Genomic DNA, 72,089 nt, shown 5'->3' on the forward strand with positions numbered 1-72,089 from the left:
GAGTATAACAGATCCATTCCTACATTTAGACAGATCAAAGACAGATCAACTTGAATAGTTAAAATGCCCCACCTGTCATTTAGCAAACCCATCTACAATGATGAACTTCGTCATCAGTAGATAGAACATGAAGACAGCACACACACCCTTAATCTCTGAAAATGGCTGGACAATAAAAGATACACCTAACATGATTCATGTCAAAAGATTTCCCATATTCACTATGTGAAGTCTGATCATTATTATACGCACATCTATACCCACGTATAGACTAATTCCAGAATATAATGAAGAAGCCATAGCAAACATTCATCAAATATAAGAGTGTCTGTCAATAAATCATAAGTGAGAAAACTACAAGAAAATGATGTGGATGGTTTTGTTTTGTTTGACATTCCATTTCCTAATGATGATTCATTTGCTGAGAAGTCATGAATTGTTGCTAAATATTTGTGTAACTTCTTCATTTTAGACTTCTTGACCTTGAAACTTTTGGGCAATATCCTACATTTAGAATAGCTTAGGCTACATTTGGCAAAACATGTAGCCTATAGCGCCCTAGCCTAGCATATGTTACTATGTGCCATTTTAATATTCCTACATACATCGTGTATCACCTAAAGTCGTATTAATATTAACGAATAACGACGTAAAGAAGGCAAAGGAAAATTAAATGTGAGATTAACACCGATTCGACAACAGAAAAATCCTTTAAAAAGCTGACAACTCAAAGGTCGTTGCATAATTCGCAAACTGATGAAATCGTGTTTATGATAAGTTTAAAGTAGGTATTGATCTGCTTTATTTGAATGCTTTGTCGCTAATCATTGTGACGAACAGTCGTGTTGTTTCCACTGAAACTTTCGTGACGTGACAGACAGTAGATGTCATCGTCAGGTTAAGTCATATTCAGACATTTACACGCCCACCGCTTCGAAAGTTGTGAATTTCGTAATGTGATGTGATGTGACGTATGTTAGTGTTGGTTTCAGTTGAGTATTTAACTTTGGGAAGCAGTGCAGAAGATCAGGCACCCTCATCAAGATGTGGACTGCGCTTCTCCTGCTGGGACTCGTTGTTCTGTTTTTGTACGCGAGACGCACAAGGTGAGTCCAGACAGACCAGCTCGCGAGTCTGACGAACGATACTTTCAAAGAGAATTACACTTTTTTTTTAAATATACTTCTCAAACAATTACGAATTAAACATGTCGTTTTTGCAGACGAAGAAATGAACCTCCTCTTGATAAAGGAATGATTCCTTGGCTTGGTCACGCGCTTGAGTTTGGAAAAGATGCTGCTAAGTTCCTGACTCGGATGAAACAGAAGCACGGAGACATTTTTACAGTGAGTTCTTGTTATGTCATATTTTCGTACAGTAAAATACCACCAGCATTCAATCAGCAGTCTATCAAAGGGGGCGTTGTTAATGTGCAGCTGACGAATAACAGGGAATACAGGTTAGCATTTTACTCAGTTTTAATCGCGTTTTAGCATTTTTAAAGTTAATTTAAATAGTTAAAAATTCTAATATTTAACGTAGTCTCTCAACTGATAAAAGGTCAAATTAGAAAAATGCCTTTTTAAATAGTTTTAGATGAAGTAAAGCATGTGAGATTGCTTTAAATTTCCAATCAACTACCTTAAAATACAGTTTACATGTACATTATATAGCTACATGGACACACAGGGTCTTTCTTGCTGACTTTGACATATTTGTGACTTTATATCTAAAAATGTCACCCGAAAAACTAAGATTTACAATTACAGCTTCTTATAATCCTAACATTACACTTTGCAACGTGTCATGTGGCTAATGAAATCATATAGGTTTGTAGAATCTTAATTCCGAAATGTAAGGTTCAAATAACTAGACATTTTGTTGCAAATAAAGGCTAATAAATATCTTAGCAATTGTGATAATTCGCCTTATTTACAAAAATGTTACTTTTTCAAAAATTATGTATTTTACACATAAACTATCCTTAGATGGCTGTTTCTTATCTTTATCTAGATTTTACATACATGTATTAGGGTGTTTTTTTAAGATAACAATCTTGTTCTATTTCATAACATTTCCTGTGTCTGCCTCCATATTTAGCACTAACCACACTGATTTAATGTGAACTAGGTGCGTGCAGCAGGAAAATACATCACTGTTCTTCTGGACTCTAACTGCTATGATGAAGTCCTGTCAGATGTGAACACGCTTGACCAGACTGGCTATGCTCAGATCCTAATGAAGAGAATCTTCAGCCTAAATCTGCCCAATCACAAACCTGAATCTGAGAAGGAAAGAGCAGAAATGTAGGTTTCTGATAAGTCGCTCTTTCTGAACTAATGTGATCTTGAGAATCTGCTTTAAATACAAAGTTCTGTCATGAAACTCTATGGTGCAGGCATCGTTTTCAATAGGGCACAGCTGATTGGTTCCTAATGTATAAGTTGCCAATGAGCTTGCTGCTAAACTTTCAAATACTTGGTCAGTTTTTGCTGTAGCAGTTTGCAGTGCGCTTTTAAAAACCCTCCACCTTCCCCAGCTCCACCTGCTATCTGCTATGGCTAATTCATGTATGTTTTGTACAGTAGCAGCATGCCATGTATGTATTGGCACTAGCAAGTTCTGTACTTACTCTGAAGCAGCAGTAGCAATAACAGCAGCAGCATAACAGATCTACTCTGCCTAGAGCAAACATGTTAACATTGTCATATCCATTACCATGCCAAACATTCAGAGAGTTGTCATGACAGATTTTTTGATAAGATTAAAAATATGAAAGCTGAAACATCAATCCATTTGAACCAATTACATATACAGTATGTGTTTGTGTGTGCTTGACCAGGTATTTTCAGGGGACCGCTTTGACTCAACTCTGCAGCTCAATGCAGAGCAACCTCCACCTGCTCATGGACTCTTCAGAAAAGGACCTTAAGAAATCTGAGTGGAAAAAAGATGGACTCTTTAATTTTTGCTACAGCTTGCTCTTCAAGTATGTCAACCTCTAAAATCAACATATTAGAAACCCTTTAAGACTATCAGGGGCCGTTCACACGGAAGACATTTTTCCATTCCTCTATGCAACTTTTCCATTGTTCTATAATGTGAACACGAACTAGACGGACGTCTTTAACCATTACACTCGCGTCTTGCGCATCACGCGGTGTTCTAAAAACATATTGCTCAAGTTAAGAGAAGTTGAATTTTTTAAAAATGTGGGGGGTTTTGGCAGGTTTTTTTATTGACCTGCTTCTTGCGTTTTCAACGTTTTCAAAACACACCACAAGACTTGTGAAATGATCAGCAGATTACATGTAGCAGAACCACAGCTGCAAGTAGAGTTACTATTTTTGTCACGCTTAGAGAGCTGAACTCAGTAGGAAGCATGTTGAAAATGCTCTCTAAAACTAAAACTTGATGATTAAGTTTGTAGTAAATCTCAATGGCCCTGATAACCATATTTATGGTCATTATTATAGCAAGTGCTTAATTTTGTACCTCATTTTATTTTCTGTATAAAGCTGTAAGTTACACAACAGATCTGTTGCACTGTCATTGTGAAAAACTGCTTCACCTGCACACTGCTTGGCTAAATACTTGATTTAGCAATCATTCTAGACCCATCAACTAGCAGAAACTGTCCCACCCAAAAGCTGGCACAATAATTATCACTTACTATTGTTCAGATAAGACTGCAATGCCTCTGCAAGGTGCAGCTTGATTATTTCATATATGCCTTTAGGTCCTGCAGTAAAACGTGGCATTTTGTGACAATAGTGACCAATCAAATGCTTAAATGTTGTTGTAACAGTCTCGAAAAACTGGATTTAGTGCAAAACAATTAAGGCCCACTTAATCGGCTTTCTAGTTTTTTTTTTGTTTTTTTTATGTGTGCTGTATATCCTCATACCTATCATTTCCCGTCTTTTTTCCCTCTGCAGGACTGGCTATCTCACTGTATTCGGAGTAGAGAAGAACAATAGTGCAGCACTAACAGAAGTTTACGAGGAGTTTCGCCGGTTTGACAAGCTTTTACCTAAACTGGCTCGAACTACTGTAAACAAAGGTAATGCAGGTTTCATTTGAAAGAAATTGATAAGAAAAACAGATGTTCATTCTTACATTATTTTTTCTCTGTAAATTGATTTTTCATTAGATGATAATTACATAACTAACCATTGTTTTTTTGTGTTGTTGTTGTTGTTGTATGCATTCATTAGCGGAGAAACAAATTGCAAACTCAGCACGAGAAAAACTGTGGAAATGTCTGACTCCACAATGTTTAGATGGAAAACCAAAACACCAGTCATGGTTGGGAGACTATGTACAGCAGCTTCAGAAAGAAGGCCTTGATACTGAGACTCAGAGGAGAGCAATGCTGCTTCAGCTATGGGTCACACAGGTGAGTTTCTCCCTGTCTGTATCACTTAGTTGTCCTTTCACAACACATACTGGCATAAAAATCCAAATGCATTGCAAAATAGTTACAAGAACACATTCTGTAATAGTAAACATACACTATCATTCAAAAGTTACACTGTTTTATGAAAGAAGTCTCTTATGCTTTCCAAACCTGCATTTATTTGATTAAAAATACAGCAAAAACAGTAATATTGTGAAATATTTTTACAATTTAAAATAACGGTTCTATTTTAATATATTTCAAAATGTAGTTTATTCCTGTGATGCAAAGCCTCAAGTCTTCAGTGTCACATGATACCGTACTTTATAAATCATTTTAATATGCTGATTTTGTGCTTAAGAAACATGTATTATTATTATTAATGTTGTAAACAGTTGAGCTACCTAATATTTTTCTGGAAACCATGATACTTTTTTTTCAGGATTCTTTGTTGAATAGAAAGTACAAAAGTACTTCAGCATTTCTTTAGCTTTAGAATAGTTTACCTCAATTCCCTGTTCTTTTCCATAACAATAAAACCCATATGGTTTCAGAAGACTTCAAATATAGATACTTTTATGGTGCTTTTTTGTCTATTTTTGAGTTTGGCAGTTTAAATGACTATTAATTTCCTTGTATGGAAGATCTCCTTTTGTATTTTACTTAGAAACTAAAAACTAAAAAAAAACTAAAAAAAATAAAGAGTTGGAATAACATGAACTATTGGGTAAAGTAGTAGTTCTTCATCATGAACATTATGGTGAGCTATTCCTTTTAGAATTCTTTTTGAATGATATCATTCATAATCATTCATGACTACATAGTGGTGATATACAAACACCTTGAAGTTGCCACAGGGATAGGCGCTTTTGCACTCGTTGTGATCTTACGGCAAACAAAAGAGCCTGTTACGTGTGGAATGCACGGTGTGTGATTTCACTCGAGTTCCTGACACTTCCAGAGTACATGAACACAAAATTTGACAAGCTGCCCAAAGCACACCTGAAACGCTACATCCTGAGGCCAAACAACATTTGCTGAATGATTCTATTGTAACTGAAGGGAATTATGCAAAGGAGGTGTTCATGCTTCCCTGAAGTTTGACAGAATTGTTACGTGCATAGGGGTGTAAGATGGGTTTAGAATGACAAACTATTCCTTTTTAAATATGAGCATAGATTTACATTAAGCCATCATGCAGCAGTACTCTAATGTAACCACATGAGAGCAGTATAACTAAAGAGAAATAGCTTCACTGCATACTTTGTGGTGCTTGCTTATAATACTATTGCTCATATTTAGGGTTAGGGATTAAGGTTAACTCCTAGCCATACGCATTAAGCTTTGGCACACAACCCATCCCCTATAGTTTGTGTTTTGCACATGAATGATAGTGTAAAAACATAATGTAGCATAATGAAGTGTGCTATTACTTTTCTAAGCAATACGGCCTAAAATTTCCCCCACTGAAAAGAAGAAAGAGACAAATCAATCAAATAGAATATAAAAGACTTAAGGCCCTTTCACGCCAAGAACGATAACTATAACAATAGCTATATTAGCGTCCACATCAACGAACATTGCTGTTTATTATAAGCACGTGCTGCAGTTTTGCTGCTTTAAATGCTTAAGCTCTTTTAAGCAGGATTGATTCTGATTGGCTGTCAATGTTTTTGTCGTTCATTAGCTGGAAAAAATATTGTTGTGAAAGTGATTCCAACAATATTGTTTCTCTGTGCTGTTATCAATATAGTTGTGGTGTGGACTCTGCTATTCTTTTACGTTAAGAACAATTTTTTTAAATGATGTCTTTATTGTTATAGTTATCGTCCTTGGTGTGATTGGGCCTTTATCATAGAAACTACCCACAAAAAAACCCTAGATGTTGCAACCGCCCAGCAATGCCCTAGCAAATGCACTAGGGCAGTAAAGACTTTTACTGTATTACTAAAAAAAATCCATTTCAAATAAATGCTAATAAATGTACATTTATGTATCTGTAAATGTACAAAAAGTATCACGGTTTCCACAAAAATTATCAAGCGGCGTAACTGCACTGTAAAACCTGATGAGTTAGTTCAACTCAAACCGTTTGAGGAAACCGATTGCCTTAAATCATTTAAGTTTATTAACTGAAACCATTTAAGCATAATTTTTTTTTTTTTGATTTGTGTCCAAGTAACTCAATAACTTATTGTTAATATAACTTGGGTAAATAAAGTTAATAGTACTAATTCCATTCAGTTAATATAACTCAAATCTATGAAGTGTTTTTAACATTCATAATAGAAAGAAATGTTTCTTGAGCACCAAATCATGATTTCTGTTGGATCATGTGACAACGAAGACTGCTTTGCCATCGCAGGAATAAATTATAATTTAAAATATATTCAAATAGAATTACAGTTATTTCAAATTGTAATTCTATTTAACAATATTACTGTATTTTTGATCAAATAAATGCAGCCATGGTGAGCATAAGAGACTTCTTTCAAAAACAGTTCAAAATCTTACTGGCCGCAAACTTTTGAATGTAGTTCAAAAGTAATGGTAATCACATAGGAATGTCCTCACACAGAAAGCATTTCTTAGTGCTTTGCTTTGTCAGGTTTATTGACAGACAGATTCACCTAACAGTCGGTTTCAGAGTCTTCATCCCTCATTGACCTTGACTGTCAGTGCGGAGTGTCTCTGAACCACCAGCAATTGTTATATGACAGGTTTAACTGCATTGCTCTGCGCACACTGACAGCAGTATTGATAATAATTATAATTATATAAAAATGTCACATCTTGTGACATGTCAGTGTGTCAGGTGACTCTCTCTTGGTTTTTAGGCAATTAAATAAGTTTACTTTAGATCAAGTAAAGCCAGACACTTCATGTAAAAAATATTCAGTGTCAGAAGAACTTTTTTTAGTGGTTGGTTTGAAAGTAATTTAAGGTATGTTTATGTCCTCAGGGGAACGCCGGTCCCGCTGCATTCTGGGTACTGGGCTGCTTACTCACCCACCCTGAAGCGCTAAAGGCTGTGAGAGAGGAAATCCAAGATGGAAAACACCTCCGTCCAGAAGAGAGACAGAAAAACACTCCAGTGTTTGGTAGGTCACATCAGTGAGATAGCTTATCATCCATAGAAAATCTTGTGTATATGCACATCGATTTCTGCCATTGAATCCTGGATTACAATTTAAGTGTACATAACTATACAAATATAGTGCTGTAAAATACACATATATTATATATTTACAAACTTTTATGTTAGTGACACCCCTAATATATATATTTACAAACTTATATATACTGTATATATTAGGGGTGTCACTAACATAAAAGTTTGTAAATATATATGTGTATTTTACAGCACTATATTTGTATTTAATTATATTTATATTTTACAGCTTAATATGTGTGTGTGTGTGTGTGTGTGTGTGTGTGTGTGTGTGTGTGTGTGTGCTTATATATATTTCAAGATTACAAAATTACAAAACCAATTCCATTTCAAATGAAAATAATTTTTTTTTCAATGTCACTTGTTTTTACAGATAGTGTTCTTAAAGAGACTCTGCGTCTAACTGCAGCTGCTCTAATCACTAGAGAAGTGATGAAAGATAAGAAGATTCGTTTAAGCAATGGCCAAGAATACCAACTCCGACGGGGCGATCGCCTGTGCGTTTTCCCCTTCATCAGCCCTCAAATGGACCCGCAGATCCACCAACAGCCAGAGGTGCACTCTCAGATTCCACTTCCTGAACTCAATCAGGCAGAAAGATGAGATTCACTTGGGGGAGAAATCATTTATTACCTGTAGAAAATCTGTGCGAGATTTGAGGTCAATTTTTAACGTGTATTGATTTTCACTTTATCAAAAATAGGTGCATTTGAAATAGACTCAAGCGCTTACACTGCTTTATTTTACAGCCTAAACATTTTCATAGACTCACATAAAGGTACCAAGCCACATCTAGAATATAATAGAGAATTGGTGGTTGGCTCTTTTCAAATGTTTTGACCCAGAGCAAGCAAGAGTAGGCAACCCCAGCAACCAAATAGCAATGCCATAGAAACCACTACATAGGAACATGTTTAAAAACAACTCAAACACATTAACAATCACACAGCAACACCATTGCATCGTGTTGGTGACTTTTTCATGGGCAAGTACTAATCAGAAAATGAAAAATAAGATAACTGTTATAAAATGAAAGGAATATATGTGAATTTAATTTAACACCTTATCAACCACATCTTGTTGGTGAGTTTTTAAGTACCAATTAGAAAATGCAGGGGAAATTTAAATATATAAAAAAAAGATATATTATTTTAATTTAATAACATTGCAACCATATAGCAACACCAACTAGAAAATATATATTTAATTAAAAATTAAAATATAATTAAAATTTTTATTTAATCTTATTCTGTACTTTCCTTAGGATCAAGATGTCAAGGTCACGTTTCTAAAATGTTAACTTATTTTTTAGACGTAACTGACTGGTTTATTCTGTCTGCTAATGAGCTTTTTTTTTTTTTGCAGATAAGGTATTGCTTATTGCTTTATTAACACGCCTCACTTACTGACATAACCTAAACCTATTTATCTTTATTGACGTCCACTATTACGATCAAGCTTGGATTACATTCTGCACAGGTCAAAGGGCTAATCTAGTCAAATATCTGGGATTAGCCATTCAAGTGCTGTCATTGGCACAAAGACAAATAGGGGGAAGGGGGCCACAGTTTATAGACACTGCTGCTGCTCCTACTATCTGTGAGAAACAGACGCTTACACCACTTTGCAGGCCAAAATGCTGACGTTGCACACCGTAGTGCTGTGTGTTGGCACTGTGAACTACAGATCTGATCCAAGCTTATATGTCAAGCATACTGATTAATAGTAAATTGATTAACAGCACAGCAAGATGCTGTTCCTGCAAGCAAACATTGGACATGTCTCACAAACATATCACATGAGCACAGTTTCTTGCTTTACAGTGTTTCATCAAGACAATCTTAATGTTGTTGGCAGGTGCTACTAATACCATTATGTTGTATTAATTTTACACTCAGAGACACAATAATCAAAATTTTAACTCTGCCTGTCTTGTAATGCAACAGATGTTCCAGTTTGACCGCTTCCTTAATGCAGATGGGACGGAGAAGAAGGACTTCTTGAAGGAAGGGGTGAGGGTGAAATATCCCTCCATGCCCTGGGGGACCAAAGACAACCTGTGTCCAGGACAGCAATTTGCAGTTAGTGCAATTAAAGAGTGAGTATAATAGCATTCAACACATCAACACTTAAAGAGGACCCATTATGCTGTTTTTTTTTTACATTTTCAACTTTCTTTAGTGTGTAATATTGCTGTTTGAGCAATGCATTAAAAAAGGTCTGCAAAGTTACAAAGCACAAAGTCACTCCAAAGGGAGTTATTCTCTCGATTGTAGTTTTGAATTTTCTTCCATATACGTCACAATATTACAAATTTTAATAAATCCTGCCCAAGACATAATCATCTTTTTAAAGGAGGGGCTTCATAGAGACAGGAACTAAACAGAGTGTCACTGACAGAAGGGGACGAGAGGTGCTGCAACAATGTAAAATATGTGAAAAATAATGTGTTTTTTAACACTCAAGTCTGAAAACCTATTAATAGACTCCAAAAACAACATCAAGACTTTGTAAAATGGCATAATAGGTCCTCTTTAAAGTGCAGTCACATTTACTGTTGCTCTGCAAGATTTTCCAATAATTTCAATAGGAATCCACACGATTGTGATTTTCGAGTGAGGGAGAATAAGTTTGCTTGTGTTCAAGTTGGTTCCTTGGATTCATCGCGTTGACAAACATAAAAAATGCTGCTTAGTTTGAAAGTGCCTTATGTATGAACGGTGCTTCATACATTACTAGACTATTGACAATAATCAATAATCAAAATTATTAGCAAAATTTCCCTAATGTGACCACACCTTTAGTCCTTGTTTTATCAACACCTTCTCTGAGTACATCCATAAGCTTTTGCTTCTGTCTGTTAGCAACTTATAATGACATTTGGAATTATTTTCTAATTTTCCAATCCCTTTAGGCTTGTGTTCACAATCTTGGCTCGATTTGATCTGGAACTATGTAACAAGAATGCAACGCTTCCATTGGTAGACCCCAGCCGATATGGCTTTGGCATTCTTCAACCAGCGGGAGATCTTGAGATCCGCTACAGAATTAGATCTTGACCGTGCTGATATGCCAAATCTTATTAAAACTGTACAGATAACAATATTCTTTTTTACAACAGTGTTTTACCAATGTCTTGAATACTTATTGCAATAATAAATATTGTATTTTTTTTAACTCTGGTTTAGTCATTCATGATTTCTTTTGAATTTACTATTCTTACATTTCGGAAGAAATATCCCACCCCATATCACTTTTCTAATGCAATTTTAATTTTGATAACCTGCTTTATATCACCTCGCAGATGTTTTATTCTATTTTCTGCATTTTTTTGTTTGTCAGGGTCAAACTGATGCCAAACCGAAGTAAATGTGCTACTACAGTGAATAATGGTCAGATTTAGGAAAATGTATACCTGCTTTGTTATACAACAAAGTTAAAGCTTCAATCTGTCAACAGTCTTTTGACTAGGTCAAAGGAACATAGGTTACCCCAGGGTAAAATCCTCTTTTGATTTTTTTTTTTCTCTCCTAAAACACTTAATAGCAACAAGAACCAGTGTTTGCTGGGAAATTGAACCATTATGTGCAACAACAACAAAAAATAGAATTCAATATATGTTCTAAAATCTAATTTGTTGTTGTTGTTGTTTTAGATTTAGGTTTCTAGAGAAAAACCCTGTAATGATCACATTTATTTTGAGACAAAAGTCTTGTTTCTCATGTTCTTGCAATCTTTTAAATGCATATAGTTAACAAAGCATGCTTGCACCTATCTACACTACATCACTATAATTTAAAGACAGAAAAGTCAATCTCAACAGATTGTCAAGGTTAATATTTACCCTCAAAATAATTAGGATAGATAATTTGCTCTATTTGCTGAAATTCAATTTAAGGTCTTCTTGAATGTAATGATTGGAGACCCAAGAAAGAGCATCTTAGCACCGCTGCTGTGCTTCGTCTTGGTAAAATATTAAATCAAACTCACATATTCAGGGAGCTGCAGCTATGGCTGAACTGACTCATAGGTTGCTTGAGCACTGCCCCAAAACGCATATGACTAGTTAGTGGCTAGTTTTCGGTATTGCCCTATCTCCAGGCGCCATTTTCACGCAGGTTCCTCTTAACGACACGCAAGGAGCTTCTCCAAGAGCCTGTTGGTGCCGGGTGCTGGCAAGGGTTAAGCGCGTCGTCTCTCTGCCATTGGGCGGCGAGACTACGGCGAGCCAGACATCTGCAAGGAAAGCAGCTGTCGACTTCACGCAAGAGATGTTAGACATCAGTGAACGAAAACAGTGTGGATTCACCCCAAGACTTGTTGATATTTTTCCACGAGCGGCGCGATATGTGTATGTCTGGAGAAGATGAACGAGCTGCTGTGTAGGCTACTGGCTTATTTAAACTGTGGCGTCCCTGCGTTTTCGCCCTTTTAAATGCTTAATTTCTCACCGCTCTCAGCAATAAGTCTTCACAAATTAAGGTGGGTTTTCTTTCTACCGATATTTATCAGTCTACCCAGTTTTTATATATGTTTACCGTATGCTTAAGTATTATTGATCATATTGGAAATTTCTGCCGAAACCTAATGAGAAAAGTGTGACATGCTGTGTGGATGAGCTATAAGCTTTTTATAAATAATATTTAATTGCATTTTATGCAGTTGAACATGCCATAGTAATAACTACAGCTGCAATTAGGTTATAATGTTGTTTTAACACGTCTGAAGATTCATTTTTTTCTATGTATGATGCAGGATCAATACTGCTGGATGCCACTCCTACAGCGTTTAAATGATATTTAATGTCTAGCACATTGCCAAAATATTTTGAATATGTCCTTTGTTGGTCCCGAATAATGTGCTTTGTGTATTTAGCGTCACTTTTTTTCTTCAAGTGCAAGAGATCAATGAAATCATATCATAAGCGCAGCTGCATTGACACATTGATGTGATGACTGCCTTATGCAATAATAGCATTTTATCCAAGAAAAGACGTGCGATGCTTATTAAAATCCATTTTAATTAGCTTCGCATTGTGTAGGCTACTAAAGGCTAAACCAAAACGTCTATCATATCATGTTTTCCTCCTATTTTGCATGTTGTTGTTGTTGCTGCTGCAGATGTAGGCTACGGTTGGGCTCCAGCCGACGTTACACTTAACTCTTTAGTTACAAGGTATGGAAATTAAATATAACCTTTAAGTCTTTTACTTAATAGTTTATGGAGTCTTTTAATATTTTACAGCAAAAGGAATATGGGGAGCCCTTAAACCGCAGCGTATGATGTTGATGATTAAATAGCCTGTTCCTTTCAAAAGATTACAGGTGGATCACGTGCGTTCCAATATTTGGATTCAAATGTTTGTTAGCTTTCGTGAGTTTAAAGAGACGAGAGGGCGTTTAACTTCGACAAAAACTGCCATCAGGAAAGCAGCAGGCGATTCAGCACCACGTTGGTGGACAGCGACCTTGAAGGCTGGATTTAGGAATTGAATAATTGCGAATCCGCTTCCTTAACAGGTCCGTTGACTCTCTCTTGTAAGTTACTTAAGATTCATTCAGTAGCCTAACGTTAATATTTAAAACTTCGAATTTCACTCACTGCCCTCGATAGTCTGCATGTTGTCAAAATACGAGATCATTTCAGATCCCAACAGGGCAGAAATTAATTGAACACAGTTCTAATTTTAATGACTTTTCACACACTTTTTAAAATTAAATGCATTTCACTAAATGCTCGAGCTGTATGTTTGGATTCAATAAAAAAAAACGGCTCTAAAACCCGTTTCGTGCTCTCTTAAAGTCCAGATAGCACAGACTATTTGATGTGTATTTTACATCTGGAAGACGTATTTTTAAGAGTGTTTGCTCATCTGCAATACGTCTATAGGACGTTTCCTGTCAGATGTCAAATAGACGTTTAGAAGTTGTCTTTACGATGTAATGATGTAATGTAATTTAGAATGTATGTTAAACTGACATCTTCTAAACGTCTATTTGACATCTGACAGGAAACGTCCTATAGACGTATTGCAGATGAGCAAACACTCTTATGCCTGGTTCAGATTACACGATTTTTTTGTCTGTTACGATAGTCACTGTGTCAGATTACACGATTTTGACTCCTAAAAATCTTGTTATGTCGTGGACAAGAAACATGTCAGACTACACGTTGTTTTCCGACCAGTCATCGCGAGCCGTCTCACACACTCATTCACTCGCACATACACACGCTCACTCACATAGCCTACACGCAATCACTCTCACACACACACACACACACACACACGCTCTCTCACTCACACACTCACTCTCGCGCACACACACAGTCACACACACATGCTCTCTCACTCACACACTCACTCTCGCGCACACACAGTCACACACACATGCTCTCTCACTCACACACTCACAGTCACACACTCGCGAACACACACTCTCTCTCTCACTCACTCACTCACTCGCGCACCGTCGTCGTGGAGGACCGTTAAAAAATTAAACATGCTAGTCTTTTTGTCGTGATGTCGTGAAGCATCGCAGACGCGACGTAGGTTGTCGCCCACTATGACACACTATACGAGATGAAACGATCGAATCTTGCGTCCCGACGCCCGTTGTCGTTTGCGAATCCCCACGACACCCTACGTCAAATGGATCGTGCCAAAATCGGGCTAAAATCGTGTAATCTGAACCAGGCATTAAAAATACGTCTTCCAGATGTAAAATGCACATCAAATAGTCGGTGCTATCTACGGTTCGGCATTTTGGTACCATTCAAAACTTTTGACGGTGGAAATAATTGCGTACCGTACTGTACGTACCGTACCGTACCGTACCGCTCAGTGGAAACGAGCAATTAGCCTACTGAATCACTGAAAACAATCAAATTGAGTCATTCGTTTAGGATTCAAACCATATATTGGTCGCGCTATCTACCATATTTTTCAATGCGTAAGTAAGGTGTTTTCTGTGAATGTGCGAGACTTAAGGGAATACAAGAAGAATATATAAAAGTGCAGTAAACTGTAAAACTGTTTGCGCTACAAACCAGCGTGTTTATAACTGAGACAATATTAAATTAATATGGTGAGAAATGCCAGTTTGCAATATCAAGTAGCCTAGCCTAACGAGCTGTTTAAAAAATAATAATAATGGAAGCGAATGACAACAGAAGCCAGACACATTCAAATTAGCCTACAAATGGCGCGCCCGCGTTTACCTGAAAAATAAGTTAGATATTATCTTTCACACGTACGATCACACCGGTGTGATCAGTCTAGGCTGATCCCTGGAGCGTATGATCACACCAGTGTGATTAGAACGGTCAGTGTACCACGTGATCAATTGTTAAATTCAAAAAAAATGTGCTTCTGGCACTGAGCCAGAGACAGGCGCTCAGAGCTGCCATATATCATAACTTTTCAGTGTTTTTAGGTTTAGGTTTCAGACATATAAATTCACATAAGTACTAAAAAAACAATACATTTAGAGTTTTCAAAATACACACTGATGTCTATGGAAGAGGCAATAATAATCCTTTCCATTATAATTTGACACGTTTTATTCATATCAGATACACACTGTGTAAGTAACTTAAAAGTTTTCTCTATCCTTCTCCCAGTTCACCAGCCACTTACTTTCATGTATTTCGGGAGAAGTGGATGAATTCACGTGTTGTAAATCCAACAGATCCGATTCTCTGAACTGCGGCACAAACTTACATGTTTCACAAAAAAGAACCGACTCACAAGAGTCATTCGTTCGAATCGAACAACACGGATGGCACGCGCTGTAGATTAGAAAAATGCGCATAAAACTAATCAAAAGTCATGCAAATATAACAGATTTTTTTCTGATTTTCGGTTCCTTAACCTGTTCAGCAGTCAGACTTTTAATATGCTCATGCTAGTAATTTGTTTGGGAATTTATTTATTTAGAAGGAGGACTAAAACTTCAGAAAACAATATTCTAAAACTCATTTATTGCTTCTCCTTTATTCAACAGCCCGAATAGAATGAAACAGCCCGGAGAACCATTGGTACCGCCTGTCCCATGACCAAAATCATAGGGTAGTCTACGCAAAAAACAACATGGATAAACCCTCCGCGGGAATGAGTAAAGTTGGCTCTCGCTCGACGGCCTCTCTGCCCCCGGAGCCTGCGGATATAGTCCGGAGCATGTCGTGCTACCGGCGTGTCAAACTCAACGTAGGGGGTCTGCCGCACGAGGTCCTGTGGAGAACCCTGGACCGACTGCCGCGCACACGACTGGGCAAGTTACGAGATTGCAAAACCCACGAATCACTCATGGACATATGCGACGACTACAGCTTGGACGACAACGAGTACTTTTTTGACCGGCACCCTGGGGCGTTCACGTCTATTCTGAACTTCTACCGCACTGGGAAGTTGCACATGATGGAGGAAATGTGCGCCCTGTCCTTCAACATGGAGCTGGACTACTGGGGGGTGGATGAGATCTACCTGGAGTCGTGTTGCCAGGCCCGGTACCACCAAAAGAAAGAGCAGATGAACGAGGAGCTCAAGCGGGAAGCGGATACTATGAAGGACCGGGAGGGCGAAGAATTTGATAATACGTGTTGTTCAGAGAAAAGGAAGAAACTGTGGGACCTACTAGAGAAACCGGGCTCGTCTGTAGCAGCCAAGGTATGCATCACTAACTTACAAGTTCACTGACAGCATCTTATCCGACTGATACTGGACTTTTAGCCTATTCATTCTTGATATCAAACAATTCAATTTTCACTAGTTAAAACGCTAATTCTTGATATCAGGAATTAGATTTCCTACTAGTAACAATGGCAATTTTTATATATCAGGAAGTTTCTACCAGTATAAATGTTCATTCTTGATATCAACAATGACGTCATCACTCTTTTCACTAGTCAAATGTCATCACAGGCTGCCATTCAAATTCAGTTGTTGATATCAAGGATTTATTTCTTATTAGTTGGAATTCCAATTTCACATATCAGAAATACAATTCTTACTAGTTAAAACCTTTATTTTTGATATCAGCAATTGAATTGCTACTGATATTGATCATTTGATTGTCACTACTAGTGACAATGTTCATTTCTGATATCATGAATGTGATTGTTACTGGTAAGAAAGCCATTTTAGATATCTGAAATTACTCTCCTAATTATTGATATCAGAAATAGATTTTCAGATATCAGGGGAAAAAAAACACTCAACACTCAGTTAGCTTAAGAGGGAGATGTAAAAAGTGCAGTTCAAGCCTTTGGACTCTAACTAAATTGCTTCAGTCCTGTAATCAATCACAACAGAGTGGCACTCTCCTGCTTCTCACACAATTCAAAACTCAGTATTTCCATGTAAACATTTAGACTCAGACCTTCTATGTGTCGATCATAGCTGCAGGTCTGACATCTATATGGATCTACATCCTTTTTAGTTGACATCTTGGATCAATAAGAACAGCATCTTGGTCGAATGGTATTGTGAGAGATGCTATGCTTATCTGTAAACTTGCATTCTCACTCTGTGTTGGCCATCTATTTAATGTGCTCTAATTCTATAATTGTGTACCTGTGTTTATATATATAGTCACATGGGATTGGGAGGGACAGTTCAGTGTAAGACTGTCCTTCCTGTTACCAGGCAACAGAGAGATGACTCTATCACTTTGAAAGGAAGAACTATGTCACTAAAGGACAAAGTTAGTGTTTGACTGGTTTATGGCTAAACTGGACCATTGTTTTTAGGCACATGTGCACACATGTTTTTGTATTCAGTTAAGAACTGAACAAAGAGTCAGGCTTCTTTTTTGGCTTTTTACTCTTCCCCCTCCCCCTCTCTTTCTTCAGGCTCCTTTACTGCACCTCTGGCTAAATGTCAGGGAAATGTCACATTAATTATCCTCCATGAGACTTTGTGTCCCATTCTGTTTTCAGCCCCTCCTTTCTCCCCTTCATTCTCACTCGAACGGGCTCTGTCTACATCTGTCTCAAATCAGATTTTGCTGCGTGGCCCTACCGCACAATGAGATTATGTCAGACCGCCGTCATATCATTGCAGAATACCGCCTGGTCATATTTCAAAGCTAGACTTCACCTTATCTGCATTTACTAGTCCTGCATTACCATTCTATTTAGTTGCCTCTAAAAGTGTATTAATTAATAAAGTTTACAAGACAGAAGGTGGCAATTTGCTTTAAGTTCAGGACCTGGTACTGAAGCCTCATGGTCAAAGGTGTGATGCCTCAGTCAAGGCATGAATGCTTTGGCAGTAAATGTTGTTTTTAATTCAATTGTACATGCAATTTACTATGTAATGTGTTCAGTTCCATTTATTACCGGTATTGACTAACTACATTGTAAATCTGAGTTGTGTGTTTATAATCTATGCAATTTCAAGCGCAGGTCCTCAGATTCGAGTACATGAAATACATTTGGGGAATACTTAGGGTGTGATGTGTTTAAATATTTTAAACAACATGTTCTCTATTATTCAAATGATCTAATAATTATTCAAAAGTAATTAATTATTCACACCACAGGAGTATTTAAAATTAACTTTGGCATTTAGGTGATTTAAAAAGTTGAAAAACTACGTGTTATAATACACATAGGGCCCTATCTTACACCCGGCGCAATGCAGCGGCAAGCGCAATGCATGTGTTTTTTGTTAGTTTCAGTCCGACGCAGTTATCATTTTCACGTCCTGTGCCACGTTGTTTAAATAGCAAATCCATTTGCGCCCATTTGTGCACCCATGGGCGTGCTGGTCTGAAAACGAGGTGTGTTCTGGCGCATTGTTGGCAACTGCCATTTAAAGAGAATGGGAGATGAGACTCTGGTTTAACGCACGTAAATCCCAAAACACACACATTACTCATTAAGAGAATAGGGACAACCCTTTTAGACCATGCGCCTGGCGCGCCAACCATTTTCCCATCGTTAAACTAGCAAAAGTGGATTCGGACACGCCCTAAGTGAACTTGCGCCCTGCGCTTTAGACCATACGCTTTGATCGTTAAAATAGGGCCCATATGTACAGTTTAATATGAAAGAATTTTCTGTATTCCTTTTTTACAGGTGTTTCCCCCATTTTTTAACAGTGATATATTTCTTACAGTGATATATACACATGCATTCTAGATTTGAAATAGTAACTTGAAATTAAATGATGGCAGTCTAATATAATCTTTTTTAGTATTGTGTGGTAAGGCCATGCAGTGAAATCTGAAATATTTCTCTTATAAATTCATAAGGACTTTAACCTAAATTCTTAAAAGTTAATGGACATGGTCTAGAGTGTATTGCTGTAAGTGTTGCACCTGGAGGAGACAGACAAACTGCTGGTATTAAAATACATTCCAAATGCAAAGGATGTCAAATCACCCAAGATTAATCCCAATTAAAGGTGGTGCTGTGAGTTCAGACTATAAGTACGAACATGTCAAGACGGAGTAATTAACAAATGTTCTTTTCAAAGAATCTCATTTATGATTTAGCGCATCACTTTTATTCAAGACCCACAGTTCCGACGTAGCCCTGTGCCTGAGGATGTGGATATTTCCTGATTCTCAGAGATGTCACAAAACAGCAGTCTTATTTACTGTCTCTATTTGATATAAAAGAAATTAATCAGTTACTGGATGTAGTTATTTACAGCCATTGTCCTTCTAAAAGCCCTTGAAGCGCTCAGATGGTGGCAGTTACCTTCTGGCTTTCAAAGCCTTCTGCGATACCTGAGAGTTGATAAAGGACATTTCCACAGATCTAGTTCAAGTGTCATATGATTATTATCATGCCTTTGATTTATTAAAAAATGAAAACACCATATGGCATTTTAAAAACGAATGAAGGTGACCCTGTTTATTTTGAGAAAGACAACCTTTCTCCTTCACTAGTTAATACTACTGCATTTTTATTACTATTACGTTCAAGGGACATTAATTCTTATGAGGGATACAGATAATAAGCCATCCATTCTATCAATGCAAAATTTATGAAGATATCTGACTAGTGCCTGTAAAGGTGTCTAATGTCAGGATGTCTAACCTAAAAATAGAAAACTACGGAAAGACTCCGCTTTTGTGACCAGGGCTGGAATCTATTCCTTTGCAGTTCAGATAATAAAAGTGACATTTATATCTCAGTGTATGAATTGATAGGATTGGATGAAGTGAAATGAATTTGAAATTGCTTCTAATCATTTCCAAAGCTCCACCCTGTTCATTAATCCTTTAGTCAACACAACAGGAAATGAGTCATTTGTGTAATATATGAAACTCCATTGTTAATGAGTAAGAGATTAATTTAATAATAGTTCCAAGTTGCAAAATCATAACTATAGCAGGTATAGTGTAACAGTTTGTAATCTGCTGAAAGTGATAAATGGCAAGAAGTATGTGTAATGTGTAAATATTACATACAGTGGCAAATATGCATTAAAATACAATAAAGCTAAAATATCAGCTCCACTCAAAATGATCTTTTAATGAAATTATAGAAAACACTTTTTAAACAACAATAAGTGATATTGCTTCTATACAATAGTTGGTAACACTTTAGGGTCCATTTAGGGCATTGGCTGTTTATTAGTGCTTATGAAGCACATAAATCCCTTATTCTGCATGACCATATTCTACATCCTTTAATCCTACCCAATACCTAAATCCTACCACTGCCTTACTATTAATAAGCAGTAATAAGGAGTTTATTGAGGCAAAAGCTGAAGTTAATAGTCAGTTAATGGTGAGAATTGGACCCTAAACTAAAGTGTGACCCAACAGTTCTATAAATAAGAAGTTAACATAATATTGCCAGTTACATTGTCTGCATATAAGAGTCATTTAGCAAAACAGCCTGTAATTATGCTTTGCTATTGTTACCACAATGAATTATTTTGATGTGCAAGTTGAACACTCATGCATTATTAGAAAGTGTCCTGCAGTTATCGTGCTGCACTCGGCAGCTGCTTAGTGAAGCTCGTCGTGGTACGCAGGCCTTAACCTGTGGTTTGCTGCGGTTAGGATCGCCTAATTACCTGTGACACAGAAGTTGTGATGTGAACTTTTTATTGTGAATCATGTAATCAAGAATCAGAACAGTGTGATATGAATCATCTAATGCTCTGTGAGCTTTGTATCTAAATGCTAGGAAGCCATGAGGCTTGTTATTGTGCAATCAGCCCTAATCGCCTTTCTATCGCATCTCGTTCAACTTATTTGTGAAAGTGGGTGAGTAAAGTGTCTGTCGTTGTTGAACATGTTGAACTGGCCCCTTATAGGGAAGATATCACATGATGTGCCTTTATGCATGATCTCATAAAGGATAACACATTTAACTGGTGCCATTTTAATTTATGCATTGCCGAGCAATGAGAGTAAAATTGTGGTGTTGTCGTTTTTAAGATGACATTCTTTGGCGCTTGGGCCCCATCTAATTAATACCAGGCCCATATTTCTGCATATATAATTAATCATTTTTATCACACCTCATTAGGAGGTGATTTGTAGCATTTAGGAGGCTAGGCAGTCTTGGAATCTAATGAATAGAGTAGTGTAATTATTTTTTCAGACCCATCAATGCAAGTTGTTGAAATGAGATGTGACTGCAGAGCTCTAGAGAAATTTACCATCATACACCAAAAAATAGTTATGAATCAGATGGCTGTCTTCAAGCTCGGCTATGTCTCGCTCTTTTCTCTCTCACGCACAGTTATCAAAAACATGCCGCGAGTCAGAAAAAAGAGTCTCATGTCAGTGTCTCGCCATTTACAGAAGCGACTTTTCTGGAGCAGCGTGTCTGGCTTTGACATTAAAGAACAGGTTCGTGCTACAGTTAGAGATACAGTTCGCCTAAAATGAATATTCTGTCATCATTTACTCACCCTCTTGTCATTCCAAACCAGTATGAGTTTCTTCCCTCCGTGGAATGTAAAAGAGAAATTCTGAAGAATGGGCTGGTCTCTCTTTTCCATGCAATTACATTTTTGTAATGTAAAGGGGGAGGGGGGGGTAGTTTTGTTTAAAAAAAAAAAACAGACAGAAATTTAATAGTGATAAATAGTGATGTCTGAGATCAGTTTACATTTAGATTTTGAATCAGAATCATGAATCAAGTTGACTCATTGACTTGGCTGACTGAACAACTCTCTGAAAAGGAAGACTATCAGTTAAAGAGGCTATATGCAACTTTTTCCCCAAAATAAACGTAACAATAGCCTTTTTATGCGCATTTTTGTTAAACGTTTCAAATCACTCTGCCACCACCGCTAGTCAGCAAACAAACTTAGTTTCTCAAACAATATATGTATTTGACTGTTCTTACCTCTGTAAACATAATGTTGACTTCTTTGCAGCGGATGACTTGTGAAGTGTGCAAGTACGAGAGCGAGCAGAAAGGAAGAGCAGTTCCGTTTTTTGGCCACAGGTGTCAGTCGCGAGTTTAAATTTCAGAAAATCGCATGTAGCCTCTTTAATAGTATACAGACTTAAATTATGGCCTGAAGATTTGGAGTAAAGTCAGACCACTTTTTGAAGCTTGAAAACTTTAGTTCCCATTTATTGTTATTGCATGGAAAAGAGCAAAAAGTCTTTAGAATTGATTTTTTCCACGGAAGAAAAAAGTCATACAGATTTGGAACGACATGAAGATGAGTAAATGACAGAATTTAGATTTTTTGGGTGAACTGTCCCTTTAAGGGCTTTTCCATCAAGGCTAACAACTAATTTCACCTATTCTTTGCAGAATCTTGGCCTATTTCTGCTTCTTTGCAAACATAATTGTATTTGTTAGCCTTTTTAGGCACAATCAAAGCTTTCTAGAAGTTACTTTCCTATACTTTGAGTGCTGTAGTCCAATAGCAATTTAAAAATGATAAAATTTCTGATAAATTGTTTAACTCTCAATAGGTCTACATGCAGCAAGTGTTAATCCATCCCTAATCACAGCATTCCCATTCACCTACACAATTGGCAGCAGAGCCTCTGTTGCCATGGCAAACTCCATCGGTTTCCAGGGCAATGGCTTGTGTTTCTGTGTTGAAGTAAGAGTATGTAGTGTGCAGTGAGTACATAATGAAGCTAACATTGATTTCCTCATTCAAACTTGCAAGTTTGACCAGCATGCTTAGCAGACTCAGAAATACCATATTGTGTATGAAATGCCACTGTCAAGTCAGTGTCACGTTTTTCTTTCTCAACAGTGTTTGCTTGTTAAGAGAAGCTAATGGAATTTTGGGAAACTATAGCAACCAAAGTAGTTTTTTTGGGGGGGGTAGATTATTCATGATTAATTTCCAATCTTAGTCATGATCCTTAGGTACTGTAATGAGGGCCATACCTAGAGATTGGCGTGGTTTTATTTCAGTTAGCCTAATAGCTTGTTTGATTTGCATTGAGAGATGATCTTATGGAAAGTACTCCATTCCAATCTCTAGGTATGGTGAAGGCTATGTGATGATGTGGGGCTATTTTAATTCCAAAGGCCAAGGGAACTTTACCAGGATGCATAGTATCCTGGATCCATGAAGTAACGGGCCTTTAAAAATAAAAATCTGCCTGCCTCTATGAGAATTTAACATAGGGGTGTCCAAACTTATGCACCCTGTATTTTAAGGAAGAACATTTATTTATTTACGATACATTATTCATTCACAAAGAAAATTGGTGTCCTTAAAGGTTGGATTTTTCCTATTTTTTTAAATTAAGGCATTAAGTTCAATTTCCAAAAGATGATTTTTTATTCCTCTTTTTAGTCAACTTTAGCATGGGTGTCTAAACTTATGCATAGCACTGTAGTATATATATATATATATATATATATATATATATATATATATATATATATATATATATATATATATATATATATATATATATATATATATATCCAGCATATCAGGCAAAAAGCATAGTGATCATATATACTGTAGATAAATATGATATATAAACATGATATACATTGTATCTACTAAATATATAGGCTATTAAACGATCCAGTATATCAAAACGATCATATAGCGGCCAAAAGTGATGTCCAGCATAGGAAAATCGACATCTTCACCCTTTATTCAAATATTATTAAAAATTTGTTAAAGATTTTTGTAAGCATGTTGCGTAGTTGTGCTTGAGTCAATTGTTTTATCTCTGATAATGCAATTAAACATGACAAATTTTGCAGACATAATTTTTGGCCAGACAGTCATACTGTACAAAGAATTTATAAACACATGCAAAAACAAGAAAGTATTATAATATTAAAAATATTAATTGATTACTGATTACGTTGCAGTCGATATATTGTTTTTTTTTCCTGGAGGCTTTTTGTTCTTATTTTTTCATTATTAAATTATTTTGTCAGACAACAGATTATTGTGTCAGACAACACAATGTTTACATGGTACAATGACTGGTATGCTACTGTTTTTATTATTGCTTGACACAAATTTCACAATTTCAATTCAATTCAGTTCTTGTGATTTGATTCTGATCTTGATACAGTATCGATTTCTTTGGATAAATATTAGGTACAGTAGATACGTTAATGTGTTATGTTAATTTTCTCCCCAAAAAACTCACCTAATGCCTGTCAGCATCTCAAATTAAATATAATGTGTTTTTTATAATAACAACCATAGGCTATATTTTTTTAATGATATTGATAAAAATATAATAAATATAGTTATCATATTTAGCAAAATACTCCTCTCTATAGCAATTTTTTTAAGTCCAACTAACGTGCTATGGTCGATAAATGGCTTTCCTGAGGTAGCCTAAATATAACGTTACGTGACATGTTCTCCAGCTGTTTTATGGACCTCTTTCCGTAGTTGAAAAACACTGATCGATCGATTTTATTACATTTCGGTAATGTTGAACTGTATCTTTCAAATTACCTATTGATCATTCGTGTTTATTTACTATTAACTAGTAGTAAAGAGTAACAAATGATCGGTTCACGTGCCGCTTGAACTGAGATCTGTCAGCGATCTGTCACGTCACATTTACAAGTGCCAAAACGGTGTTTATTGTTTGAATTTTGTAATTAAATTGACAGAATCTGAGAGCTGAGAATTTGTTTCATATCAATAGTAACCTTCTCTGTCTTGTCTGTCGGTGTCAGTGTCTTCTTCGCGATTTTTCACTGTGTGAGAAAATGGATGTGTGGCGTGAGAGCGTGTAAAAAGTGACGAGTCACAGTGAATTTGTGAGAGTTGGCAGCCCTGCGGATTCAGTTTGTAAATGTTTTTGGTGGGTGTGCTTGTGCTGTTGTGGTCTTGTTCATTTGCCATGTTGTTTGTGTATCTCTATGGCAAACGCTGAGCCCGTTTGGAACTACGGGAGCCCAGAGGGGCACATCGGTGGCTGTTAAAGAGAAAACCGATTTTCATTCAAACAAGTCGACGTAAACTACACATTCGAGTTAATCGATAAAATCTTTATCGCCCAGCCCTATCGCCCAACACCCTACAGGGTGTTGATACTGTGCTACATAGCATTGTTAAACCAACACGAAACAAACGAAGAAAGACTGAATCAGCAGAGGTTCATGTTCGCAATCGGCCCTGGTCGCCCTGTACTCAGTGTCCCCGGAGACAATATGTCAATACTATGCTATCTCAATACTGTGCTATCTCTGTCGACTGGCTGGGCTCATGGTTTCTTTTTTAGCTTCTTCAAAGCCCAAGGACAACACAACCTGACCAGTCTGTGTCCAATACTACCTCTCATTGAAACCTGCTGAGATTGTTCATCATACCAAGTTGAGTTACTGTGTCATTTGTTTGTTAGTTTGCTTGTTGCATCAGCTAACATTTAACACTCAAAGGCTAACATTACACATATCTTTTTCACTGCACCAATACTGTCTTCCAGAGCATGAATTAAACAGCTGACAGCTGAATCGTTGTAAATGAAACATCATATTTAAATTTTCTAAAAAAAAATTGGTAACACTTTACAATAAGGTTCACTAATTAACATTAGTTACTAAAATTAACTAACAATGAGCAATACATTTGTTACTATTTTAGTTAATATTTGATAATGTCAGTTAATAAAAATACATCTGTTCATTGTTTGCTCATGTTAGTTCACAGTACATTACCTCATGTTAGCAAATACAACCTTTGATTTTAATAAGGTATTAGTAAATGTTCAGATTAATATTAGCTAAGATTAATAAATGCTGTAGAAGTATTGTTCATTCTTAGTTCATGTTTAGTAAGATAGTTAACTAATGAACCTTATTGTAAAGTGTTACCTTTTTTTTCTAAAAAGGTTCTACAGAAGATTTTGCCTGGTTAACTTAATCTACACTCTCTTAATCTACACTAACCCACCCTCCAAAAACGTGTCAGCAAACCTGCTGTAATCAACCTTGAAGGCACAAATTAACAAGCTGTGAGTGTTTTTGAATGGCAACTGAATATTTATCGCTGTTTACAGTGTCAAAGACACGTCTGTGGCCGGCTGCATATGCTTAAACTAGTATTAAAAGTTAGTCATTAAGTTTTTTTCTTCAATACTGGTCCTAACTTTTTAAAGTAAGCTACATAAAAAGGTAGATTAGTCTAATTTGAATTGGAAAAGTAAGACTACCGCTTTACTAACTGCTAGTTTGTCAAACTAGTTCTTAATACACAGTCTTACATAGTGGCTAAGTTTATGTAACTTGCCCCTGATGTCTCAGGACACCCATTTGAGAGATCTGTCAGGTAGCAGGGACAATGTGTGTGTGGTACTCTAAATAAAACGCCTACAGTATACACCTTTAATTGCCTTTCAAGAACTATCTGTCACCTCCAGAAATGTGAGCACTTGCATAATGCATAATAGAGCTTCTTTCGTAATGTGTAAATCACCTATGAAAATAAACAGAACCAGCAAATCCGAAACAGGCGCACAGCTTTTAATTAACATGATTTGATGAGTAATTTCTTGTGCCCTCTAAAAAACTATATTACTGTCAAGAGCAATAAGCAATAGCAGACCTACGATAAAATAAAAGGGCTTTTCTCTGGCATGGTTATTTAACCTTTTCACATGACATTAGACACAAGGTTTATGTAATGTTGATGCATTGAGTCCCTTTACTGGCCTTCATTACCCTACCCAAAGGTATTACTATGGTATACGATTTAGCCCGGTCAATATGTAGTATATGCTTACATGGTTAGCATCAGAACAGAAATATGCATTATTCAGCATATTCTTAGTTTAAGTCCAAAAGCTCTGTTCCAAGACCTGACAAACTGCCTTCCAATAAAAAATATTATATAATTGTATTATATTTTACAAATATATTATTTAATAATATTTTCATAATACTGTTTGTTTACATTGCTTAATATAATATTATATATATTATAAATATTTTATTTTCATTATAAAGATGCAATCAACATATTCCTCTACTCTCAATACATTCTGATATTGCCTGATATGTCTGTCATTTATACATGTAATGCTGCCTTAGACTGGTCCTCACAAGGTTTGAAACAGCTGTATAGATAAGGTAAAAATAAAACGTAGGTGAGCTCTGGCTAATTTAGCAGACACATCTTGTATGTTAGCGATTATGAAATGATGAGAAAGTTCCGGCATACGAGAGAAGGCTAATCTAGAGAGAGATAATCAAAGATGGTTTCTGTCAGCGTATCACAGAGGAACATGGTGTCTCATTCTATTGAAGTCTTTCCCAGGCCGTTAATACTCCATCGAGTCATGAGCTTGACTGAAACAGGAAGAGAGTGAGCGTGTGATAAACTGGAAAGGTGTACGTGTGAGGGTTAATTTGGTCTTAAAGGAATCCAATGAGAAAATGTGTTCAATTTGCCGTCTTGGCCATTTTGAGCACATTTTCATTACTGAGATTATGCGTCAGAGAAACAAGCTCTCAGCCATCTTTAGAATTTTGTGTTTGAACTTATATGTATATTTATATGGCATCACTGTCGAAGAGTAATAAGCTCGTGAAGTGGATTTACTTACTGTAGAATTAAAGAAAGTTAACGTTTGAAGTGGATGTCATACCAAATGGCAGTAGACCGGGAAGATTTTAAAAATGAGCGGAAATTTCTACATTTGGTCTCATAATTGCTGTTGAAGAGAAACAAATGAAATCAGGACTGTCAGTTTGCAATTACTTACTGTATTAAAAAAAAAATAATAATTACTGATTAGCTAATAGTGAACTACTTGATTAGCTAATAGTGAACTACTGCTTTTGAACTGATCGCTATTGCTTACTAATTCATTAATCAGAGTTTCTTGTTAGTTCATAGTTACTAGAATGTTGATATTGCATTGTTCCTTTCTAGTGATTCATTAATGATGGAACAGTTACCACATAGTGTAGGCTATTATTAAATTTAGGGCTGGGCAACAATTAATCGCATATATCAGTATATTAATTATACTGTGTATAATTATTTGTATTTATAAATACACACATATGCATGTATATATTTAAGAAATATTTGCATTTAAATACTATACATAATTTATATTAGCCTATATATAAATATAAATATTTTATATATAAAAAAAAAAAAATCTTAAATATATACATGCATGTGTGTGTATTTATATACAAAATAATTATACACAGTACACACACATATTATGTAAACACAAACTTTTATTTTGGATGCGATTAATCGCCCAGCCCAAACAATATCCTAACTTCTAAAGGTGTGTTATTCATCTACCACAGTAATGTCTTTTTTCAGCAAATATTACTATATGCATTATCATTTATGATTACTTGAATTTATTAATCAGAATACAGTATGGCTTAATTCAATTAAAATTTTAAGTAATGTATTCTTTGAAATCCACTGTTTGAGAAAATCCATCCATTTCTTTCCCTATTGCGTAGAAATTCCATTCGAATGTGCAACAAGCTAATAAATCACAGAAATGGCAAATAGAAAGGGAGCAGGGTTCAACAGTTTCCTGTGCTGTCATTTTATTCTGTCCCTGCCACTTGGCTTGTCATGTTTATAGTGACAGGTAGCGCTCACCGTGCTACCTTATAGTCAGTGCAATCAATAGAAACGACCGTAAAACACACTACACAAGACCTACTGAAGCACGGAGAGCATCTTTAGTGCAGACCCTTCTATTGGTGTCAGAGATTGGATCGCTGCTGGAATGGATTTGACAGGGAAGCAAAGGCCATGGGTACAAAATAAATGGCACTCAAGGATGGGTGTGTAGTTCTAAGGCAGATGCAAGAGAGAAAGAGAGGGGGGGGGGGGGGGGGGGGGGGCTTAAAGTCTTTAGAGTAGAACCAGAACATTGAAAAGGCCTTTCTCAAGAAATGGTGCCATTTGTGCCTGCTGTTCAAAAGTTTGGGGTCAGCAAGTTACACTGAATCCCGTTTTCACACACAAGGCTTTAGCTTAGTCACAGACTCACTAAAATTGAGCTGTTTTAACTTGCACTGACATATCTTAAAATATGTCCAGATGTACACTAGTAATGTTTTTTTCTAAGGGGCCGTTCACACAGAACGCGTTTTTCCATTCCAATGCGCTACTTTTCCATTGTTATTCTATGTAAACACACTAGTGTGTTTACATAGAAAAACAATGGAAAATAGCGCATTGGAATGCCGTCACACACGAGACGCTGCAAAAGACTAAAGACGCGAGTGCAACCTTTATACACGTCTGTCTAGTGACTAGACGGACGTGTATAAAGGTTGCGCTCGCATCTTGTGTCTTTTGCAGCGTCTCATGCGTGACGGCGTTCTAAAAACTTGGCGCAACTTTAAAAAAAAGTTTTTTTCCCCATTCCACTTCCCGTGTCTCGCATTTTTCAAAGCAAAAACACATTCTGTGTGAACGGGCCCTAAGGCGCGTTTATAAAAGCTACTTAAATGTCCTAAATGAACTAAGGCCTAAACCTGGACTTAATCTAAGACCTGTCTGTGAAACCAGGCCTAAGACTTTTATTCAACAAGCATTAAATTGTTCAAAAGTGACAGTAAAGACTTTTATATTGTAACAAAAAAGCATTTTTTAAATAAATGCTCTTCTTTTAAATTGATCTAATCATCAAATAATACTGAAAAAAATGTATATGGTTTCCACAACAGTATTAAGCAGCACAACTGTTTTTAACTGTGATAAGAAATATTTCCTGAGCACCAAATCAGCATATTAGAATGATTTCTGAAGGATTAGCCAATGTGACAGGATTAGAGCTGAAAAAATCACAGGAAATACATATTTTTTAAAATAATTAATTTTAAATATATTAAAATATGTAATTTTAAGTTGTAATAATACAATTTAAAATGTTAATGTATTTAAATTTTATAAAGTTATTTTAAATTGTAATAATATTTGACATTTTCACTGTATTTTTTTTATCAAATTCATGCTTGCTGATGAGCAGAAGAGACATCTTTCAAAAACAATAAAAAAATCTTACAGATCCCAAACTTTAATGTATATATATAATTAGAAATTATTACTAAACTTTTTTTTTTTTTTAAAGTCCCAAGTATGATACAACCAAGCTATCAAATAATGTGACTGTTTTCAGTATGATAAAAATTAAATATTGAATAAGTCACCAAATAACACAGTTTCTTGAAAATGGGCATTATACTGTTAGTAGTTACTCTTGTGAAACCGATGTAGATTCCATGTGGAAAATAACTGAGACTACTCTCTGAGATACATTAAAAAATAATGTGATTGCTGCGGTTGCGGTACGCCTCTCTTAATTACCTTTCCCTTGACCTAAGTGTAATCCTGAAGGCTGTCTCTTTGTTGCATGGTGTTACTGCCTTTAAACTTTAAAGATTCAGGTCAAGAGTCAAATTACATGATTCATTGACTTTTGGGTGTGTTCGCTCATATTGTAACGTCTCGTCAATCGTTTAGTTCTTCTACATTAGGATGTGTTTTGCTGCTCTCCACGTCTCAACTTTTCATCTTTAGCTTGTTGCGTTTCTGTAAATGCTTTCGCCACTGTCTTATTTTCCACAGGCACACACTCACAGTCACACACACATGCATTCTTTTCTCTCTCCCATCCCTGCAATGCTAAAAAGCGTGTCGTCATTGTCACCATAGCAACTGTGTCTTGTGCGACGCTTGAACGCACAGCTGTCTCTGCCAGGATAAGCAGCGGCGTGCGTATGTGCATGTGTTTACTTTGTGTACCGCTGTTTTTGTTCGTGTTTGATTCTTTGTGCCAGTGTCTAATGTTAAATGTATGAGCAAGTTTGTGTGGTCGGGTGTGTCTCGGAGAGAGTCACTGGTGCATAACTGCGTATTTGTGATAGATACGTGTCTGATTTCTAATCATTAGATGTTCTTGAATGACACACAAATGAGAGATGAGTTACACTGTGCAGAATCATAACTATTTCTCATACTTAGGTTAAGAACTGTTAAAGGGATAGTTCACCCAAAAATGAAAATGCTGTCATCATTTACTCACTCTCATGTGGTTCCAAACCTGAATGTCTTTCTGTCTTGTGTGGAACACAAAAGAAGATATTTTGAAGAATGTTGCTAAATAAACAGTTCCCATTGACTTCCATTATATGCTTAAAAAAAATAGAATGGAAGTCAATGGGAACCAAAACTGTTTGGTTACCAACATTTTTCAAAATATATTATTTTGTGTTTTGTAAATGATGACAGAATGTTCATTAATATTGCATTTTGGTGTGTAAATCATCCTGTACCAGTTCTGCTAAAGACGAATGATTCCTCAAATAATGCAGCTTGTTGAGGAGGGCTGTGATATTACTTTTCAAAGCAACCAGACTTACAATTTGAACCTATGCACATTAAAACATGACTATATCCTATAGCCGTACACTGAAGGAGGAACTTGTGTCATATGTAGTGACATCATAGAGACTTGTGGTATCAGCTATCAGAAAATGTTGAAATCTAGTTTTTTTATAATTCTATTTGATGGTCTACAATGAAAAACAACATAAAAGTTGGAGCATGAAATATTTCCACACGCTGTCTGTTGGATCTCTATATGAGGTGTGTGTGTGTGTGTGTGTGTGTGTGTGTGTGTTCTAAGAGAGCACTCCTGTAGGATCCCAAAGCTGCCCAACTGGAGCTATTAATAACTACATGAGGGGCTGGGCAGGTTTATATATAGACTCTGTGACTGGATTTTCCCTCTCATTGCAGACAAATGAATAATGAACGAAAAAAATAGGGCTCTGCCAAGGACCAGTCGCTCAGGTCATCTAGCTCTGTGTCTGTGTGTGTGAACGAACACGGACACAGCTGTTGCCCCTGTATCTCAAGGGCTTTACAGATACAGCCGAACCTTGTCTTCCAGCATCAGGTCAGAGCTGTTTCGAGAGACAAACAGAAGATAAAGACGAGGACATTTCTTCAAGGGCAGTACTAAAAACTGAACGATTTATGAAGGATTTTAACTCATTTCACATTGATATTCAGGAGAATATGTACGTGTGTTTGAGTGTTTTGTCATGCCATCGCTTTGTGGAAAATGTGGAAGACATGGTCTCTTCTGGTAACCATGGCGACAGTGTCACTTTCAGAGGGACGTGAAGGCGTGTTCGGCAACACTATCAGAAGCTCATCTCTCCCTCTCCCCTATCAATCCACAAGTATGGGTCTGTCTGGCTTCTCACATTGTTGCAACTTTTTAAATGATTGCCCACATTCAAGTAAATGATGTAAATGAAGGAATGTAACTATCTAGAAGCAAATAGCCATGTTTCTAGGTCATTGTGGGCAGTTGCAAAATCACCGTCAATCTAGTTGCTAGGGTGTTTCTGAACGGTTGCTTACTAGCCCAAGTCATGATTATTGTCTTTAGATTTGTCTCGAGTCCATTCTTCAATAAAAGTCTAAATATTTTTACCTGATTTATCATCTGTTAGAAGTCTGATGGGCTATAAAAGTAGTATCACACCTCTCCTCAACTTGTATTTTTTGAGCTATAATTATGTGTTATGTGCAAGTACTTAGGGTTAGGGGTTCATTTAAATAGTGATGATTGCCATTTACAATAAAAATTAACCATTGACGTCAACATTTTATATTGTAAGTAAACTCATAAGCAGGTGAAATAGCCTCAACTACCTCGGCCACGTCTGCACCATGGCATCCAGCCCGAGAGGAGCTGGATGAGTGAGGTAGAACCACATCGGACAGTGTGTTGTCTCTTGAGATGCAAACAGGTACTTCCGCTTGACTAAACTTCTCTCACAGGAGCCCCTGCCTCGACAGGATGTCTGCTCTGTGGTTTTGATGCCCAGGGATATAAACTGCTCTTAGAGAAAGCTGCTTCCCTTGGGCCCACAGGAGGATCTGGTGAGCCAGTTTGTATAGGTGAAGCGACCGCAGAACCCCCTGATGTTTTATGTAGGAGACTACCGATGTGTTGTCCATGCGGACAAGCACATGATGGCCCCTCAGGTCTGGGAGGAGGTGTGTGAGTGCTCGAAACACAGCCATCAATTCCAGCCGATTTATGTGCCAGGAAAGAATATTCTTAAAAATAAAGGTGCCAGGAAGAACCAAAAAGGGGGTTTCACAGCGATGCCATAGAAGAACCTTTTTTGGTTCCCCAAAGAACCTTTCACTGAAAGGTTCCTTGAAGAACCTATTTTTTTTCTTAGTGCCATAAAGAACCTTTTTCGGTACTGCAAAGAACCCTTCATTTGAAATGAAGAGCTCCTACCCATATTCGCTGTACAAATTGAACAAAGAAAAAGACTGACTTGTACCTGAACTTTAAATGGGACTCGAACCTATTTTAAATTGTCTCAGTCTTACACTACATAATACTACTACTAATAATTATTATTATTATTAATATTATTATTCCTATTACAGTGATAGCCATATATCGTAAAAGTCGAGCAGTCAAGCTTTTATTTAGGGTGGAAAACAAGTTTACAAACTCATCTCATTACAGATCAAGAAAAAAAATGCTGTAATCGTCAACTATGCAAATGTGAAAATAATGCATCACTGCCCAAATGCACGCCGCTACAGTCTAGTTAACATAGGAAGCACAAATCTATTTGTGGCGGTCAGTGCAGATATTGTGGCTGGCCACCACAAATAAATCAATGTATGGGAAACAAAAATTTACTCCAACAATGTGAGGTCACATGAGATTGATGGTGAAGAACCCTTTTATTATCTAAAGAGCCTTTTGGCGCTACAAAGAACCTTTTGTGCAATGGAAAGGTTCCTTGGATGTTAAATGTTCTTCATGGAACCATATACCCCAACAAAGAACCTTTTAAGAACCTTCATTTTTAAGAGTGTACCACTCACGAATGCCCCCAACCCGTGAGGGATGCATCTGTCGTTAGCGTTACGAGACGACAAAGAGTCCCCAGCACCGGGCCTTGGGGAAAGAAACCAAGGTTTTTTTCACATAACTAAGGCACGTAGGCATCACTGCGTGACCTTGATCATGTGTAGCGGGTTTCTCCTCGGGGAGAACCCCTGGTTTTGAGCCACCACTGCAGGGGCCTCATGTACAGCAGGCCAAAAGGTATAATTTTGGATGCAGCTGCCATATCCAACAGTCTTTGGAACTGTTTGGCAGTGAGTTACTGGCCTAGTTTTACCCCATTTATGGCTGAGAGAATTGACGCAATACGAGCAGGAGAAAGATGTGCTTGCATCGTCGTCGAATCCCAAACCACGCCTAGAAAAGTGGTTCTCTGAGCTGGAAGAAGCACACTCTTCTTAGCATTGAACCTCAACCCCAACTTTCTCATGTGAGCAAGAATGACATCTCGATGCCGAACCGCCCAGTGCTCGGATTGAGGTAGAATCAACCAGTCATTAATGTAATTCAGTAGTCTCAGAGGAGCCAGAGCTGCATTCACGCATTTCATGAAAGTGCGGGTGGATAAACCTAGGCCGAAAGGAAGAACTCAAAATTTGTACACTTCAAGTGTATGTGTCCTTGAGATCTATCGTGACAAGAAAGTCCTCGGACCTAATTTGTGACACGATCTGTTTGAGTGTAAGCATATTGAACTTAAGCTTCTGAAAAGTGCGATTTAGTTGGCGCAGATCTAGAATAGGACGCAACCCTCCATCCTTTTTTGGAACAACGAAGTAATGGCTGTAAAACCCTGACTCCCTGCTGGGAGGAGGAACCCGTTCTATAGCCTCCTTTTGCAAAAGCTTGCAAGCGTCTTTTTAGCCCTGGGCATCGCCACATAGCCATGGTGTTTCAGTCCCAAAATATTAGAATAATTAGATGTCTGGGGGCTGAAAACACGATAGGAAACGGGTTTCTTCCACAACCTCGACACCTCGATGTGGAGGTTGGGAAAAAAAGGCAATCCAAGACGAGGAGGTTGTGACCTAGATGGTAGAAATCTTTCATCTTTTGATGTATTTCTTGTTTCTCGGCTGACCAGTCATTGTTAAGCTTAGCGACAGCACAAGTCACAACCTCCATAAGCTCCTCATATGCAGGAGTATGAGGTGGTGAGTCCTCCATATCTCCTGTTTCAATACTAACAACATCCAACTCCTCAGAGCTGGATAGCTGCAGTACCGGTACCTCATCCAGGGGTGAAGAAACGGCAGCTCGTGCATCCCCCTTAGATAAGGCACTAGACCTGGCATGTAAGGGCAGAGAAAGGGCTGGGCCCTCGCAAATCCAGATCCATTTGCAAACCCACGATCTAAGTCGCACCCGAATAGTACCCGGACAGTGGGGAACGCGTGCCGAAGCACCATCCTCGAAGAGGATTCTCAAAGATAGCTTCTCATAATGGTCGCAATCAGCCCCCTCAAGTGAGGACTGGGCATGCTCCACTCCCATACAAACAACGCACAGCTCGTGTGTATCCCCACCCGTGATGAAACGAGGGAACCAGGTTGCTGCTGGAAGAAGTGTTAGTCAGGCCAGTAGGGGGTGCTCATCATGTGGTCTGTGTGGCTCTTAATGCCCCAGTATAGTGATGGGGACACTGTACTGTAACAAGCACAATCCTTCGGATGAGACGTTAAACCGAGGTCCTGACTCTGTGTGGTCATTAAAAATACCAGGATGTCCTTCGAAAAAAGAGTAGGGGTTGAACCCCGGCATCCTGGCCAAATATGCCCATTGGTCTCTGTCCATTATCATGACCTCTGAGTCACCCCATGATAAAATTACAGAATAGATTAGTACAGGACTGGCAACTGTAATTTCCCCCATTAACACCTTCAGACTGTATACGGTAAGTAGCAACCAGTCTAGCATGGTGTTGATGCTGATGATAAGAGGGACAGAGACTTCTACACTTTTCAAACAAACCTCTTCATGTGACTGCCTCCTACCGAGCTTGAAGAAGGTTGCCATGACAATTCTGCAGCAGTGGTTGAATGTCAGTGGTCAAGGTCAAAGGAGGAGTTTTCACTGAAGAGTCACAGAAACATCTGCTGAACGTGTGGGTTATGCAGGATTATATTTACCTCTTTTTTATCTCTTAAAAAAAAAAAAAAAAAAAAAGTGGCAAGTTCATAGCAATTTCCTCTTTGTGTTCATGCTGTTTTTATACTGTTTTTTGGAGGGGTATGTGGGGGAGGGTGACATTTAAACCATTTTCATCATACATTTAAATTTATGTACATTTAGAAAATAATGATAATTTGTGTACAAGTCCATTTAAGGAAAAAGTAAAATATTTTAATTCCTTTCATTGTTTTTTTTTTTTTTTATATATGTTCTTTGAGTTACACCTCATGTAAAAATAAAAACATGGGGTGGTTCTTTTGTCACATGACAACAACATGGCTTCCTTCATGTTGATTTGGCAGACAATGATGAAAAATAATTTCATGATTTTTTGTTCACATATTCCTTGAGTATGGTAAAGTATCTGTGTCTGTTAAAGAAGAATCTCATTTGTGATTTTTCTTTCCTGTGGGATTGCATGCGATTTAATTGCTCTTTATGGGATGTCCTGCTGTGCAGCTTTTGGAGCCTTCACACGCTAGTGTGTGTGTTTGTATGCATATGAGTATTTGTTGTGTGTCTCAGGAGAACATAATTTGTACATGATTGTAGAAACTCCTCACTGGATGTGATAATGAGCCACTCACCTGAGATGATGCAAAAAGGCTGGGATTTCTCCCTGTGCATCCTTAGCTGTCTCTACACAGGGAGTTGACCCTGTTATGCCTTCCTCAGCTTGAGTGTGTACAGACATTATTAACAGATTATCACTTGGTCAATGGCTCAATTGATTGTGCACTGAGAATATGTGCTGAAGCCATTTAACATACTTCCCATTTAACATTCAGTCTTTTTTTAGTTGCCCTTTTCACTTTTTAACATTAAGAATACTCTATAACGCACATGTGCACACACATGTTTGACGTAAAAAGCCAAGAAAATGACCTACAAAAGGATTCTCTTCTACCTTCAGGGTTCAGAACCATTCAAAGCTGTAGTAAATTGTTGTTGCTCAGAGGTTGCTCTTTCATAGCTCAGATGTAATGGAGTTGTCCATCATGTTTCTTTTAGGTATTAATTTGGTCTCCATTTGGCCTTGGAAACATTTGATGAGAAATGTTTGAATTGAAGCTAAATTTTTCTAGGAGAAAAACTGAAAGGGTTTTTCTATTATAACAAACTGAAAATGTTGTTCTATTATAATTCTTTGTCTTTTATAGACGTGTTTTAAAGACCAGAACACCACTGCTAACCACTTAGGACCAATAAAAAACGTTATACCTTAGAATGGAATGCAGAAATAGAATATATACCATTGACATCACAAACATTCAACATTAACGCCTTTTATTACACAGTGAGGATAAAAAAGAAGGGGGGTGGGAGCTCCAGTATGACTTAGTAGAGATTGTGGTTGCTGATACCAGTGTGGAAATAATGCCGCTGAAGCTTTGGCAAGCTTATAAATAAAAGGCTAATCTTTGCTGTTTATAGGTTATGGGATGTCTTTAATCTTATTATTGCTTCTAACTTACCCTCATGAGTCACGTGACTGGAGGGTATCAACTCCTCTTAAACATATTAATACACACAGAGAAACACCTACAAATGCAATGAGTCACAAAAGATTTCCATACTATTCATGTGAAGGTGAATAATACGGACAAAGAGAGATTAGCAGGCTAAAATAGGGAATAGAGAATGAAGCTAAAGATTCATAAACAGAGTGGCTGTAGGTGACAATATTTCTCTTCACAAATAGGATGTGTATCATTATAATTATGCACTCACAAGGAATCCTCAATGATGTTTCCACCATCATGTGTTTTGCTTATGGCATTCAGAGTTGTTCCAGGCTTTTTCCCTAAGTAGTCTCCTCTAGTGTTGCACGGTGCACCGGTTCCGATTCTCGGAAATTAAAAACGTCACGATTCCTAAATGTATTAGTATCGATACTTCTAAGAATGACCGCGTTCCAGATTTGTACGAGACACATTCCATGTTGGTGTGTGCAACGCACCCTTCCAGTGCCTCCCTATGGACTAGAGTGTGGATCGGGCCGAATTTTTCTGTCCGAGCCCGGCCTGCGTCCGACAGAGCAGTAACCGAACCCGACCCGAGCCCGACAGGCATAAAGATATTTATGTCCGAGCCAGACCCGAGACCGACAGATAAAAAAAAAAAAAATTCTCATACTAATGACACATGTACGTTTGTTTGTGTGGAAAGCCCGCTTTTATTAAGCAACTGTAGGAAGGTATTCGGAAATGTCAACGGGATGAGTGCATCAGCTCGCACGGAGCAACAAGCGCACTTAAAGGACAAGTTCGGTATTTTACACTTAAAGCCCTGTTTACAGATCGTTTCTGATGAAATAGAATGGTTAAGATAAAAATTTGGACATGCTGCTGTCCCGAGAATTTTAGGTTTATTTCGCTTTCCCCAAAACCTCTAGAATGGGTGTATAGGTGCACTGGAACAATCCTTCAAAAAACGCATTAAACTTTTGTTTACAAAGACCTGAAACTCACCGAGTGGTCAGGGGTGTTCACTGATATGCTCACACAAAAATCGCTGCAAAAGATGCTTTCCAACAGGTTTTATAGTAGTTTTTGTCCAACTCCATTGACTTGTATTGAATGTGCTGTGTGAGGTACGGTATTACTCCGCCGCTTCTTCTTCTGCTTCTTCTGTGTATTCAATGAAATGCCAGTGGTTTGCTTGCAATTGGCAAAGGTGCATTATCGCCACCAACTGGGCTGGAGTGTCTATTATTCTAGCTCTCAACGGAAGAATCTACGGGTGTGAGACGTTTGGAAAAATAGATCCACAGTTTTACAACGAATGGTAAAACACCTGTTGGAAAGCATCTTTTGCAGCGATTTTTGTGTGAGCATATCAGTGAACGTCCCTGACCACTCGGTGAGTTTCAGGTCTTTGTAAACGAAAGTTTAATGCGGTTTATGAAGTATTGTTCCAGTGCACCTATACACCCATTCTAGAGGTTTTGGGGAAAGCGAAAGAAACCTAAAATTCTTGGGACAGCAGCATGTGTCCAAATTTTAATCCTAACCGTTCTATTTCATCAGAAACGATCTGTAAACAGGGCTTTAAGTGTAAAATACCGAACTTACCCTTTAACACAGGCATGCATGCACGTAATTTCGTTGTCACGGCTACATAAACAAATTTCCGCACACAGGAAGACAGATGTTATGGTAATATTTTACATGTATTTTAATCACAAAAGCGAACGTTTGCATCAAGTGAAAGCATCAGGCACATTGGCTACCTAATAAGCTGTTTTAAATTTAAAATGTTCAATGCCTTATCGCGCTGATGTGACCGAACCCAACCCGAACATAATTTCTAAATATCTAAAGTTCAGAATCAAGATAAAGTTATTACCAGTAACTCTTATGTTTCTTATGATAACTGAGATAATGCTGCTAAATTTATAATTTTATTACCTTGAATGTCATTGCTCTAATTTATTTTTAATATTTTTATATTTCATATTTTGTTCAATATCTGCGGTTCATATGTTCATTTATTAGTGTGTTATATGATTAGAATGTTGTCCCGGTTTTAAAATAAAGCACAGCAATGATATTTGAGAGTGTTTCTCCCTTTTCAGGAAAAGTATCGAAAAAGTATAGAAATCGCAATTCTTGACTTGGTATCAGTATCTAAACAATAATTTTGGTATCGCGACAACACTAGTCTCCTCCTTTCCACTCCCCCAAAGAGTTTATGAAGCGATTTTTGAGTTTATTTTTCCAAGTTTCTCTTATCTCAGGATACATTTACACGACAACGATTTGCTTAAAACGGAGAAGTTTTTCCGCATACAGACGAAATGTCAAATGTTTTTCCGCATGTCAAAACGATCTCTTCACATGGATCTCTTCACACGGATCAGCGAAAACGACTAAATACACTGTATTCTGCTGCCAGGCCATTAAATGGCGATGAAACACTATAGACTGAACACGTAATGTGCATGACGCCATCGTCTTCAGAGATTTGTGTTTTTGTTGTTTACACGGAGACCATTTTCAAAAACTTGCACTTTGAAACCCGTTTTCGAAACTTTGCGTTTTCGTCATGTAAAACAAATGGCAAAAACGAATAAAAAGTTATACGTTTTTAATTGAAACCGGTTTCGTGTAAACAGCGCCTCAGCCAAAGACATTGGCTACTGTTGGGGTCTTGATCATTTTTCTGACAATTGCCTTTTTTATTCAATTATTCGGTACAAAAGCCTCTTTGTTGGCTTAGTGGTGTAGGATTGTACCACGTGTTTGCCATTTTGTTGTAATAGACATTGGCTGCGTTCGAAACCGCATACTTCCCTACTATTTAGTATGGGAAAAAGAGTAGGCGAGCGAAAAAGTATGTACGAATCCAAAAGAGTAGGCGAGAATTACCTGGGTGACGTACTAATTATCGCGAGATTCGGACTTAAGTGCGTTCGAATATGCCTACTTTCCTACTATATAGTAGGCGAAAACAGTACGTGAAGGAAGCAGTACGTTCGAAACATCAGTATTCATAAAAGAGTAGGCGAGAAGTTCCCGGATGGCTTACTCGCTTCCGCCCAGATTTTTGAGTGCTCGACCGATGGATACTCTTCTATCCCAGGAGGCCACGCCAGAGGATACGTCACAAAAAAAAAGAAGAAGGATAGGTCATACTCGAACGTGACGGAAAGGATGACGGACGAGACTCAAATGTGAGTATTACAAATCAAATGATCGCATGTGTTGAACTACTGTACAGTAAACTGTTGAATTGTTTAAGGTGTAAAGACGCTGTATAGGCTATTTGTGATTTTGCTGTAAATCACATTTTATTATGTATAGCTAACAGAGAAGCTCCAGTAAGGACACATACGTCTCCAAAGTGGATTTGCATACATTTTAAACCGTATACATCTTAAATACAATTACTAAATGTCTATTTAATATCTGGCAAGAAACTCTTCTATAAGAATTGCAGATTACTATATGAAATAGGCATCTGAGTGATGTATGTGTGCTATTATGTAGAACAAATCTATAAAGTAACTAAACATAAGTTATCTATTTTATTTGTCCATTAGTTGATAAATTGAGGAACATTTATATTGGATAAAAACTAAAAGTTAAAACAACCTCAACATGTAAATGTAGTGTTGAGCTCATAAATCACAGAGGTAACGTGAGTCTGGTCTGGATGTTAGAGTGGCTCATGAAGCTGAATGCTGCCATCAAAGACTTTGTGACATTACAGAAATGGATAACAACAACTATTTAAATATTAAGTTGTAGTTTATTTTAATTATTGTAATTTCAAACAGAGCTATTACAGCACTTTTCTGATTCTTGAGTTCTGTGCATTTGCTGCACAGCTTTTGTGGTGGAGCAGGACCTGCAAGGAAAGATGATGGCGGCATTTGTGGAAAAAAGCATTTTTGTCTTCTAAATAATACTGAAATCAAATGACATTGTGCTGTTAAAATTACTGCTTTTGTGTTATGTTGGTGTGAGCACTGAGGATGAGGAGCCCAGAGCTGAATCCTGGAGATGGTGCCATGGATGAGACCCTCCATCACTCCACCTCCCTTATGAGAACCTCCACCTGCCCTCATGAGACCCACCATCACTCCACCTGCCCTTATGAGAACCTCCATCACTCCACCTGCCCTCATGAGACCCTCCATCACTCCACCTGCCCTTATGAGAACCTCCACCTGCCCTTATGAGAACCTCCACCTGCCCTCATGAGACCCTCCATCACTCCACCTGCCCTTATGAGAACCTCCACCTGCCCTCATGAGACCCACCATCACTCCACCTGCCCTTATGAGAACCTCCACCTGCCCTCATGAGACCCACCATCACTCCACCTGTCCTCATGAGACCCACCATCACTCCACCTGCCCTCATGAGACCCACCATCACTCCACCTGCCCTCATGAGACCCACCATCACTCCACCTGCCCTCATGAGACCCACCATCACTCCACCTGCCCTCATGAGACCCACCATCACTCCACCTGTCCTCATGAGACCCACCATCACTCCACCTGCCCTCATGAGACCCACCATCACTCCACCTGCCCTCATGAGACCCACCATCACTCCACCTGTCCTCATGAGACCCACCATCACTCCACCTGCCCTTATGAGACCCACCATCACTCCACCTGCCCTCATGAGACCCACCATCACTCCACCTGCCCTCATGAGACCCACCATCACTCCACCTGCCCTCATGAGACCCACCATCACTCCACCTGCCCTCATGAGACCCACCATCACTCCACCTGCCCTCATGAGACCCACCATCACTCCACCTGCCCTCATGAGACCCTCCATCACTCCACCTGCCCTTACGAGACCCTCCACCTGCCCTCATGAGACCCACCATCACTCCACCTGCCCTCATGAGACCCACCATCACTCCACCTGCCCTTACGAGACCCTCCACCTGCCCTCATGAGACCCACCATCACTCCACCTGCCCTCATGAGACCCACCATCACTCCACCTGTCCTCATGAGACCCACCATCACTCCACCTGCCCTCATGAGACCCACCATCACTCCACCTGCCCTCATGAGACCCACCATCACTCCACCTGTCCTCATGAGACCCACCATCACTCCACCTGCCCTTATGAGACCCACCATCACTCCACCTGCCCTCATGAGACCCACCATCACTCCACCTGCCCTCATGAGACCCACCATCACTCCACCTGCCCTCATGAGACCCACCATCACTCCACCTGCCCTCATGAGACCCACCATCACTCCACCTGCCCTCATGAGACCCACCATCACTCCACCTGCCCTCATGAGACCCTCCATCACTCCACCTGCCCTTACGAGACCCTCCACCTGCCCTCATGAGACCCACCATCACTCCACCTGCCCTCATGAGACCCACCATCACTCCACCTGCCCTCATGAGACCCACCATCACTCCACCTGCCCTCATGAGACCCACCATCACTCCACCTGCCCTCATGAGACCCACCATCACTCCACCTGCCCTCATGAGACCCACCATCACTCCACCTGCCCTCATGAGACCCACCATCACTCCACCTGCCCTCATGAGACCCTCCATCACTCCACCTGCCCTTACGAGACCCTCCACCTGCCCTCATGAGACCCACCATCACTCCACCTGCCCTCATGAGACCCACCATCACTCCACCTGCCCTCATGAGACCCACCATCACTCCACCTGCCCTCATGAGACCCTCCATCACTCCACCTGCCCTTACGAGACCCTCCACCTGCCCTCATGAGACCCACCATCACTCCACCTGCCCTCATGAGAACCTCCATCACTCCACCTGCCCTTATGAGAACCTCCACCTGCCCTCATGAGACCCACCATCACTCCACCTGCCTTTATTGCCTCAGATTGTGAAGCACAACACATCACGCAACAACCTCCGGCACGAAGGCACGGCTCACCTCTGGCGGTCAGCTGATTCATCAGAATAAATCCGCAGAATGGGCACCGCTGTGTTGAGATGGCAGAAGGATGTGGGGTTCAGTGCCTGTAGCCTTTATACATACATGATTGTAATAAAGCTTTGTTTCATGTGTTGACTTGTATATGCATTTGTTTATTGTGTGATGGTGACTTTGATTCATTCTTTTACTAATTTATTAATATTTCTCATTGTTGTCAGTAAATAAAATACAATTAATTAATGCTTTATTTATTGTTTGAAGGAAAATGTAGATGTTCACTATATACACATCTAGAGTGTATTCATGCATAGCTATGTCATATGATATACATTACATTTTGTTTGTTTTATTGAATTATATAATTTACAGTAAAAAGTAATATAATTAATTGATCAGCATTTATCGTTGTTATTATTGTATGTTTTGGGCTGGGAGCAATGCAATTCATTCTGGGGTAATATTAATTTTTAATAATGATACTTATATTTTTCGAGTATAAAATCAACAGTTTTCTCCAAAGGTGAATCTCCCTTTGTGCAGACATTACAAACGCTGAGGAAAACCGTTCTAGGTAGGGCTGTCGAGTAAATGTGAGGTAAATGTATGTATGTATATGTATGTATGTATTTATACATATATATATATATATATATATATATATATATATATATATATATATATATATATATATATATATATATCATGGGTTTGCAAACATATTATGAGATTTTATACACAGGAAAAAACCTATAAGGTTGAATATCAATATATATTTTCTTAAATAATTATATAATACATTTTAAAAAAATGCATTTTCTGTTATTTATAGGCCTGAGGGATGAAACGATAGTTAAATTTAACAAGAAAAAGAGGAAAACAAAGCAGTAAGCCACTTTTGCTTATGGATGAAAATGTTTGGATATAAAATAAAGAAATTAACAACATATTCAAGAGATGACAATTTTGGGATTTCGTAATAAAAATAAATATCGTTAAGGATAAAACGGTGGGTCACATTAGTAGGGTTAAATATAAGAACTTAAATCAACCCTAAATGTACTCACAAAATAAATGGGCAGCAGTTTCTTCAAAAAGACCACAAAATGAGCAAGTTTAATCAATATCATGATATTTACAGATAGATGAATTAAACGTGTCGTTCAAATCTTTTAAGTTGTTGCGCGTGTGATAACGCGTCGTAGGTCACATGATATCGTCAACATGGCAGATGTCCGGTTCTCATTCATACTCAACGAGATCTGGCTATAAAGTACCTACTCTTTTAGCGCTCGTTAAGTAAGTATTGAAATTAAGTACCTACTCATTGAGTATGCGGTTTCGAACGCAGCCATTATGTTGTTCTGTGGGAGGTTTAAAGCTTTACAGATCCTTTTATAATTTTGTAGCTTAACAGTTTTTTTTCTTTCTGGAAAGTTTCACAGGGATCTATTTTGTGTTTAGACAGCAGGACAGATCTTATCTGATGTTTTAGTTGTGAGACCTCACACAAGTCCTCTTTCTTATTTCAATCGCTAGAAAATTAAATACTTCACCCTATTTAGTTGTTTTAGTTGCTAGTTCTGTTTATCAATAAACTGAGTGATTTAATTACTAGGATTTTCGGTCTGAATAATTAGACTGTGTTGTGGATTTGTCTACTAACCAGTATTCTGGTTTTACTGGTTATTCGGTGTTTCACAACATTTCTGTATTTCTCAAAAATGTTCAACCCTCTCAGTATTACTACTTCACACTGCTTTCTTGACCTTACATAACACAGGTAAAGCCATTATTATGCAATATCCTGGCATTCAGTGTAGCTGTTCGACTGCTCAGAAGTGAGTAAAAAGACTTTATGTAGATGATTTGACTGACAATGTAGTCGACAACTTGTTTAGCACAGGGCTGTCTAACCAGGTTTTCTGGTGTAAAGCATGCTTCAACAAAGTTTTCTACAAATCACAACAGTGGTATAACAACCCGCTCATAGTCACAAAGAAAAAATGTATTGTCAGTTACAATGATTTACCTAGACCTTACTTGTCACTTTTTCAAAATCATTCTCTGTCTGTCTATCACACTTTAATTAATCCTGTCAACGCAACTATAAAAAAAGAAATTAAAGAAGAAGTGGAATTAGTGGAATTGTTGCATCCATAATTGCCACTGTGCATTTCTTCAGACTTTTAATACAGCAGTCTTTATTTAAGCACCAGTGTTGGATTTCTCTTATTAAAATTCACAAAGTGTAAATAATCTGTCAATCCATCACTACACTAGTACATACAATGTTTTTTTTTACCAGTATGTTAGAGGTATTGAGAACCAAATCTCACTGTTTATTTACTATGAAGGTTTTTCTTGTTTTTAATAGTGTATTTTGTTTGCTTTTTTGTCTTTCAGATCTTGGCCATCATTTCTATCCTATTCATTGTGCTCTCAACTATCGCTTTGTCTCTTAACACCCTTCCAGAGCTGCAAGACACAGACGAGTTTGGTCAGACAACTGATAATCCCCAGCTGGCCCATGTGGAGGCTGTGTGCATCGCTTGGTTCACCATGGAATATCTTCTTCGCTTCCTTTCCTCACCAAACAAATGGAAATTCTTTAAAGGTCCTCTCAATGTCATAGACTTGCTGGCCATCCTACCATATTATGTCACCATATTCCTGACAGAGTCCAATAAGAGCGTGCTGCAATTCCAGAACGTACGGCGGGTGGTGCAAATCTTTAGAATCATGCGGATTTTGCGCATACTCAAATTGGCACGTCATTCCACCGGGCTGCAGTCCCTGGGCTTTACGCTGCGTCGGAGTTACAATGAGCTGGGCCTACTTATCCTCTTCTTAGCAATGGGGATCATGATATTTTCCAGTCTGGTTTTCTTTGCGGAGAAGGACGAGGATGACACCAAGTTCAAGAGCATCCCTGCCTCCTTTTGGTGGGCCACTATCACCATGACCACTGTGGGATATGGAGACATTTACCCTAAGACACTTCTGGGTAAGATTGTTGGTGGGCTTTGCTGCATAGCAGGAGTTTTAGTCATTGCCCTACCCATTCCTATCATTGTCAACAACTTTTCCGAATTCTACAAGGAACAGAAACGGCAAGAGAAGGCCATCAAGAGACGTGAGGCTCTAGAGCGAGCCAAACGCAATGGCAGCATAGTGTCCATGAATGTTAGAGAGGCGTTTAACCGTGGTACAGAGCTTCTGGATGTGGTGGTCATGGACAAGGGTGAGAGAACCCAGGACAACCATCTCTCACCAAGTCGATGGAAATGGTCATCTAAGAGGGCAACTTCAGAGACCAGTTCCAATCGTTCGTTCAACCCAGACCAAGGTTCACCGAGCAAGGCGGGAGCTTCTAGTCCGCAGAGGCTTAATGCACAGAAACTAGAGGAGATGTACAACCAGATGGCAAAGACTCAGTCACAGCCCAACCTGAACACCAAAGACAAAAATGTATCTCGAGCAGGCCATAGAAGGGATGAAATTGAGCTGGGAGCTTTGCCAGGTCAAGGAGGTGACCCACTGAATGGGGGTCGTGAAGGGGTGGTAGACATGAAAAGTCTATCAAGCATTGACAGTTATATCAGCTGTGCAACAGACTTCTTAGAGAATCCACGATTCCCCTACAGTCCGGCAGGGGGTCTGCCACTCCCAGAGAGCTCTCGGTTCTCCCACAGTCCTGGTTCTGGCCTCTCTGGTCGAGTCAGTGCTAATCCAAGCCTGCAGACAACACTGGAGCATGATACCATGCTCACGCCACCTTGTTCTGGTGCTAAACCTCTCAACACCGACGGTTCGCGGCAACAAGTTCTGCTTATAAACTCTCAGAAAATGCATGCGGTTAGGGTGAATCATCGCAATTGTGGCGAGACCAGTCCATCTGGTGGTCCTCTGTCTGACAGCTCTATTCTTTCTGACCTCTCCATACTAAGCCCAGAGGTGTCAGTCTACACAACAGCCAGCAGCAGGACTCCACCTAAGACACCAGAGAAGAAGGCACTCACACCTGCAGTTTTCACTTTCCATGATGCATCCATCAGCAAGTACATCGATGCCGACACAGATGACGAGGAGCACTTGCGTGAGGGTGGCCCATCAGAGCGCCTGCTTGGTGGCCTCAGCTCCAAGCCTCGAATTAGTGGTTACCAGGGGGCCACCAACCACTTGGAAGCTGCCCAAAGGCTGCTAGGTCAGAACTGCATATTTCCACTGGGAAGTAGCCCAAGTGTTAGCCATGAGAACCACGTGGCTTCAGAAAACTCACGGAGGCCCAAAGGGGACAGGGGACATTCCAACGCTTTTGATAAGGGCCTCTGAGGCCTCAGGGTGGTGAGTTGGACTACGCAGAAAGAAAGAAAAAGTGAAGAGAAAAAAGGCCAAGTTCAGTAAATGACTTTAGAGAAAGCGGAGACTAATGTACAATGGAGATTAATTTTAGAGGCATCTGACCAGGGGGCCTACCCTGGTGACTTTATGCGGGAGAGTTAACTGGAAAACCGTGGTCATGTTACATCATTAAGGGACAGGATCTTGAAGATGCACCACTGCCTACACCTCTTGCCCTTTTTCCTCTTCTGTAAACAAGCCTGCATTGGCGCATCGCAGGGGTAAGATAAAGGCAGAGCAGATCTGGCTTATGGTTGTTTTTGGAAAGAACAGGATTTATGCTAAAGCTTAATTAGCTTGAGGCTGAAAACTTACCAGACATTTATGCCCAGGTGTGTATGGTAAATCAAGGGGGACAGTCCGTCACTGCCCACGTCAGCTAGCCACTGTCCACAGCCCACCTTAAAAATTAGCATTAGAGACATGTTATACTCTGTTTACTAGTGCACCCCTCCCCTATCCCCTAATAAACTGGCCTTACTTAACTGCAGTAATGGGTCTGCATACAGTATGAGTGTTTTGTGTGCAAGCGTATTTGATATAGGGAGGGCTGATGGTATGATAATGTGCACGTATATAACAACCAACATTCCTTCACACAAGCTCACTCTTCAAAATATATTCACATGCTGTGTGATTCTACTTGATTTATTTATTTTTATATAGACATAGATTATCTGTAGAAATCTATCACACATATTTCTTGTGTCATATTCATCAGTATGAGAAAAAATCGTCAATTGTTTCATCGGAAGAGACCAAAATCTGTTTAAATTTACCTCCCCTCATGTACCTACTTGTGTGTCATCTTTTTTTTTCTAGTATGGCAAAGCTTAAGGGGGATAGTTCACCAAAAACGGAAAATTCTGTCATTGTTTAGTCTCCCACATTTAATTGATGGTGAGGATTTAATTATTTTGTGTAAAACAAAAGATATTTTTGGGGGGGCCATTGGGCAGCCGTTGGGGCCACAGGTGAAAGAAATTCATACAGGTTTGGAACAATAAGAGGGTGAGTAAATGATGACAGAATTTTCATTTGTAAGTTAACTATACCTTTTTAAGAAAGTTGCCGAAGATACACTTGTGCTTACATGTGTAAGGTTTTATTACAAAAGCCCATGTTTATGATTTCACATTACAACTACATGGCACATGCACATTGGCAGCCCAAACAGAAGCAACACTGAGAACGAATGGACAACACATACCTCGCCCTGTTATTAACAGATATTGGTAAGCGATGGAAAGCTAGAATAAATCTGACAAAGAAACTACTGAAAAACTTCAGGTCAATTCAAGATTTCAGTTAGATTTACCAATCTCATAGCAGTGGATACTGTTCAAACACAAATATTTCTGAATATAAGAATAAATATATATTTCTAAAGTATTTTCTAGATGATTATATGAAATGAGGGAGATGGTCTCATACTTTTGCATTGCCAGGCAGAGTGTTTATTTTAAAATATTTGATTTAATAAAAGGTTTTATGGGACCTTTTGTGTCCTCAGGCTCAACATACACAATGTGACCAAGATGACCGCCACTTAATCCCAAACATTTCTCTTTTGATAGCGAGCTCTGTAATAAAGTATATAATGCACGGCAATGTTTATCTCCAAATTTGATACAATCCCTTTACACTGCACAAACTTAATATCCTTGAAAGATTTGATTCTTATCGCCATCGCAGCCATCCTCACCAATTTGTAACCACATAGTCCAGCATGTATTCACAGGTATGTAGACGATGTCCTGAAGACGACCATATCCAGTTTCCATGGTGACCACAAGCCCTCCCTTCTAGCGCTCATATTGAATTTGAAAACTGGGATAGAGAGGGCTAAATTAGACTAAAAAAACATACTCAGTTGCATCCGTACCATCATTAAAAGTCAAATTGTCAGAATGTACTTGTCTCTTAGAATATGTATGTGTTATCTGGGGAGTGCAAAGATGATGGGGGGAAACTCGGCCTCTACCGAGACTTGTGAGTGTGTATGCTTCCATCCCTGTCTCAACGATTTTAGCTGAGTTGAAGTGAGGTGTGAACGGAATACCAATTTTCTGCAAGAGAGCGGGAGGAGGGTGTGTATGGGAGGAGAGAAAAAACTGCAAGTGAGAGGGATCTTCCCTCTCTGCTCTATACAGAATAATTTATGAATGCAACAACGTGTACTGCTTACTGTAATGGTGTGGAGAGGAAGCTGCTTTCTGAGTGCTAAGGTCCCTTGCTCCAATTAGTGGTCTTTTATGTGGATATTATAGAATATCCATGATCTGCCGGGTGTGTGCTCCACATTCAATACCCTATTCATTCAGTAGATTCATACGGAGAGAACATTATCACTTAAATGCGACCTTACTGAAGCCATTCAAAACTCTCTTTGTTGTGTATCTGTATTAGGCTGTGCCCTGAGGTCAGTGTCAACCCAGTTGTTGTTTTTTTAATGATCCATCTCACAAAGTAATGTCTGGAATATTTTACGTCCCACGAGGAACACTTGCAGTGCAGTGTGCTTAGAGCATTAACAAAAATTAGAGCAAATTATATATGGGTGATTATATGTGGGATATTTTTTGACTCCAGTCTAAAAACAGTGATGACAATCAGTAATTTGAGTACAATGTCAGTGTCTTATTGGATGGTTTGATGGCATTAAAGGTGTTTTGTCTAGAATACCCACCCACACGACAGTGCAGGTTGCAATTCATCATGGTACATTTATAAAATCCTTTAAATTAAGTGGTATTAAAATTTGCTAACAAAGGTGTCAAACTGTGACGACCTAGTGATGCTTCCAGCATCAACATGGACACTGTTTGAAAATAAAATGTTTTATGTTAGATTTACAGTAACGTGTTATATAACAGGCACTTTGACTTTTAATTCAGTTTTTTTTTTTTTATGATTTGTGTATTTCATTCAAACCAGAAAGCACAAATAAGTAACATATTTCGTTTATTTGATTTTTGTTGTTTTCTTACGAAATTGTACAATAACAGTGGTAACTAGTAGTATGAAATTTAGGAAGCATTTCATGATGAAAAGAAATTACTGTAAGCATCCATATAGAATTTCCAGGGAACTTAAAAAAAGAGAGCACTGTTTACAATCCCTCCCTTCCCCTAAATCTTCTACAATGTTGTTTGTAGGTCTAAAGGCTGTTTGTTTTGTAATCTTTCTACCTGTTGACTTTCTATGCCGTTGTTTCTGTACGTGTGTTATGTTGTTTAATGCATGTCGTACCTCTGAAGCTGTAACTTGTTCTGTATGTGACGAAAAGCCAATTCCTTGTCTTATATAGGAAAAAGAGCCAAAAATGTGTCAAAATGTCCTGAAATCTTTAGATTTCTTTGCAGTATGAAGAAGAGATATCCCCCCTCCCCCCTTGGTTGGCTGGAAATCAAATAAATGATACAGATTATTAATTTTACCTATTATTCTGTTTTGTCATTAGAGTTTATACACATGATTTCAAATGGTAAGGCCCAAAAGCATTTGGAAACTTATCTCACACTTAAAAATTACTTAGAGAATTACTTCTTAAAACGCATTACTTAATCATAATATAACGGAAGCAAGCATTAGTAAGGAGTCTTTTATGAGGAAATGTGAATTTTCTGTGACTAATATTGAATCTGTTCTTGATAACGTACTGTAATCAACTGTATCATTAGGCTTACAAGCCTAGAGCTGCTTTGCGTTACCCAAACGGTCTCTGCACATTCTGTCGTCACTTCTTTGAAATTTCATGACCCAGTTAAAGTGTGCGAGTTAGATGAAGAGAAAACTGTGTACAGTGGGACAGGAACAGGAGTCTCGTCGACGGACTCGTCTCCACACCCCTCTGCATTGAGGATTCCCCACGGCCTGCCACTGCAGAGACAGCCTCCTGAGAGAGTGAGAATGTGATGGAAAGAGATGATAGAGGAAGACAGATAGAGTGATGGGTATTGCTCTGGCTGATGATGTCCTTGAGCTAGGTTAAGAGTTTCAACCCTACCTAAAGGATAATGCTTGCGTTTTATGTGTTGGTTATAAATACTACATTAAAACAGTACCCCAGCATCATTAGTGTTTTAAATGGAGACTAGATTAAACAGGTGATTACTCTCTTTTTATTAAAAAAACATAACAAGGCTCTAGAGTGCTCCAAATGAGGACCTCAAACCAGTACAATGTGTTTTATACACAAGCACTTACATATTTAACGATGTCTCATGGTTCCCTCTAGTGGCCAAGACTTAGTATCAAGACCATTTGAAATTATTTTTAGCTTTTTTGGTTTTAGTTAGGGAACACATAATGATTTACAGCTCAAGTAATAAATGTACAGCTTTTTATTTTTATTCAGCATTGATGCATTGAATTGATCAAAAGTGACAGTAAAGACTTTTATGATGTTACAAAAGATTTTAAATATATTAAAATAGAAAACAGCTATTTTAAATTGTAATAATATTTCACAATATTACTGTATTATAGTAGTTTTGATCAAAAAATGCAGCTTTGAGAGACTTCTTTCAAAAACATCTTAAAAATCACATCGAACTCAATTTTTTAACGATAGTGAATATTCATTCTTCCATTCATAATAGTGTGTTCTTTGAGTATTATGGCTGTCTAAATCCTACATTTGCAGTGGGAGTTTGCTTCTGGCAATTCCTGTGGGCGTTTGTTTTTCTTCTCACTCTACGAGAAGATTAATTTTATCACAGTAGTCTTGTGGCTATACTTTTGAAATAATGTGTATTTTAACATTTATTCCAATGATTGCCCTAGTACAAAAAATCCTACACAAGAAATGTATTTAAAATACATTTATTTCATACTAAGTATACTACAAATCCATTAACATATTTCTGACATCGCTTGAGACTTACTGATATAAATATTATAATTAAACTTTATTTGGAGTACTTCTTTATTGCACAATGCACATTTCTTAATATTAAAGGTTAACTCCGGTCAATTTTAACATTGAGCTCATTTTTGTGTAAATTTGGAGTGCTGTCAATACAGACAAACGACAAAAATCGGTGTTGCCTACACCGTGTTATCCTCTTTTTAAAATTTGCACCCTGTTGACTTCAATGGGGCAAGTTTTAAACCTGCTTTTAGCCTCTTAACATCCTTGATGTGTCATTACAAGTGCACAGCTAATGTGAGTGATTCCTTTAGAGTTAACACGGGTGAATCTGACTGCAGTAGATGTGAAAGATATGAATAAAAATGAGGTTATTTCAGCCAGCGCAAATACCTGTGTTTACATCCTGTTTTCGGTCGAAGTCCATAGTAATCGATTGTCGAGTTCACGCGCGTGATCATAGGTAACTAAACCTATGCGTGTGAACTCGACAATCGATTACTATGGACTTCGGCCGAAAACAGGATGTAAATACAGGTATGTGCGCTGGCTGAAATAACATCATTTTTATTAATATCTTTCACATCTACTGCAGTCAGATTCACCGTGTTCACTCTGAAGGAATCACTCACATTAGCTGTGCACTTGTAATGACACATCAAGGATGTTAAGAGGCTAAAAGCAGGTTTAAAACTTGCCCCATTGAAGTCAACAGGGTGCAAATTTTAAAAAGAGGATAACACGGTGTAGGCAACACCGATTTTTGTCGTTGTTCTCTGTATTGACAGCACTCCAAATGTACAAAAAAATTTGCTCAATGTTAAAATTGACCGGAGTTCTCCTTTAAGCCTAAAATGTGTTTTAATATCACTATTAGTAAGGATAGTATGATCTCTGTATAACATCAGTCTTTAAATGCAAGTTTTAAAGTGTACATAAAGTATACTTGCAATAGTTCAATCAAATATACTAAGCATATCTTTAGTTGGACCTCAGCATTATTTCTAGATAACTAAAGTGCATTAAGTATAAAATTAGTTGTTCCAAATTTAAGTATACAAATTTAGTATACTAAAAGTACAATTGCATGGTTTTTATATTAAGTACATAAATATGTGAATGTATTTGGAGTATACTACAAAATGTATTTCAAATACATTTTGGTATATTTATTTTTCACTAGGTTACTGTTTGTTACAGGCCTGGTTTCACAAACAGGGCTTAGATTAAGCCAGGATTAGGCCTTAGTTCAATTAGGACATTTAAGTAGCTTTTATAAACGTGCCTTAGAAAAAAGGAGCCTGGAATAATAATAAAAAAAATATATCCAGGTCTTTCTTCTCTTACCTGTCCTGTCCCATGTTCTCCCCGTCCCCGGAGCAGTAGCGTTGACCCTGGGCCAGTGCTGGTGGCTGGCACTCCACACACACCTGATGCCCCTCCTTCAGGTACCGCATCCAACGTGTGTGAGGACTAAAGCTGCGTTGACAACCCACCGACAGGGACGCCAGTTCAAACTCCACACAGTAACTGAGGCGATACAGACACACAGAAATTACATATACACACTACCGTTCAAAAGGGGGTCAGTAAGATTTTTATTTTATTTTTTATTTGAAAGAAATTAATACTTTCATTCAGCAAGGATGCAATAAATCAGCATTTTACAATCATTTCTGAAGGATCAGGTGACACTGAAGATTAGTAGTGGCAGCTTTGACATCAAAAGAATAAATGAAAAATATTTGTATTTTTGATCAAATAAATCCAGCCTTGGTGAGACTTCCTTCAAAAACATTAAAGTCTTACCGTTCACAAACTTTTAAACATTACTGTACTAATCAAAGACAACTATGTTGCTACAAAGGTACATGTCATTATAAACAAATACATTTTGTATTGTCAGGGTATGTGTACTATTTTTAGTGGTGGTTTGTGAGATCTGCGATACGTACCATGGTACATTTAAAACATGTATACCACCATGCAACTTCTTGTTACAATTTAGTGTTGAACTGTCAGATCTTACCTTGTGATATCGTTGTCAAAAATCTCCCTCTTTTTCCGTGCATTTCCATAGCCACCCGTGGTGATGAGAGCTGGGACTGTAAAATAATGAGACAAAGGAGTAGGTCAAAGATTATGAAAGAGAGATTTTAATGCATATTTCCTCATACTTCACCTGCAGTCTCACAAGTCATTTTCAAAATCACATTCATGTACTATACAGTTGTTCAGGGTAAAAGCTGGCATTTAGATTGTGGCTTTAGTGCTTAGAGCATATGAACTGATGATGATGATGATTACAGTTCATCATTGGATTACACTCAGAAACAGGCTATAATGTAATTATGTAAGATTAATGGGATGTAATGTGTACCATCCAAGAATAACAACTCAATGGAAAAATAATGGCTGTATAAATCATTACTACCAGTTGCTTTTATTATGGATCTAATGGGTTGACCTCAAACCTAAGATATTATCCACTGTTGATTATTAAATTTGACATTTGTGTTGAAGGATGGCAAAGGATGTTTCACAGAGCTATAGATTACCATACCCAGTGACTGCAGGCAGGGGCCATGTTGATCATGGTATTCTGCGCAGCCTGCGGTCTGATGGAGAGCGGGACAGGGTTCGCCTCCATTACGCGCTTCCTGAATCACCTGCCTCCACCTGCTGCGAAGTGTGGGTTTACACGGCTCCAGACAGCCAGACCACACGCTCCATTCACTCACCACACAGGACACGGCTAAAACACACACATAGTGGATGTGTCAGATTCTCAGCTGACAAAATATATTCTTAGAACGCTTTGCTAGCATTCCCATTGAGCAATGAAATCTTTCGAAACATCCGGGTGTATATGAAGAGTTCAGATGCAAAAGCCTCTAAGTGCCATCTGAAATTTTCTTCTAGAATGATCATTTTTATCAAGCTCGTATATTTAAGTTCAGTAATTTCATTTAAATTACAATTAATAGGTCATTTTCATTGCCATTTAAGTGAAATTATTGAACTTGATAAAAATTATCATTCTAGAAGAAAATTTCAGATGGCACTTAGAGGCTTTTGCATCTAAACTCTTCATATACAAATGTATAACTTTGCAAACATTACGGGAACGTTACTTTTGAATGTTCTATGAATGCTCTGAAACAAGTAGTAACATTAAAATAAGATTAGATGAACATCCAACCAACGTTTCATGAATGATGCATTGTGTGCAAACATTTTGAGAACATTTTTAAAGACCAGATAACTTTGAACAAACATTCCATTAATGTTACTGGAAGAACGTTTCTTCATAACTTTGAGAGAACCTTACCAGAACATTAGGGACGTTCCTGTTAGCGGGGTTAAAAAGTGCTGGGCAACGATTAATCACATCCAAAATAAAAGTCTGTGTTTACATAATATATGTGTGTGTACTGTGTATAATTAATTTGTATATATAAATACACACATATGCATGTATATATTTAAGAGAAATTTGTTATTTATATATAAAATATTTGTATTTATATATAATATAAATTATGTATAAAAATATGTACAGTATCATATACATGAACTATTTCAATAAATACATGCATATGTTTGTATTTATATAAAATATGTATACACAGTACACACATATTATGTAAACACAAACTTTTATTTTGGATGCAATTAATCACGATTAATCGTTGCCCAGACATGATAAGCAGCAGCAGCAACAGAAATATATTAAAGGGGTCATATCATACATTTTATTTCTCAAAACCACTTGTAATATACTGTTTTTTTGTTTTTTTTTTGCATAAATTATTTTTTAATCCTAACTAAAAATATAAGTTCTAAGAACGTTTTGCTAATGTTCCCATTAAGTTGTGAAAATGTTATTTCGGAATGTTCTCCGAATGTTCAAAATGTGGTATAAACATTGTTTTTGTGATAAAATTTTAAGAACATTTTTAAAGACCATGCTTAAAACTTACAACAAATGTTCTATTAATGTTACTGGAAGACATTTTGTTCAAAAATTTAAGAGAACTTTGCTTGAACATTAGCCAAAGTTCTGATAATGTTCCCTGTTGTCTGGATGACAGTTTTCCACCCTCACTCGAAAACTTAAAACTAAGCAGGCTGTTGTCGTTGCCGTGCCTTTAAGGCTTCTTTGCATGTGAAATGAGGTTTACTCTCTCCAGTGTAGTTTTTAACTGAGCCATCACACATTACAATGTGACAGGATCACAAAACAATCTGCAATAAAAGATGTTTGAAAACTTTTTCCAATCCTCCAGTGTTTTAAATAGAGTTACATCACATCCCTGACGCATTCATCTAAATTATTCATATAAAAACATCCAATTTATTTTGCAATGCAAAAGTAAGCTATTTTCAGTAAATGTGCGAGACTTCCGATTCATTAGCCACTATAGGGAAATAACTACACTGTAAAGAATTATTATTGGTTTAACTTAAAAAAGTAAGTAACCTGGTTCCTTAAAATTGTTTATGGAAATTAGAAATTTGAGTTAATATGATGAAGGACATTGGTTTAATCAACAGAAACTCATGTTATCTGAACCACATAAATTATCTAAGTTGTTGACAAAAGAAAAAATATTGTGATAAATCATGAAAATTATTTTTTACAGTGTATAAGAATAACAAAGTGCAGTAAATGGTAAATCTATTTGTGCCAACAGCCAGTGTGTTTATAATTAAGACAATACATTAAAAAAAATTAAATACCACTCAATATTTTATTTTCATATACAATTTTAAACCTGTTAAAATTGTTTAAGAAGCTGTGGATAAAATCTGGCCTCACAGACATGGCCTATAGCAGCCTGAATCTGTTTTATAATTTTAATACATGGCATCTGAAGAATATGAAATTCTAGAAACCTGGACAAGCAAGGTCATAGTCGTGACAACAGTCCAATGTCGTCTTGCATGCCTGGTCGCAGTAACATTCCCCATAGGAGCGATCTTTCCTCCAGTCTTCAGTAATACATGACTGGTTTTGTCCAAAGCAACACAGTCCTGTATCCTGACAACCTCCTTCGCTCTGGGACACCAGTGTTACCAGCACAGCGAGGTAGAAAAGCATCCACGAGCGTCTGGAGCTGCACGCTGACATGATAATGAGCAGCCTGAATATGTTGCTCCCCTCATCTGAGGATCTCATGCATGTAATTGACTTCTATCATGTGACATTTACCCAGCCTGTTTTAGGTGACATATTTGGCTCAGTCAGAGGTTTTGGTTTTTTGGCCTCATGGCACTTAAGGTGAGTTAAACTCATTACAAAGTCTCTTGAGTACACTCATGTCTTTACAATTTGCATTAAAGTCCTCTGTTAATCTAAAAGTCATGAGCCATTTCAAACCCACATGACTGACTTTCTTCTGATTTTGAAGAATGTATACTGATCTTTTTATGCAGTTACATTTCAAATTTTATAAATAATGGCCTGTATAAATGATAAAATGTGCAGGTAACGGATGACCTAAAACAGTTTGCATTTAGCCAATACAATTGTTCTAGGATATACAGTAGTTGGTTTTGATTTTGTGTTTGAGGACTCTCTTCAGTGTTTCCTTAGCTGGCCAGTATTGTCCATTGATGCTGAAACACGTGAAAAGGGAGGATTAAATTAATTCCTGTAGCTAGAGGCTATTCATGCAGAAAGAACAATACCATAGGCACTGCTGTAATGTAGGGCCTCAAATATACACATTCCCATGACTCATATGCAAAGAGAGAGAAAGAGGGACTTAAAAGTTATGTGAGGTAAATGGGCACGTGCAAGTGCATATGATGTGTGTGTGTACAAATAAGGGGAGCTTTGATATTGTGAAACATTTGCATGCATACACATAAGTTTATAGAATTCCACTGGGCTTTTTTTGCCTCAAATATAATTAATTTATAGTCTAGGTCCTTGTACTTTTTTGTAAAATTGTGCTTCATTAAGAGTAAAAACAATACAATTGTCCTTACACTCAAAAATGCTGTTATCTTAAAATGAGTTTTGACCAGTTTTGGGGAAAGTTACTTTTAAAAGTAATTCACTACAATATTGCATTACTCCAAAAAAAGTAGGCTACTGTACTAAAATTGTGTTAATTAGTTACTTTTGTGGAATGTAATGTTACGTTACTTTTGTGTTACTTTGACTTACTTGAGTTGGGCTTGCTTGTTTTGTTTTGTTTTGTTTTATATAATTTTTTTTTTATATTTTTGGCAAATGTATATAAGTGAAATGAATAAGCCTCAGGCTGAAGGAAATTTACTGTACAGGGGGAAAGCTGAAACAGAGATTGTGGGTCACTTTTCAGGTTATATCATGAATGTTTGCCCAATAAATCGCAATAAGCTTTGTGCTTTGTTACTTGCGATATGAAACAAAGTCTCAGCTTTCAAATTATTTATCACAAAATTCAAACGATACCGTTTTGCCGCTCTTTGAAGTGGCGCGAGAGATCACCTCAGTTCAAGCGAAACGGAGCGCGAGTGAACGCGAATCTTACTTTTACTACGTTATAGAACGAAATAAACATGAATGAATTTCAGAAAATATGGTGAATACAGTCCAACTTACCGAAATCCGTATCATGTCTCTCATGTAATCGCTCAATCAGAGTTTCAACCAATAAAACAGCTTGTAAACAATGTAACTCCATTTTGTTTACCATTGATAGTCAGCAAGAGCGCACAAGCAACCAAGTGGACAGGGGTGAGAATTACAGTTACAAGTTGCAATCAGATCACGGAAAACCCTGAAAGCTGTCTGTCATTTTGACAGATACACTGAGTATCTGTCAAAATGACAGACGGCTTTCAGATTTTTCTGCCACTGCTAAAAACAATTCTGTCAATTACTCAGGATTTCTCTCAGCATTGGGGACAGAGGTGTCAGTGAAAAATAAATGGAACAACAAAGTAACTTGTGTTAATTATTTGAAAAAGTAGTATGTGGTTGTAAATGTAAAAATGTGTTACTTTACAGTTACCATACTTGAAAAAGTAATCTGATTACGTTACTCGCGTTGCTTGTAATGTTACCCCAACATTGGTTTTGACCATGTGATTATTTGAATTTTTAATAGAAAAAACTCTCAGTTTTCTATGTGATATACTGTATCTGTGTGTATAAATATGTTAATGTGATTTAACCATGCAAAATATCATTAAAATAAATATTAACTTGACATTTGCGAGTTTGAAAAGCGAGGTTAAGTTGATTTAAAGCTTGCAATACCCGGTGGAGACCTTTGATCCATCCATGACTACAGTGCTTTGTCCATAACTAAACAAGACTAACACTGTTCAAAACATGCAAGAATTGCATTGCCTTACAAATGCATTACCAACACAGATTAATGCTACACGCACACATAATCTCCTTACAGCACAAACACTTCCATAGTCCTATATGATTCCACTCTTTAAATAATAAAAGAAGAGTTGGTTACTAAAATGAATTTATTAATATATCAGTTGTGGTTTTCAAATGTCCACAGTGGATTGTTTTTGTGGCTCAGGGAACTCAATGATGTTCCATTATGTTTTAGTGTGGCTTTTTCAGCATACATGAGATCACATTATCAACAATAATATTGTGGCACTGCTGGTTAGGACTATAAATATGTGTGAAAGTGGGTATTGATAGTGTTTAAAGGTTTACACTGTAAAAAAAAAACCTGTAAAAAAACGGTATTATTCCGGCAGCTGGGGCGCCAGAAAATTACCGTAAAATAACGGCAAAAAACAATCACGTTAAAATACAGTAATTTTCCATAATTAAATAACAGATTATATCTTTAATATTACATTAAATCTTATGTAATTACTGGGATTTTTAATGTTTTAAAAAGTCATATACACCTTTAAAACAATTAAATACTGTAAATTTAAGGTTTTATAAAATTATTTTATATAATAATGCTGTCTATCTACAGTAATTTTCTTTTAATATAGTTTTTATGTGTAAAATAACAATGAAATTATGTATAAAAAATGCACACAAGTACATAAATTCAAATACAAATGTTTGTAAATTTACAGTTTTATTTTTTATTTGTACAGATCCAATTTCACAACATCTCTAATTACGTTCTTAATAATAGCAAATGTACAGTCAATTTCTTTTAAATTAACTAAATGTATGAGTACAAATTACCTGCATATTTAAAGTATTAGTAATTGAACAAACACTAAACATCAAGATAAGTGATTGATAGGAAATAGAAGCTTAGTATATAATTTAGAACATGTAAAAATATCCACAATAAAAAGCAATTACCGTATACCTTTACAGTATAACTTATTTTAACATTTACAATTACATTTTATCCAAAGTGACTAACCAATTAAGATAATAATTAAAGATAATAAAAAGCAACAAGTGCAGTGACAAGTCCCAGTTAGTCTAGTACAGTACACATAGAAAGGTGTTTTTTTTTTTTTTTTTGTAACAAAGATTAAGTATTATTGGGTGAAGTGTTTATGAAAAAGATGGATCTTTAGCAGTTTCTTGAAAATGTGTTGCGTTGCGCCGGTCATTCCACCACCAGGAAACAGTCCAGGTAAATGTCAGTGAAAGTGGTTTTGTGTCTCTTTGGGATGATGGCACCACAAGGCGCCGTTCACTTGCAGAGCACATGCTTCTGGAGACACACAGATCTGAAGTAGTGAGTTTAGGCATAGGGCTACCTTTAAAGACAACTCTTGCTGCAGCATCTGGATCAGTTGCAGAGGTTTGACTGACACTGGAAGAGCTGCCAGGAGGGCATTACAATAGCCCAGTCTGGATAGAACAAGAGAGTTGTGTAGCTCCGATAGGAAGGGCCTGATCCTCCTAATGATAAGGCAAATCAGCAGGATCACAGCAAGTATGTTTTGGCTGAAAGCTGAACCATAAGCAGTTCTGTCTTGGCAAGGCTGATTTAAAGGTGAAGGTCATTCATCCAGCAAGAATTTTCCATCAGGTAGGCTGAGATGCGAGCAGCAACCGTCAGATCATCTAGCTGGATTAAAAGATATGTGTCATTAAGATAGTAGTGATAGGAAAAGTCATGTTTCTAAATGACAGAGCCCCACTAAGCAAAATGATGTCCGAAAGACGTCTTTTCAATGTCTTTGTTACAAAAATCAAAGGTTGAAATGCCGTCCACTGAGGAGCCAGAATGAAAGTTATGAAGTCTTTTTTTGACGTGTTCTGCACGTCCGATATAGACGTTCATCGAACCTTCGTACAAGGTTAAAACTAGTTAAAATGTGGCCATTGTGGACATATTTCAACATCATTTATGGTCTCATTTAGACATAATTACTTTGACTATTGCTGTCAGATGATCTTAGTGAGAATTAACAGAGGTTTAGATGTTGATATTCGTTTAATTTGAAGTGTCACCATTGTGGCGATCCGTGTTTGCTTTAGTTGGGCTCTTGGTCCCCGTTCCTTTTACTTTAACTTTTCTTTGGCTGCTGTAACAGTGTGTTTGTGTAACACAATTGTTGTGGCAGAGAAAGCCTAGAAAAAGTTTGAGGTGTTATCAGTTCAATGTTGATGATGACATAATTATCACAAAAATGGGCCTTTAATATTGTGTTTAAAGTTTTGTGTTTATATTTGCCATTAATAACCAACAACCTTGTGGAACTGCATTATTGGTGAAGGTGTATTTATTTGAAGGTGTGTAAAAAGCATGTGCACATGATGTTTTGAGCAAGAGTATCATACAGTCACACACAGACATCAAGATTGTGCATATGATTTCCAACAATGGTGACAATTAAAAAAAAAGCTTCATGCTGCAATGCATGATGGGTAGCTTTCATAGTACAAAACTCATCCTTAATTCCCAAGCTTTTTTTGGTTGTCACCGTTGTTGTGATTCATATCCAAAATCTTGATGTCTGTGTGTGACTGTATGATACTCTTGCTCAAAACATAATGTGCACATGCTTTTTACACACCTTCAAATAAATACACCTTCACCAATAATGCAGTTCCAAAAGGTTGGTGGTTATTAACGGCAAATATAAACACAAAACTTTAAACACAATATTAAAGGCCCATTTTGTGATAATTATGTCATCATCAACATTGAACTGATAACACCTCATACTTTTTCTAGGCTTTCCCTGCCACAACAATTGTGTTACACAAACACACTGTTACAGCAGCCAAAGAAAAGCTCAAATAAAAGGAACGGGGACCAAGAGCCCAACTAAAGCAAACACGGATCGCCACAATGGTGACACTTCAAATTAAACTAATATCAACATCTAAACCTCTGTTAATTCTCACTAAGATCATCTGACAGCAATAGTCAAAGTAATTATGTCTAAATGAGACCATAAATGATGTTGAAATATGTCCACAATGGCCACATCTGAACTAGTTTTAACCTTGTACGAAGGTTCGATGAACGTCTATATCGGACGTGCAGAACACGTCAAAAAAAGACGTCATAACTTTCATTCTGGCTCCTCAGTGGACGGCATTTCAACGTCTGATTTTTGTAACAAAGACATTGAAAAGAAGTCTTTCGGACATAATTTTGCTTAGTGGGTAGTTAAAAAAAAAATAAAAAAATAAAGAAAGATGGGTGGAATCTAACACAATCGTAATCTTGCTGTAGCAAATCCAAACCTTGTGCATACTTTTAGTGCAATCATATGGAATCAGAAGACTGTTATGAACATATGGAATCAGAACCGTTATGATTTTTATGTTTTAATGAATTCTTCCCATACCTTGTTTGCCATGATCATCTGCTTTCCGCGTGACCTGAAATCACACACACACACACACACACACACACACACACAAGTTATTTTAAAACTCAGTATTAGATTTACACATGTCAGAATATGTTCCATTGGGACAATGCAAAAACTCAAATGACTATGATCTTGAAGCTGAGCTGGAAAGGCTAACAGTAATATTTTGAGCTGCCATGTGATTTTAGCTAAGTTACATTTATAGAAAGTAAAGTTAAATGAATATGATTTACTGTGACCTAGCTGCACACCTAGGTCCTAGGGGTTCATCATGTTGTATTCATATTCTAGTATTCCTGTTCTAGGCTTTCCTGTATCATCAACAAGTACCTTAAGTTACAGTATTTTGATTTCTTAACGGTCTTAATAAAGTTAGTCATGTTAACTATTACGAAATAAACAAAAGAAACACGGTAGGCCTATTTTTAGTAAAACTGTGGCTATTACAATGGTAAAAAATCAGCTAAAAACGTGTTTACTACAATTTTATTATAATAAAATAAAGTATTTTTTTAAGAGAAAAGTTTTCAGCTTCCAGACAGTGTTTCAAAATATCCCGCCATTTATTGATTTAATGTTACTGACTATCATAACGAAGATTTTATACACAATTATGGACTTTAATATGAATAACAAGTCTACTAAAGATTGTTTTAGGTCTTTAAGTTAATAAGTAGAGATGTGGGTTGGGTTCAACTAATCTTTCTTAACACAGATCGATAATTAAAAACGCATGCTGCATTTTCAGTGTTTTGCCCTGACCCAGTTATAACTGAACATCATTTAAGAATGCTAACGTTAGCATGGAAACTGTCTAACCACTTAACACAAATGTAATATAAAATATCGTACACACATGTAGTATGAGACTCTTACCTCAGCCGTTGATCGGTCGGGATGAGGTCCGCTGTGACGACGAACCAGGCTCACTGAAAAAGGGCGCGTTATTTCTGGACTGACTGACAGACTACAAACAACTAATATGTGTTCAGCGCTCCTGCTCACGGCTGGCTGCTTCTGTCGAATACGATTATAGCTTTGAACCACTGTGATCACAATCCACGACTACTTCACGAGCGTAGACTGAAACTTCAAATCTCCCGCTTGCCCTTGACACAGATCGACGACAGAGACAGATCTGTAGCTAACTGTTGTGGGCGGGACTAGCAGCAACGAAACGTAATGGCGGATAATTTGAATCTGCGCGCGCGCGCGGGCACACACACACACACACACACATACATACAAACGCACACAAAGCCACGCAGATTTGGAAAAACGATTCATAAAAGACATAAAATATAGGCCTAAATGAAATTTTCGGGCAAATAGCCTACAAATGATGATCAAAATGAACATCTATTTGCAAGACAAAATTAAAAGACTATAAATAATTAAATAGGCTTGCCTAATGTGTGTACAAATCTTAAAACTCACTTTAACCCCCACATGCTTAATAATCTTTAAGGAAAACATGTTTAGTGACTGCTGATTTCTGCAGTTATACCTTATTTTCTTTGTTTTCTAATTCCACAGAAATAATCTGTAAAATATTACTTAATTTTTTATGTAAAATTACACATAACCCTATAAAATTACAGAGAATTTCCTTTTAAAAACGTAAAATTAATGTAAAACCAAAATAAAAGCAATTACCTGTAAATTTAATAGTGGACCTTTAAATTACAACAAATATCTGTAAAATAACAGGTATTCACTGTATAATGACAAAACGACAAAATTCTGTTAAAAAATACAGACCGTTTCCTGTAAATTTACAGTTTTTTTTTACAGTGTATGTTTTGATGTAATATTGCAATATTATCAATGCTGAGATTTATAGTTCATTCAAGCTAGCCATTGCTAAACTTGCACATTAGACAATTGCTATAGATTTATAGAAGCTGAACAGCACCACTCTTCTGCGTTAACATGTTCAGAATCAGATTATTTATATTTTATATAATTTTATACAATGGTTGTGTACACAAATTCTGTACAGTACAGATACCCTGGTGAATTCAAAGGATGAGAATCCATGAACCACTTAGACCGTTTTCTGCACAATGTATTAAAACAATTTAAAAACCATACTATATCATAGTGCTATTTTGAATTCACAAAAGGCATTTGCCCTGTGGGTTTAATGCGATTTACATGCAGGTTACTTACGTGCGTCTCAGAGCGGCTCCATTCACAGTAATTGCTCTACGAACTATCATTTGCATGTGTGGAGGTGGAGTGCTGAAGGCATTTGTTATAATACATAGGCCTAATGTAGGCTACATAAGATGATTGTTTATAATATGTATATTATGTATTTTAACAGTGTTGTTCTATGAAACCATATGATTAGGCCTACTTGCTTTTGATGCTTTATTTGAACCAAATATAATTGCCTCATTTTTACTAGATGTAATTTAAATCTTTTTAAAGGCTTAAGTCTTTGCTTTGGTCTATTTTTATTACCACAAAAAAAGTATCCGATCATTCGAATAATCTTCAAAATAATCAGCCGATTACTCGATTACCGAAATAATCAGTCACAGCCATTCGAGGTGAAGGATATTGCATTTTGCTAGCGACCGCGAAGATTATCAGAGGAACACAGTACTTTTGCGAGCATTGCATCTTTTTCCATCACCGTGTTCCCTTAGGGCACCGTCCTGTCTTGCAGTAGGCCTTTTCTCACAGCAAAAGCAGTTTAATTAGTGGCTTGAGGTTTTTCCCCTAATCCTGAGGACGAGTATTTAAACAGCCTCTGAGGGGAAGGCATGGCAATGACAAGCTTGGCTGTCTCACTCACTCCCTCAAACAATCACACACACATCTACCTGGGCACCATGATCTTCCTAATGGATTTACAGATGATGATGCTGGACGTAGTGTACTTCATTCTGCGCTCTTGTCTGCGCATCGTGCTGAGACCACGTACGAAGCCCATAGACGGCGAGTTGGTGCTAATTACCGGCTCTGGAGGAGCACTGGGCCGCCTGTTCGCCCTGGAGTTCTCGAAACACGGCGCAGAAGTGGTGCTGTGGGACATCAACGGAGACGCTAATGAGGAGACAGCCAAGATGGTGAGGGCGCGAGGGGGGCAGGCACACGCGTACACGGTGGATGTGGCAAACCGAGAAGAAGTGTACCGCACTGCCGACCAGGTACGGAAGGATGTGGGAAGGGATGTGACCTACTTGGTGAACAATGCCGGTGTGGTGGCCGGTGAGAGACTCCTGGACTGCCCAGATACCATGGTGGAGAGGACACTGAAAGTAAACTGCCACGCCCTCTTCTGGGTAAGATTGTAAGTTTGAAGTAAAATCTAAAAAATGGTACCCTCAAAGTTCAAACAAATTATCTCAAACGATTTATTTAGCCGTTTTTGCAATGATTTTCCTGGTCCCAAGGTGTGTGTGTGTGTGTGTGTTTTAAAATAATGACCTTTAAATTCCTCTTTTTAAATGGCCTTTTATATTGCTTATGCTTTATACAGTCAGTAAGTTGCATGTAATCCAATGATATAACTATTTTTGTGGGATAAATCCCTTTAAAATTACCGGAACACAACCTGAGGGTGACCAACATATGTTTATCTTCATTTTAAAAAAGTATATGTACTTTTAAATAATAAATCTAATGATTAATTTTCAATAATAATAATATAGACCTAGAATTTTCCTGTAACAGTAGAACACGGCTCTAGTAACACTAAGGTCAAGGTTTCAACTCCCAGAGAATGCATGAACTTATAAAATGGATACATTGCCTTGAATTCACTGTTAGTCTCTTTGGATTTGCTTAAATGTTAATTTAACGAGTGACAAAAAAATCTCAATAGACTTTGAAGAAATAAAGATGCATTTAGCATTAAAAAAAATCAAAGACTCAACATTAATGAATCTTCTAAGCTGAGAATGATGAGAATTATAGTACAATACCATGTGAACACCTTGTACAATACTGAATTACATTCCGCATACATGCCAAAGTTTGACAAATACAATAAATGGATTAGAAGTAAATAAAGCTGCTTTGAATGCATAATGTGGGAATTACCTGATTTTATCCCTTTAGCCTTATTTACAGCCCTTCTCTGATAAAACATATTCTTACCAAGCGAAAGTCTCACTCTGATCCTCTTAATGCAAATAACCGTGACCACGTACGAAGTGGATTAATGCTTACATTGAGCAATCTTTTAGCAGCCTACACGTTAGCATTGAGCTGATGTGTGCACTGGATGCCAAAAAGAGATCGTAACTACCAGTGGTGGTGATGCTATGGTTCTTTGCATTTAGATGTATTCAATTGCCAGACACACTACTCCAAGGCAGCTTACAGTGCATCTACATTTTATCACCTGTGTTAATGTTAGTGTTCGTTGAGCATTTGTTAGGATAGAACTTACATTCTAGCACTACCATTTAAACTAATGATCACCTTATTCAAGTACAAAGAATACCATGGTACAACCATAGTACATTTCTAAACATCCTTGGTGTAAATTTTTAGTTAGTGCCTTGAAAATGGTGAGTTTGGTCTGTGTAAGATCATAGCTTATATATTCATTAAATGAAAACTTCAGTCTTTATTTATCATCCTTCCCTGTTCCAAACACATATGTTGTTATTTTTCTGTAGGAAAATTTTTATTTAATTTTTTTTGAAGAACCTTCATGCAGCTACTCATAATAATCATGGCTCTCAAAATCCCAAACCAAATACCCTCTGCCAAAGCTCTGAAATCTCATTCTCATTCATATGCTTTTGATTGTGATATAACTGAATGTCTGAGAAATCTTAATTCTAACCAAACCAAATGAGATTTCAGAACTTTGCCTGTGGGGAGGATTATCAGTGAATACCAACATAAATTTCAATCTCTTCCTCACACAAAGGCAAAGCTATCGTATGTCTTCAGAAGACGTAGAATAAAGCGAATGTGGACTACTTTAATTGTGCTGTTATGGTGTTTTTCTTTTATGATGTTTTCATTGAGCTGCATGAAGATTCTTATAGAATTCTCAGTTTGTGTTCAACAGAAAAAAGAACAGCATACAAATTTAGAACGACAGTGCCCCTATTATGCTTAATATAATAATATAGCTGTTTGTGTATGTAAAAGGTCTGCAAAGTTTCAAAGTGCAGGATTATTGTTTCCCAAAAGAAAGAACCGATTCTGAACTGCCTGAGACGAGTCGTCAGTAATTACTTCCTGCACAAACCTACGTAGGTTTGTAACAAATTTTCATAATTCCAGCCTATGGTCTTCATTGGCTGCTCGTGAACAATAGCCGCGTTTCCATTACCCTTCAAATTGCGCAAATTGAAATTGCGAATTAAAAATACGCTCAATGGAAACACGTCAATTTCGCAAAAACTCCCGTTTATCGCAAAAAAGTTTTTACGCTCTCATGAGGTGGTTTTTCAGGCAATTCGAAAAAGGAATATTTCGCAAAACTGCAATGGAAACAGTTTTTGCGCATTTACAGTCACCTGACTTAGAAGACGCGGTGTGTTTGAGGTCCATGTATAGCTACGCAAATAGGCCTAATAATTATTTTATATTATTTTATTTTAACATTTAATAGGCTATATTTAGAAGACGCTTTTATGCAAAAAAAGAACAAAGCGTGAGGAGCGCGCACTGCATGGCACAGAGGCGCGGGCGTGAACACTTGCATTTTCCTATCAACAGTGGAAACAACTTAAAAAATACTCTATCATTTCTGGCCATACAGAAAATAATAATACATTATTCTCAACTACTTTTATTTGTGTAAACTCACAATAACAAAATAAAACGTTGTGCTTTTGTAAAGTAAAAGAAAACAATCAGACGCACTTTCATGATCTCCGTAAACTGGGGCGCGAGAACTGAAACAAAATATAGGATAAAGCTTGAAATGTCCACTTTAAAACAAACAAATTCGAATCGAAAGCTAATACCTTCTGATTTTGTAATTCGTATGAAAGGTGCATTTCTCTCTAAAGCGCATCTGCTTAACAGCGGAGATGGAGATGTGATTTTAGCCAAAACAATAGTTTATTAATAATATTAATGGCTCTTCTCATTCAGCACTGCGGGAAAACATCAATTCCAGGTTCTAATTTGGCCTTAGAAAACCAGTAAAATCGAGATGTTTTCCATATTAATTTGTGACTATTTTAAATGTTTAATAAAGGGGCAAAAAGTCCTAAACAAAAATCTGAAAATTCTTCGATATTTACTTTTTTTTTGCGCAGCAGTTGGTGTAGCCAGTTCAAATTAAAATTTTGGTGTTCAACTTTGCGTTTTAAAAAGACAACAACCGTTCATTTTTCGTTTTTCAACTACGGGTTAAAAAAGGAAAAACGAATGGACACAAAATAGCCTACATGGATCGTTTGGACAGAATACGAGACAGAGTTCTTTATTAAATTCATTAAAAAAAAATAATAATTAGACTATAGGAATACTGGATTCTAAATCTCAAAGAAATGCCACAATCAAAACCTCGGAGCAGAAATGAGGGCGAAACACCCAGAAACTCCATGTGTCGTTCGCATTATAAGGTCTTTCCCTGATGCTTGGATAACACGCCACGTACTCCTTCCATTAATAATAATAATGTCTAATGCGTTGGCTGTGATATGTTATAAACCAACGTCAGTTGCCGTGATTTTTGGAATGACTTATATCGCGAGAGAAAAAAGGACGTTTTAGTCGCATAACATCGGTTAATGGAAACGCCGTCATTTCGCAATAGTTTTTTATCGATATTTAGATAATAGCGCAAAACATTTGCGCAAATCTGTAATGGAAACGCGGCTAATGTCTACTTTGACTCGCCCTCAAACACTTTAGTTGAAGCTCAGGCCTGGAAGAGTTAGGTTTGTGTTGTAGACATGTCGAGAAGACGCAGTTTTCTGCGCTATGAAAGCAAATTCACTTTGCATGCACTTCCAAAGGATAAGGACTTTGGTTAAACCGATATGGTATAACCAACACCATCATTACTGTTCGTACCACTGTGTATTAAGAGCTGAGCTGAGCATATCTGAAATTCAGATATGGTAATGGACGTTTAGTTTCCGACATGTGCTGTAAGCGGTAGACCAATCACAACAGACTGGGCCGTTTGACCAATCAGAACAGAGTAGGCTCTCGGAAAGGAGGGTTTTAGAGGGACTGAATTAGTGCTGCACGATTAATCGTATCGCAATCGCAATCGCGATGTCAAGCCTACGCGATTATATGACGCAAAATGCTGCGATTTTATATTAAATAAACAAATTAGCGCTGTTAACGCACTTATTAATGCAAATGCTTTTAAACCATTCATGCGCGATAAGACATAAAAGAACGAGCGGCCTGTGAATGTCCTCCTGACACACACACACACACACACACACACACACACACACACACAGATAGACGTGAAAAATGAGGCGCGTGTGAGATCCGAGTCTCTGACAGCGGCTGGTCTTAAAGGGACAGTACACAGTAGCCACTAATTACATCTGTCGCTAAAGTTATTCTTTTTTATTTTTTTTATTTACCCCTGACATGTATGGTTATATGTACTCTTGTATGTAAATTATGTTTTGTTCTTGTTAAAATGCAATAAAAAATAATAATAATCTGTCGCTAAAGTTATAATCAAAGGACAAAGGGAACAGAGAAAAACACTCACTGCTCTTGACTAAAGAACTTTTTTCTTTAGGCTGATTATCACTAATCTGTGTGTGCATTTATTTTCCTTGAGAACCAAGCAAGTTGACTCATAAAACCATTTGTTTATTATATCGCATATCACAATCGTAATCGCAATATTGACCTCAATTATCGCAATATGACATTTTCCCCAAATCGTGCAGCCCTAGACTGAATCCTACTGTTTCAGACACTGTTAGAAAAGGGGTGATGTTGCAATGTGTATTATGAGAAAATAAAAGTTTTTTTGGCCTTGGATGCATGTAAACCTATTGTAGGTGACCTCCAAAACAAAATTAGGAACCTTTAAAATAGCATCCACTTTAAGGTGACCTATGCCTTTAAGGGTATATCTATATCAAACTGCTTTATTTTGTTTGTCTGCATGTAGACTGTCAAGGCGTTCCTCCCTCAGATGAAGGCCAATAATCATGGCCACATCATCACTATAGCCAGTGTCCTTGGACTCTTCAGCACAGCCTGTGTAGAGGTGAGAAGGGTAGTTTTCATAGTATTCAGAACCCACCTTCAAAATGTTTGATTTTATTCCTAATTTTCATGTCATTAAACTAGTGATGTCTGTATGTGTGAATTTTAGGATTACTGTGCCAGTAAGTTTGCTGCGGTGGGGTTTCATGAGTCTCTGGCCCATGAACTGCTGACGGAAGAGGACGTGGATGGAGTGAAGACCACTCTTGTGTGCCCTTATGTTGTGGACACTGGCATGTTTGATGGCTGCAGGATTAGGTCAGTGTATATACACTACTGTTCAAAAAAAAAAAAAATGTTTTTGAAAGTCTCTTATGCTCAGAAGGCTGCATTTATTTGATAAAATAATACAA

The 72,089-nt window shown here is 37.6% G+C and overlaps 4 protein-coding genes across 4 annotated transcripts in view; 3 read left to right on the top strand and 1 right to left on the bottom strand.

Annotated features, from left to right (window-relative positions):
* Positions 1–968: 968 nt before the first annotated feature.
* On the top strand, positions 969–10,746 carry ptgis (prostaglandin I2 (prostacyclin) synthase). The gene is made up of 10 exons (XM_081379750.1): positions 969–1,106; positions 1,223–1,346; positions 2,131–2,306; positions 2,843–2,989; positions 3,939–4,063; positions 4,218–4,399; positions 7,362–7,500; positions 7,945–8,126; positions 9,518–9,669; positions 10,486–10,746. The coding sequence occupies exons 1-10, from the start codon at positions 1,045–1,047 to the stop codon at positions 10,628–10,630; spliced, it is 1,434 nt and encodes a 477-aa protein (XP_081235876.1). The 5' UTR covers positions 969–1,044; the 3' UTR covers positions 10,631–10,746.
* Positions 10,747–15,660: 4,914 nt separating this feature from the next.
* On the top strand, positions 15,661–47,822 carry kcnb1 (potassium voltage-gated channel, Shab-related subfamily, member 1; the record flags this gene model as incomplete). The annotated part of the gene is made up of 2 exons (XM_081380596.1): positions 15,661–16,236; positions 45,894–47,822. The coding sequence occupies 2 exons, from the start codon at positions 15,661–15,663 to the stop codon at positions 47,820–47,822; spliced, it is 2,505 nt and encodes an 834-aa protein (XP_081236722.1).
* A 3,849-nt stretch (positions 47,823–51,671) lies between these two features.
* On the bottom strand, positions 51,672–57,946 carry LOC308699450 (somatomedin-B and thrombospondin type-1 domain-containing protein; the record flags this gene model as incomplete). The annotated part of the gene is made up of 5 exons (XM_081380254.1): positions 51,672–51,789; positions 54,112–54,294; positions 54,794–54,869; positions 55,328–55,519; positions 57,664–57,946. The coding sequence occupies 5 exons, from the start codon at positions 57,944–57,946 to the stop codon at positions 51,672–51,674; spliced, it is 852 nt and encodes a 283-aa protein (XP_081236380.1).
* Positions 57,947–66,395: 8,449 nt separating this feature from the next.
* The window catches only part of rdh20 (retinol dehydrogenase 20), a gene marked incomplete at both ends in the record, with an annotated part of 6,383 nt that continues 689 nt past the window's right edge, over positions 66,396–72,089 (top strand). The window contains 3 exon segments of the mRNA XM_081379799.1: positions 66,396–66,848; positions 71,639–71,737; positions 71,846–72,014. Coding sequence (XP_081235925.1) covers positions 66,396–66,848; positions 71,639–71,737; positions 71,846–72,014 — 721 coding nt within the window.

Source organism: Scardinius erythrophthalmus, assembly GCF_964197995.2.
Source record: "Scardinius erythrophthalmus genome assembly, chromosome: 12".
Classification (NCBI taxonomy): Eukaryota; Metazoa; Chordata; class Actinopteri; order Cypriniformes; family Leuciscidae; genus Scardinius; species Scardinius erythrophthalmus.

What these genes read in the sequence shown, in the direction of transcription:
- ptgis (XM_081379750.1), top strand. Translation starts at nt 1,045, where the DNA reads ATGTGGACTGCGCTTCTCCTGCTGGGACTCGTTGTTCTGTTTTTGTAC. An exon ending in GAGAAGGAAAGAGCAGAAAT is followed by an intron (nt 2,307 to 2,842) that starts GTAGGTTTCTGA and finishes GTGCTTGACCAG; the next exon opens with GTATTTTCAGGGGACCGCTT. An exon ending in AGATCCACCAACAGCCAGAG is followed by an intron (nt 8,127 to 9,517) that starts GTGCACTCTCAG and finishes GTAATGCAACAG; the next exon opens with ATGTTCCAGTTTGACCGCTT.